Raw genomic sequence first — 72089 nt, forward strand, 5'->3', positions numbered from 1 at the left:
CGACATCCAGCATTATCATTTGACACGCTCCTTCCTTCAGCTGCCCCCTTGTCTACTGAGTACGCCAGCGATGTCGTTTCTCGAGCCCATGCAGCCCGTCAGCTTGCCCGTAATAGGCTGCACTTGTCGCAAGCGCACCAAAAAGACCGCTATGACAGTCGCCACCAAAGCGTTCACTTCTCGCCGGGGTCTCTGGTACTTCTCTGGACACCAAACCGCCAAGTCGGCTTATCATAAAAGCTACTATCACACTACCATGGCCCCTACAAAGTGTTACGACAATTTAGTGAGGTGACCTACGCGATCTCACCCCTAAACAATGCCTCTTCGACCACCTCACTCCAGACAGACGTTGTACACAATTCCAGACTGAAACCGTATCACTCTCCTCGTTCGTCGGCGCCGTGACCGTGCTTCCGCCGCAGTGTCGGAAGCGCGGTCACTCGGCCACCTTGTCAGTGCCGATGGTGTTCAACCAGATCCCGAAAAGGTGCGAGCAGTACAACAATTTACTGAACCACGCTCAACGAAGGACGTCCGAAGTTTTGTAGGGCTATGTTCCTATTTTCGTCGATTTGTCCGCAACTTCGCCGACATCGCTCGACCGCTTACTGATCTCTTATAGAAGGACTTTCCCTTCGCATGGGGTATAGAGCAAGCGGACGCTTTTTCGGCTCTTATCCATCTGCTGACTACGCCACCAATACTCGCCCATTTCGACCCAACATCACCTACAGAGCTTCGGACCGATGTCAGTTGCCATAGAATTGGAGCGGTCCTAGGCCAACGACAGCACTGGAAGGACCGCGTGATTGCTTACGCCAGTCGTCTTCTTTCACCTGCCGGACGGAAGCTATCCATCACTGAGCGTGAATGCTTAGCTTTAGTGTGGGCCGTGGCGAAATTCAGGCCTTACCTGTATAGCCGAACTTTTCCGTTGTTACGGACCATCACGCTCGTTGCTGGCTGTCATCGCTAAAGGACCCATCTGGACGTCTTGGTCGCTGGACGCTCCGTCTGCAAGAATTTTCATTCGTGGTCCACTACAAGTCGGGACGCCTCCACACAGACGCAGACTGTTTTCACGTTATTCGGTTGAAACGCCCGACTTGACACACCTTGATTCAGACCCCTGCGTTCTCTCCATCTACGCTTTGGGTGATATCTCCACCGAACAACGACGTGACCCGTCGTTACTATCCATCATCGAGCGTCTGACCTCTGCTCTAACAGACCCTTCCGTTCGCCTGTTCGAACTGTACGACAACATTCTGTACCATCGCAGCTTCAACGCCGATGGCCCGGCATTACTACTCGTGCTTCCTCATCACCTGCGTACCAGCGTTCTCGAACAACTATATGACGTACCTACAGCTGGTCACCTAGGCGTCTCTCGTACCTACGATCGTGTGCGACGTCGCTTTTTCTGACCCGGACTGTATCGTTCTGTGGTTCGCTACGTCACTGCTTGCGACCGCTGCCAACGCCATCACTTCTCGTCGTAACATCACTTCCCGCGGCAGGGAAGTGATGTTACGGTGCATCTACGACAGGAGCAAGCGTGGCACTTAGCGAAGATGAAGAAAACGCCTGTGCGCTAGGCGCTTGCGCGAGAGGCACCTCAGACATCTTGTTCGGCTGCCGATTCTCGGTGGATGCTATCCTGTAAGCCAAGACCTCGCCCCGTCACAATAATTGAAGGCACTGATGACGACGCTTTTCATATGCTTGAGGCCAAAGGCCCACAGACCGTCACGGCCGTGATTCAGCTATGTCAGTTTCGATGAGCTGCGCAAGACACGAATTTCTACACGTCGCGCTAATAGGCAAACAGCTGATATTTCGGCTTTGGAGTGCAAAAGCAGTGGCCCCGACTACAGCGTGTTAAAGCCTCAAATTCAACAGTACATCCGGGAGGAAGTTGCTCGAGAGCTGTCTCTTGTCGCCACCATCAACGAGACTCCCACAACACCGGACCACTCATTTCGCCGTGCTATTCAGACGCAAGTTGCCGAGGCTCTCCCTTCGCTCGCGTCCCCAATATCAGTAGCTGCACCGCTGACTTATGCAGGAGCCGTCCGCCGACCTCCTGCCCAACCGCCGCTCCCTTCATACAGTCCAGCCACCAACTACTACAGGTCACCAGTTTCGGTTTATCCGGTAAATCGGCCCTCTCCACCACCTCGAGCACCTGTACACTCTTGGCGTACTCCAGATGACCGGCCCGTTTGCTACAACTGTGGTATTCCAGGACATGTCGCGCGCTATTGTCGTCATCTTGGATTCTATTTTAATGATGTTCAGTATTCCGGCAACATACCTCGACAATCAGAATGGCATGTGACACCTGATTGACATGACCCCCGCTCACGTCGACCAGACTTCAGCCGACGTCGATCTCCTTCACCCCGTCTTCGGTCTCCTTCCCCCATGCTTCGCCGTTCCAACCACGCCCAGGAGGAAACTAACAGTCGCAGTTCCTGAGGCAAGAGCTGCGCCACTGACGAAATTTCCAAGGCCTCATCTTTCGCCCCCTAACAAGATTGCCGTGTTTGTGGACGGTTTTGCCACAATCCTCTTGTCGACACAGGTGCCGCTATTTGTATATTCAGTGAAGTGTTATGCCGCAAACTGAACAAAGTGATGACTCCACTTGTTGAAATTTCTTTACGCACAGCGAGTTCGCAACACGTCCAATCTTCTGCCACATGCACTGCTCGTGTTGTGATTCAAGGAGTGCTTTACATCGTTGAATTTGTCATCCTTCCGCATGCGTCTCATGAAATCATCCTGGGATGGAATTTTCTTTCCGCTAATTATGCGGTTCTCGACTGCGCTCGTGCTCAACTCGTTTTGTTTCCATTCAGCACGACATTCATAGATCTCCCTCGCTCACCCAAAGAGGTGATCGTCGCCGCTGACGTCGTCATTTCTGCTTTTTCGGTCGCCACGGTATCTCTTTTGTGCAACTCCGTTTCCGATTCAACTGCCCTCTTTATGCTGTCACAAGAATGCGCTCGTCGCCGGAACCTTGTCGTCCCGTTTGCCGTCATAACACTTGCCGATGGCTCCAGTGCCGTGTACGTGTGCAATCCGTTCCCTTGTCCCGCTACCTTATTGCATGGCGAATGTATTGGGAGTCTTGACACTAATGATGACATATTTCCTTTCGATGCCCGTTCTGATACGACACCGATGTCTGTAGATGCTGTGACAGCTGCCACCACACCCTCACTACCTGGCGAAGACGTTCTGTTGCGCAGCGTAGACACCGGCCTTACGCAAGACCAGCGCAATCAGCTCATTCAACTACTTGACCGTTTCCACGCCTCCTTCGACCACGGACAACCTCCCTTGGGACCCACGTCAGTTGTCACTCACCATATTGACACCGGTCATCATACTCCACTTCGTCAGCACCCCTACCGCGTCTCGCAGGCTGAGCGTGACGTCATCACTCAACACGTCGACGAGATGCTGCAATGTGGTGTTATTCAGCACTCACACAGTCCTTGGGCTTTGCCAGTGGTCCTCGTGCAAAAAAAGAATGGCTCCATCAGGTTTTGCGTCGGTTATTATTGACTATATAACATCACACGCAAGGATGTTTATCCTCTGCCACGCATTGATGACGCCTTGGATTGCTTTCAAGGTGCGGAGTTTTTCTCTTTACTGGATCTGCGCTCTCGATATTGGCCAGTGCCAATGGCTGAACCAGACCGTCCAAAACGGCGGTTGTGACCCCTGACGGCTTATATGAATTTAATGTAATGCCCTTCGGTCTTAGCAATGCACCTGCAACTTTTGAAAGAATGATGAACAGTGTTCTCAGGGGACTTAAATGGCACATCTGTCTTTGCTATTTAGACGACATAGTTGTATTCTCGGCGAATTTCGAAGCTCATCTTTCCCGTCTGCAACAAGTTCTCCAGTGCCCTACGGCAGCCGGGTTGCAACTAAACTTCAAGAAATGTCGTTTGGCGCCCGCAAGCTCACAATTCTCGGCCACGTCGTTTCAAAAGAAGGAATATCGCCATACCCTGCCAAACTACATGCCGTTGCCGAGTACCCCAAGCCTCCTACCCTAAAGGAACTTCGTAGTTTCATAGGCTTGTGTTCCTATTTTCGGCATTTCATTCGCAATTTTGCCTCTATAATTGCCCCTCTGACTCAGCTTCTCTCCCGTAGCGTGGACCCCTCTGGCTGTAATTTCCACTGCGATGATGCATTCACGGCACTGCGCCAGCTACTCACGTCTCCGCCAATTCTCCGCCACTTCGATCCCAATGAACCCACTGAAATTCACACAGATGCAAGCGGTGTCGGCCTCGGTGCTATTCTCGCTCAACGCAAGCATAGCTGCGACGAGTACGTTGTCGCCTATGCCAGCCGTACCCTAACGAAGGCAGAGTCCAACTATTCCGTCACGGAAAAGGAGTGCTGGCTATCATTTGGCCTATAAGAAAATTTCGCACTTACCTTTACGGACGCCAATTTGATGTTGTCACAGATCACCATGCCTTATGCTGGTTAGCGTGTCCATGAAAAATCCTACTGGCCGCCTCGCTCGTTGGGCTTTACGCCTTCAGGTATACGATATCCGTGTTGTTTATCGCTCATGACGCAGACATTCAGACGCCGATGCACTATCCTGTTCTCCACTGCCTCCTGACCTTGCCCGCTTATCAACTGCCATTTGCGATTCGTCATCGTTGAGCATCACTGACATACCATCCGAACAGCGCAAGGATCCTTGGATCAATTCTTTGCTCGACGTCCTCTCTCACAGTTCGTCAGAAACGACTTCATGGTCTCTCTCTCGTCGAGCAAGACACTTTGCTGTCCGTGAAGGCTTGTTGTATTGCCGCAATTACGTGACAGACGGCCGTAGATGGCTCCTTGTCATCCCTCGCCATTTGCGTTCGGACATCTGCGCTGCCTTTCACGATGACCCCCCGTGTGGCAACGCTGGAGTATTTAAGACTTACTGTCGCCTTCGTCTAAGATACTACTGGCGCGGCATGTATCAGCACGTTCGCCAGTACGTCGGTCATGCACCACGTGTCAACGACGCAAGACGCCTTCTCACAGCACTGCTGGTCCTTTTCAACCCTTAACCTGCCCAGCGAGACCATTCGACCGCGTCAGAATTGATATTTATGGTCCTCTACCCAACTCTCTTCAAAACAACTGGTGGATTATCATCGCAGTCGATCATTTTACACGCGCAATAAAACATCTGCGCTGCCTGCTACCACTGCGAAAGGCGTTGCGTCCTTTCTTCTTCACCATCTCATTTTGCGACACGGTGCACCTCGTGAATTACTGAGTGACCGTGGACGTGTGATTCTCTCGAACACCGTCGACGAGCTGCTCAAGGCATGTCGCCCTGTCCATCGGAAATCCTCGGCATATCATCCTCAAAGCAATGGCATGACGGAACGCTTTAACCGTACCCTTGGAGATATGCTTGCCATGTACGCCTCTGACGACCACACTAACTGGGACCAAGTGCTCCCTTTTGTCACGTACGCGTACAACTCTGCGCCACAAAGAACCGCTGGCTTTTCTCGTTTCTTCCTCCTGTACGAACGTGAGCCATCATGCTCCATGGACACCATTCTCCCTTACAGGCCTGATGTTTCCGAAGCGATGCCTGTTTCCGAAGCAGCTGCTTATGCCGAAGAGTGTCGTCAACTCGCCCGCTCATTTACCGCACAAGACCGATGGCGCCAGAAAACTGACCACGATTTATGTGCGTCTACTGTACCTTCTAACCCAGGAATGCTGATTTGGCTCTGGGTCTCGTCTACCCCTCCCGGTCTTTCCCCGAAGCTTTCGTCGAAATACCATGGCCCCTACCGTGTGTGGCTCTTGCTTGCCGGGTTCCAGCCTGTACCAGCTTGTTGCAGCTAACGTTTCACGAATAATAACCTGTGTTTTTACGCAACCTTGCTCGTTTCAATATATATATATATATATATATATATATATATATATATATATATATATATATATATATATATATATATATATACATATATGGCGAACTTTTTGCATCAAGTAAATGTCTGGCTAAATAAATTTTGACGAACTCAAGCTTCATAACCATACAGACACATTTACAAACAACACCAACATCTTCAAAACTCACTTTGAGAGCTGCAGCTCCTGCAATGCACCTCATGTCTCCCATTACTGCAGATAAAAGCGAAGACTTTCCACTGCCCACAGAACCAACAATACCCACTACGGAGCCGCTGCTCACGTTGACACTGATATTTTGTATGGCCGGGACAGCCCCAGTGCAGATTGTCTTTGCCCAGGCAAAAGAGCAGTTGTGCAATTTGACTTGGCCAGCTGCAAAATACCATTGAAATATTTTCAATGAAAAGAAAAGCCTTTTTATTAGGCCCATAGTAATTGTGTCAGTTCAAACAAATATGAGCAATTAAATTCAGCGTAGTACAACGAGATCCACTCATCTATTTCTACAAGGACTTCTGCGCATGTGCAGAAGTCATTGTATACAAGTTGACAAAGCCAATAAATTTGTTGTGTTGTGTAAAACGAAGCCTATAAAAGTTAATCATTTGAGGGGACAAACCATTTTGTCAGCCATAAGAGAAAACGCCTGAAAACGCATTTTGACCTCATCTCGCTTAAAAATCTTGCTTCTCAAACTCTGTTCATCACTCCAAACTAGACATTGGTATGAGTCAGCGATTAGCAGTGTGGTTATTGTCAAATTAGACCCTGACAGGGGCTATTTGTTCCAAAGAGGTATATTCTTTATCTTCGACAGAGATCGGAAGTTAGTCCCACAGGCCTGTAAGGGTTATGTGTAGACAGCCTATTGGCTGGCGGGATAGAGAGAGTGAAAGTGAATAAAGATGAAAGAAAGGCAGTGATGTTATCCATGGCTGACATCAGTAGGTTATCATGCACCGGCCAAGGGGGTTAATGGAATAAAAGATAGAGAAATGATACAGATATGGGAATATAGTAGAGGAAAACAAGTGACCATTCCAGACGAAGGCATAAGTCTTTCCATAAGGCGTAATTTATGCTTCCTAAAGAAACATAAATGATAACAAATTTAACACAACCGGAAGAAAAGAAAAGTACTTATCCTAATTCAGCAAGATAAGTTTCTTTTACAAAACAAAGCTTGACTGGCAGGTTTAGAATATACGGTCTACTGATGAATCTAAAATACAACGAGAATGCGATAAAATCGCGGAAAGTAACGTAACCGATACTTACTTAACTTTATATTACTGTATGTTAGTGGAAATATAAAAAAACGTAAAAATTAGGAGTGCCAATAAGACAGCTCTAAATCGGTAAATTATGAGAGCACTTACTGCTAGCTTGTGTACATTGAAGGGTTTTAGTGGCGTCGGCATTCCACTCTTCGTCGGCAAAAAATGACATTAGTCTTCGGCAGCTGCGAAAAACCTTAACAAAAGAAACAAATGCAGCTGAGGAGTTTTCGATAAAGTCACTCAACGAATGTGTACTAAACTGTTACTATTTTCTATTTCATTGTTTCAGTGCTGATTTACGGAAGGGATGATTTACACTTTCCACTTCTTCTGTTAGGCCTTACTTAAGTGAGCTGTTCCTCTTATGATTTGTTTTAATTGCATGGAATAGTTTTCAAGTTAGTAAGACTGACCAAAATATCAAAGGTCCACTCGTCAGGTATGGTGATTTTGAGCTGACAAGTGCGACGCGTAGACATAGGGCGTTCAGGATCACGTCTGCCAAAATTTGCAACGCTATTCCGCAGAAATGGGTCAATTTTCAAACTTAACGCTGCTAGGGCCCCGTTTTTTTTGCGGGCGCGCACCCGGAGAATAAGGGGATGACATGCGCGTATGCATGATCCTACGTAGACGGCAATGCGGTGACGTTTGTTCTCTTCGCAGACAACTGTGCTTTGACGTTGCAAAACGTGGCACGTGAGAGAGAGAGCTAAGCTTCATTGATTTCCGGCAGATGAAATGGCAAAAATTTTTTAACCCGACAAGCGTGGTTTATGCAATTTATAACTTGAAGAGATTATTGAAACTCTAGAATAATATTGAGACGCAATAGTGGTATGTGCGCGTCTTTTTTTCATTTTTTACCGTGAATAGCAACGAGATTCGGGGCTACTGTGCCGGCATTCCATTTGTGTTCGTGTCACCGTGGTCATAGAGTTTCCCCAAAATAACTACAGGGCACCCTGGCGCTGCGATCGTTCAGTGACCATGGGAATGATGGGTAGTACACACATTTGCGCAGACTTCGTACTTGCGAGCGGCGAATCGTACTTGCGGCTTCATTTATTGCTGTGTCTCAGTTTTGTTTTGAAAAAAAAAGAACGAACCCTTTTCAACTTAGTGACTTGATTCAAAATGGTAAGCCTAAAAGAATAAGGTTGTGAAGTGCAAACGGTGAACATTTGCTAATTTATGTCTTCATGAAAAAACTGCTCCAAGCCACACGAACACACACGGAGCCAGAAGCAGGCCACAAGTACGAAAAATAGAAAGATGTGTGTACTACCCATCATTACCATGCTCGCTGAAGCGCCGTGTGTTGCAGCTCCCATAGACACTAGCGCCAGAGTTTCCTCTAGTGTATATTGAGAAACTCTGTGCTCGTGGTAAGCGCATCGAGCAGACGACAGCCATGGAAGCGTAAGTAAAGCTCCTGCGCGTTTGCGCCCTCATTGTGCTCATTGATTCTATGACGTCTAATAAGCGTTTCCAAGCCATTCTGCAGAAACAGGCAGTAGACCATAATATAACACTGGTAAAAAAAGTGGGCCCCGTATATGCATGTTAATTTGCAAATGTCGTAGAAAGACGATAGTCTTGCGTGTGGAAAGAGTGAACAAAACATTTATGTGTTGTTCTGTGCAGAACAATTGGCAGCATATCCACGGAGTGAATGATGGAGAGCAGGGCGAAGCATTCATCCGTCCATTCGTTCTTGCTTCCGTCCGTCCATGCGTCCGTCTGTGTGACCGTCCTTGCGTCCATTCGCCCGTCCGTGCGTGCGTCTGTTTGTGCGTCCGTCACTGCGTCCGTTCATGCGTCCATCCATGGATCTGTCTGTGTGTCCGTTCGTTCATCTATTCAACACTCCAAGTACCACCATCTTGCATCTTTTCATCATATATTCCCCATATGGAAGCACCGCCATCTAGCGGACATTACAAGGACTAACCGAGAGCTGGCACAAGCACTCTTTCTTACGACTTGCGCTGCGAGTCTACCTCCCACGTTTAACCACTTCGAGTTCATGGTATATACTAGTTCACTGTATTCATGGAACTATGGCGCAACACTCGCTAAACCTTTCTAAAACCTAGGAGGTTACACCCAGCCAGTATAACGTAGCAACCCTTTCTTGTCAGATAGTGCTCAATGTGCATGCCAATGGCTGCTAATGGGGACTGCAGCGTGCCCGTTGAATAAAAGCCGAATGCTCTTGTCTCTCATTCCCCTTTAGCAGCCATTGGCATGTACATTGAGCACTATCTTTTATTGTTAAACAACGCACAGAAGAAATCTCTCACCGGCACCACCTTGGAGGTCAAAATGTGATACTTGTTACACACTACTACTACGGCCACGAGGGACGAACAGGTGCCGCTATAAGGAGCTGCGCGTGTTTCCTCGTTGTCGTCGTTAGCCTCTCAGGGCGTCCCTGGGCTGGCGGACGCCCGTAATGGCAAGCCAGCCCCCGAAGAAGGCGCTAGCCTTCGACGTAGTCGTACCCGAGGGGACTAGTCCCAAGAACGTCGTTGACGTGACGTCTTCAATAGAAGGAATGGAAGAAGTGTACTGCGTTCAGCACTTTGGAGGCCGGAACTACCAAGTTACCGTCAACAGTGAGGCCGCACTGGCCCAAATTGTAGACGCGTCGCACCTGATCATCAAAGGGGAGCGCGTCGCCATCGTACCTCTGGGACCCCAAGTGACCCAAGTGACCGTCCTGTTTCTGCCTTGCCTCGTACCCAGCGAAGTCCTCGCACAAGCACTCTCTCCCAACGGGAAGGTGCTGCACATCACCAGATGACTCTGGGATCGCGCCCAACCGTGACCACTGGGACGCGATACGTCCGCATGGAAATGAAGGCTTCGTCACCGGTGCCCAACTACCTCAAAGTTGCGGGCCGTCGAGTAACCTGTGACTATAAAGGCATTCAGCGAGTGTGCCGTCGATGTGGAGACAGTGGGCACTTCCGCATGAACTGCACAGCTCCGTTTTGTGGAAGGTGCGGCGTTTATGGCCACGACGGGAAAGGCTGCTCGCTGCCGTGTCGCCGTTGTGGGGACCCGCATGCCGCACCATCAGGCCATGGTATTCCGAAGCGGAATCCAAAGATTTCCCTCCACTTTAAACGGGAACGCCATCTAAGAACAAGTGCGACGATTCGTCAACGCGAATCGCGGTAACCGACCACTACCAAGGTGTGTCAGTCGTGACGCTGCATCAGTCGCCCACTGCGTTCTCAACGATTCCGGACCTGGTAATCCTTCCAGGTACTGAAAACTTGAGTTCCCCGCGTCGCGTGGCCATTTCTGAGAAATCGCAGGCCAAGCCCTTGTCAGACGAGGCGCCTCATGAGGAAGGCGTCTCGGATGGAAATATTGCATCTAACGCGCCTCGCGTCGCTGCTCTGTTCACAACAAGTTCAGGTGTTATCGAGGAGTCTACATCTCACGACGACGACGCCTGCATCTATGTGGACTCCGACAGCACCGCGAGTGAGGCGCCCCTACAAGTTGACGAAGACACCAGCCCCAGTGACATAAGCCAGGACAGTGCAGACGCCTTTGTACCATCCTCGCTCAAGAACCCGGACTCCAAACGCCACCGGATGACTACTCGTGACTTAGAAGCCCCCACCAGAGACAGAAGTCCCCTGTGGACTTCAATGCGATGCCGGAAGCCCCGAGCCTCGTGTGGATTGCCTGGCCGAAAAAATGACTCAGCCACTTGCGGGGTACCGGCTCCTGCACCTGATAAAGGTACCCCTGCATTTGCGTGATTCAATACTATGTTTTAATTTTCCCCATGGCTTTTACTCTAAAAGTTATTACTTTTAACGTTCAAGGTTTCCGCAATCCACAAAAACAGGCTGAGGTATTAGCTTTTGCGCGTTCAGTGCACTGTGATTGGCTGTTCGTGCAAGAAACAAATTTTTTCAAGCTTTCTGATGTACTCGCTTTTAAGCGCGCGTTCAATATTGATTGTTTCTTTTCGTACGCCAGCACGCGTTCGACTGGCGTCGGAGTCATTATTTGTAACCGAGGTCTTTTACGTGACCATCATGTTTCCTTCGATGCCTTCGGACGTGGGCTGGCGTTCGACTGCACCTTTTTTTCGTTAAGAATAAGATTCGTTGCCGTGTATGCCCGAGCGGCGCGCGTGAACTCAAACGCATTCGTCCAATCTCTTGATGCGCTCCTTTTAAATTCCCAACATGTGGTACTTTTAGGGGATTTCAATTGTGTCTTAGACTCACACGCAGACGTTGGAGGTCCGGGTCGCAGTCGGTCAAACTGGAATGCCAGAGAACTCGAACGTCTAGTGCAGCAATTGACATTAAGTGACATTCATCAAAGTGTGCATGGCAGTAATTATGCCTCTACTTGGCGTCAAGCAGCATCGAGCAGCCGAATCGATCGCGTGTATGCATCCCCCAGTCTCATTACCTACGTTCACGACACCGGGGTAATGTCATTGCCACCGACACCAGTGTACATTAGCGACCATCGGACGGTTATGTTCTCTCTCCGCCTGCCAGCGGGGACGCCAACGATGAACAGATCATGGCGTCTCGATTGCCGCGTCCTCCAGGCCTCTAAGGCTACGGAAAAATTGTCCCGAGCGTTACACGCATCGCTCATTGGGGCGGATGTAGCTGATTGGGATCGCCTCACAGAACAGTGGCGCCATCATTGCAGTGCGTCGGGCAGAGGACTTTGCACACGTATGTCGAAAGATGCGTTATTGTTAATCCAGAAGATACGCATTGCCAATCCAGATCCCAGTCCTTCCACTGTAATGCGGGCATAGAAAGAGGAGCTCGTTGAGCGGTACCAACGTATTATGCGCACTTCTTCACACTCGGCTGCAGCTAGGGGCTGTAGACGTGCACCGTGTGCGCACCCTGAGGTACTAAGGTATGCACGCAGAGCTCTGCTTCATCCACCAGGCTCGCCTGCCCACTTCCTGGACTCTCCCTCCCCAGCTGCTGCGGGCACGCGCGACTTTCAGGAATTCACTCAACACTTTCAGTCAATAGCTCAATCTGGTGCTAATGTCTGTTACCCAGGATTAGTTTCTTCGCATCCTCTGCTAAAATATTTACCTCATGATTTCAACATGTCAAATGACATCCTGCTATCACCGCCATCCGATAACTAAATCAAGGGCGCATTAGACGCAATGAAAAAGCGATCGGCCCCAGGGCCTGACGGACTCCCTGCAGAGTTTTATGTACATTTCTGGCCTATCATTGGTCCAACTATATATGTCACACGTCATTCGCAAGTACACTTCCAACCTCTTTCCACAAAGGCCGTAGAACACTAGTTCCCAACAAAGACCCAAGGTCCACGCGACCACAAAATTGGCGCCCTATTACCCTGCTCAATGTAGATTACAAGCTCTTGGCCAACATTTTGGTGTGCCGAATCAGTCCATCTCTTGCAACAATAATCGCTTCCAACCAGGTCTGTTTTGTTCCGGTCCGAGAAATACACACCCATACGTGGCTAACGCGTGATATCATTCAATACACCACTAGCCGATGTGCGGAAGGACTGTTGGTTTCATTAGATCAAGAGAAAGCTTTTCATTTCATAGAACATGGCTATACACTAAATGTTTTACGTGCATACCGATTCCCGGATAAGTTCATTGACCTCATCCACGCAATGAACACTAATTCAGAAAGTACCCTTCACTTAGATTCCCGTGAGAGTCTTGCATTTACAGTCACGCGTGGGGTCCGTCAAGGGTGTCCCCTCTCCCCAGTGTTATTTATCCTTGCATTAGAACCCTTCTTAAGGGCCGTTGAACATCACCCGCAGATTCGTGGCTTACCTCTACCCGATAACACTCAAGTAAAGGTCACTGCATATGCAGATGATATTACTCTACATTTACATAATGAAATGTCGCTGCAGCATGTTCTTGATACATTCAATGATTTCGGTATTATCACCGGTGCAAGGTTAAACTTTTCTAAAAGCCAGTATTTTTTTTATTGGCAGCACCAGCAGTCGTATCAACATCATGTCGCCTTTACAGTGGTCTCCTGAGATTTCAATACTCGGAGTTACTTTCACTGCATTTGGTATACAGGATAGCACATGGTCATCCGTTGTACAAACTCTTCTAAGTGATATCAAAGTAGCCAAGTACTTCAAATTCCCCCTCATGAAACGCCGATACTTAACTCAAACGGTGTACCTAGGAAAATTTTGGTACCTTTGCCATTCTGTTAAACCACCGCTCCACGTCTGCAGGAAAGTGCAAAGCTGCATCTGTTAATTTTTTTGGTCTGGTGGCACAATATTGTTATCGCGTCCAGCGTTAGCTCAACCGCGAGATCAAGGTGGTTTAGCATTCCCTGACGTTTCCGTCACGGCTTCTACATTGTGCCTCCACACTCTCTTGCGAATACTAAGCAATAATGGCATGCCCGTACAGACACTGGCTCGCTACTATCTGGGGCCATCACTACGTGTCTTCTTGCCTGATAGCCAAATAAACCAAGGTCCCCAATCAACTGAATTACCAGTTTTGTATCGAGCCCTAATGGCATTTCACTGACGTTTGGAAGCTACGTGCCCAGAGATAGAGGTGGCCGATCCTAAGTGGTGGACACTATGGTCGCCCTTCTATGGCTCTTGATGCCCCAGCATCATCAGTCTGTAATGAACCGCGCTTGGAAACCGATAACTGCCGCAGTGTTGCCAGGGCATCCCAGAGACTTTGCCTGGAGGTTGGGCTGGGGCTTGCTCCCCACGCGAGACTGGTTGCAGCAATGGCAGGTGATTCGCACTTCCACTTGCCCCAACTGCGTCATGCTAGAGACCAATCGACATGCGACGTTTGAATGTGTGGTTTCCCACCTTTTTTGGCGTGCGGTTAATGCTGGTTTTTGGGGACAGGGTGTGCGAACTTTCGTGTTTAACGGCCGATTTCCGCGTAGCCACTTCTCCGCTCTGTTAATAGTTGCGGGGCTGTTCAGCCTTTGGAGAAACTGATGTGAGGCCGTAGCTGCCGATTGCCGCCGGCGTGCTTTGTGGCCGATACTGGAAGAATGAGACGAGAGATCGCGTTCCTCTCCGAGGAGCTTTTCTTCCTCGGGGAGCAAGAGTTTCTGCGGCATTGGTCGTGCTCTTTCGTCAAGGTGGAACACGAAAGGATACAACTTATTTTTCGACCGACTTGGTGCTAAGCAGCGCCCGTTGAGTTGCTCTATATGATTTCATTTGTTACATATCGTGTTTCATTGCATCTATTGTATCGTTATACCATTGTATCATGATATCGCATTGAATTCTTGACGTATATGCTAACATTGTCATGTATATTAGAGCATATGTCTTCACTGTAACGTAGTGGTGTTAGTTATGAAATATAGATGTGCCGAAATGTATGTGCCCTGTTACTGGAATGGTATGAAGCTTTTGTGTTCTGTACATGCTGTAAATAATTTTTTTCTACACACAAAAGAAAAAATGCAGCTGAGGAGTTTTCGATAAAGTCACTCAACGAATGTGTACTAAACTACTCTTGTCTATTTCATTGTTTTAGTGTTGATTTACGGAAGGGATGTTTTACATTTTCAACTTCTTTTGTTAGGCTTTACTTACGTGAGCTGTTCCTCTGATGATTTGTTTTAATTGCATAGAATAGTTTTTAAGTTTGTTAGACTGACCAAAATATCAAAGGTCCACTCATCAGGTTTGCAATTTTGAGCTGACAAGTGCGACGCGTAGACATAGGGCGTTCAGGATCACGTCTGCCGAATTCGCAACGCTATTCCGCAGAAATGGGTCAAATTTCAAACTTAACGCTGCTATAGGGCGCCCTTTCTTTTGCGGGCGCGCACCCGGAGAATAAGAGCATGACGTGCGCGTATGCATGATCCTACGTAGACGGCAATGCAGTGACGTTGGTTCTCTACGCAGACGACTGTGCTTTGACGTTGCGAACAGTGGCACGTGAGAGAGAGAGGTAAGCTTCATTGATTTCCGGCAGATGAAATGGCAAAAATTATTCAACACGACATGCGTGGTTTATGTAATTTGTAACTTCAAGAGATTATGGAAACTATAGAAAAATATTGAGACGCAATAATGGTATGTGCGCGTGTTCTTTTTCTATTTTTTTACCGTGAATAGCAACGAGATTCGGAGCTAATGTGCCGGCGTTTCATTTGTGTTCGTGTCCCCGCGGTCTTAGAGTTTCCCAAAATTAACTAGAGGGCATCCTGACGCTGATATTGTTCAGCGACCATGGGAACAATGGGTAGTACACATATTTGCCTAGACTTTGTACTTGCGGGCGGCGAATCGTACTTGCGGCTTAATTTATTGCTGTGTCTCAGTTTTTTTCTTTTTGAAAAAAAAAAGAACGAACCCTTTTAAACTTAGTGACTTGATTCAAAATGGTAAGCCTAAAAAATAAGGTTGTGAAGCGCAAACGGTGAACATTTGCTAATTTATGTTTTCGTGAAAAAACAGCTCCAAGCCACACGAACACACACGGAGCCAGAAGCAGGCCACAAGTACGAAAATTAGACAAATGTCTGTACTACCCATCATTCCCATGCTCGCTGAAGCGCCGTGTGTTGCAGCTCCCGTAGACACTAGCGCCAGAGTTCAACTCTATGCCCGTGGTAAGCGCATAGAGCAGACGACAGCCATGGAAGCGTAAGTAAAGCTCCTACGCGTTCGCGCACTCATTATTCTCTTTGATTCTACGACGTCTAAATTAGCGTTTCCAAGCCATCCTGCAGAAACAGGCAGTATAGCATAATATAACGCTGGTAAAAAAAATGGCCCCATATCTGCATGTTAATCTGCAAATGTCGTAAAAAAACGACAGTCTTGCGTGTGGAGAGAGTGAACAAAACAATAATTTGATGTTCTGTGCAGAAAAATTGGCAGCATATCCACGGAGTGAATGATGGAGAGCGGGGTGAAGCATTCGTCCGTCCATTCGTTTTTGCTTCCGTCCGTTCATGCGTCCGTCTGTGTGACCGTCCATGCGTCCATACGCCCGTCCGTGCGTGCGTCTGTTCGTGCGTCCGTCGCTGCGTTCGTCCATGTATCCGCTCCTGCGTCCATTCATGCGTCCATCCATGCATCTGTCTGTGTGGCCATTCGTTCATGCATTCAACACTCCAAGTACCACCATCCTGCATCTTTTCATCATATATTGGATGGATGGATGGATGGATGCTATGAGCGTCCCCTTTATAACGGGGTGGTGACAAGTATGCCACCAGGCTCGACAAAAAAAAAAAACTTTTTTCCCTTTTTTTTTATGTTGGCCTAATGCCTCTACTTCGATAAATTCTATCTTAATGGAAAAAAGGTAAATTTTCAGCTTAAGTTCTCTGCCATTTACGGCACACTGTCCATATTTTATTTTTCCAATATTTATTTTTGTCCTTTCTCTCTAATTTTCTGCCACCAATACTCTAACCGTCTCTTACTTATTTCAATCGCGGGTGTGTTCAGCTTTCCATTGTTGTCCCTAAAACCCAAGGCTTCCTGTAGGTTCGTGCCCAAACGTACACCTGGGTGGATATCTCCACATTCAATCAGAACATGTTCCGCCGTTTCCTTATCTTTCCCGCAGCATGTGCATTGTTCTTCTTCTTTACTGAATCTTGCTTTATAACTACGCGTTCTAAGGCAACCCGATCTCGCTTCAAACAGTAAAGCGCTTCCCCTTGAATTATCGTAAAATGCCTCCCTCCTTATTTCATTTTTGCCCTTTCGGTAGTTACTCAAAGCCGGTTTTTTCTCCATAGCTGCCATCCAGTAAATCCTCTCCGCCTCCCTGACTTTTCCCTTAACGCTCTTTGTTGACATATGGCTCACAATACCAGCCGTATATTTACTAGTGAGTCTTCTAGTTCTTTTTCTCCACTGTGTGTCCACGCTCTTCCTATACAAATAACGGAACACCTTCTCTGCCCATCTACTCTCCTTCATATTTCTTAGCCTTTCTTCGAACCTTATTTTGCTCTGCGCTTCCCTCGCTTCAAAACCTGCCCACCCCATATCGCCCTTTACAGCCTCGTTTGTCGTCTTCCCGTGAGCACCCAACGCGAGGCGTCCCACAGTCCTTTGATTTACATCCATTCCCGATTGCACCTCTGCCCTCATGCACACCACTGAGTTCCCAAAAGTAAGCCCTGGAACCATTACACCCTTCCACAGACCTCGAAGCACCTCATACCTATTGTATCCCCACAACGCTCTGTGCTTCATTATTGCCGCATTCCTCTTTCCTTTTGCTGCCGAGGCTTTTTCCTGTACCTCCATGTATCTATCACTCTCATTTACCCATACTCCAAGGTACTTGTATTCACTTACCCTCGGTATTTCTTGGCCTTGTATGGACACCGTCTGATCACAGGGATCATTGAATACCATCAAACCACACTTCGTTACACTGAATCCTAGTCCAAGAGCTTCACCTTCCCTTCCGCATATATTCGCCAGCTGCTGTATATCATCTCGACTGTCCGCAAATAAGACGATATCGTCCGCATAAAATAAACCTGGAAGCTTCTGCTCAATCATCATGCCGCCCTGTTTGTGTGACAGATTAAAACCAATGTTGCTACCTTCTAGCGCTTTTTCCATACTCACCATGTACAGCATGAATAACAGTGGGGACAAAGGACGACTGTGCTTTGACGTTGCGAACAGTGGCACGTGAGAGAGAGAGGTAAGCTTCATTGATTTCCGGCAGATGAAATGGCAAAAATTATTCAACACGACAAGCTTCGTCCCTATAAAGGTGTTGAATTCTCCATATAGAAGAACCGCCATCCAGCGGACATTCCAAGGACTAAACGAGAGCTGGCACAAGCACACTTTCTTATGACTTGCGCTGCGAGTCTACCTCCCACCTTTAACCACACTTAGAGTTCATGGTATATAGTAGTTCACTGTATTCATGGAACTATGACGCAACACTCGCTAATCCTTTCTAAAACCTAGGAGGTTACACCCAGCGAGTATAACGTAGCAACCCTTTCTTGTCAGATAGTGCTCAATGTACATGCCAGTGGCTGCTATTGGGGATTGCAGCGTGCGCGTTAACTATAAGCCGAATGCTCCCGTCTCTCATTACCCTTTAGCAGCCATTGGCATGTTACATTGAGCACTATATTTTACTGTTTAACAACGCACAGGAGAAATCTCTCGCCGGCAGCACCTTGGAGGTCAAAATGTGATACTTGTTACACACTACTACTACGGCCACGAGGGGCAAACGGGTGCCGCTGTAAGAAGCTTCGTCCCTAAAACAGCACTCGCGTGCTTGGGGGTTGGTTGGGCTTCTTCGGCCTCTTAGGCCGCGTTCACACTGAGCAATCCGGCCACCGAAAGTGCTCCAAATCCGGTTCGGCGGTGGCGAAATTCGCCGAAAGCGCCCTCTCCGCGCCGATCGCTCTCGGACCGATTTTTGTGACGTCTGCCGCCGAATCGGTCACCACGGACCAATAGGAGCGCTGGTCAGGGAATTTTGAAAAATAACGGCCAAGCCCTACTCACTTGTTATGCCGCAGTGCACGTAACTGAACGTTGAAACCAACGGGAGTTTAACCGACTCTGTGCCTACTTCGCGTCCGTATTTCGTGGAAGAGGTGACCGAGCTTGCCGTTGGCGTGACCGAGCTTGTTGGGGTCTTGCAGAGCAAAACAAACCCACCAACGGCGCTGGCGTCGGTGGTTTTAGATGCGGAAGCATCTTATACTCGCGCCTTGTAGTGCGCCGTCCGCGCCGTCCGCACCGCTTCTCAAACATTCGACAGCTGACGCGCGCGCATGCGCCGTCGCGCCGTCGCCCACCATCTGTGCCGCGCGCGCTTCTCCTTCGAGAACATTCGACAGCTGACAGCGCATGCGCCGTCGCGCCGTCGCCATCTGTGCCGCGCGCGCGCTTCTCCTTCGAGAACATTCGACAGCTGACAGCGCATGCGCCGTCGCGCTGTATATATACTCAAGGTCGGCGCTCGCTCGCTCAGTTGCCGCTCGTCCGTTGGTTTGTACGGCGCGTCGACGTCCGAAGTCGCCGTGAAATGAATGCCAACGAATCCACAAACAGAATGATCGACGTCCCTTTCGCATACGTGCCCTATGTGTTCACTCATTTAACACCCCATTTCACAACCACGTTAACCAATTTAGCCATCGACCCAAGTAAGTCGCAATTTAACACCCGTTAACCAATTACATGCTTCCGCATCCTCCTCAGTGTTCCCCCGAGGGAAGCTGCGGGCAATTTTTTTCTGCTCTTCGTGCATTACAAGACAGCCACTTGCCAGCAAAGTAAGCAGTACTGTCTTTTATTGCTTCCTGCGTACGAGAATCATTGAAGTATACACTACCGAATATCGCAGTCACGTTTGCGAGCCGTGACAACAACCGGGTGACAGCGCATCCATCCCGCGTTCGCCCGGTGGTAAATGGCATTTTCGGCGGCTCGGCCGCGTCCAGTGCGAACGACGCTGCGTTTCGGTGGCAGGGGAATTTCGATCGCTGTAGAAAGCGGATGTTCCAGTGTGAACTAGGCTTTAGTCGAATGCCGGAGAGAGTAAGGAAGACATTTGGTTTGCGAAGGCTACGCGGAGGAGCGGCAAGGGTATCTAGTCCACCTCCTCTCATCCTCGTTTCGCGCCACTTCAAAAAAAAAAGAAAAAGTTTTCTCAGATCGTAAGTTAATGGATGAAACCAACAATCGTGGCAAAATGCTCCTCATTGAATACACGACTTCCACGGTCTAAATAAAATTTTTGTGGGGCCTGGTGAGGTGTCCTTTCTTAACCTCTGTAGATTTGGAACGCTAATTTCCTTCAATGTCATTTCGCTTAAGCCTGCTTTTTGACTCTGTTACCGGCCCCGCCACGGTTGTCTAGTGCCTAATGTACTCGGCTGCTGACACGCAGGTCACGGAATCGAATCGCAGCTGCGGCGGCTGCATTTTTGATGGAAGCAAAAATGCTGTAGGGCCGTGTGCTCAGATTTGGGTGCACGTTAAAGAACCCCAGGTGGTTGAAATTTCCGGAGCCCTCTACTATGGCTGTTTTATGATCATATGGCAGTTTTAGGACGTAAAACACCACGTATCAATAAGTGAATCTGTTAACGCTGTTCATTTCTTCGGAGCATGTCGAGAAATAATTTCCGATATTTATAGAGACAAACGCTTACAGTGTCTCAGACTTTTGAAAATCTTGCATCCAATTTTTATGAATGTATGTATAACATTATTCTAACAAACCCTCACGACAATGAACGTCATTTAGTGTCACGCATTCGGGTTAGTAAATATTTATACCAAACGAATATACTCACTTCTTTCAGCACTGTGTTCAGTTTACAGGTTCCGCCAAACTGCCCAGGCTAAATATTTTACCATATTTGACCCACTACTGCATTGTTTAATAATGCGGTGAAGAGTAATTTTTTTGAGATTCCACGGATGCAGTGGGTGCATTCTCCATCTATGTAAATTTATAATATTTGCGTTATAATTAGTAAAGTACAGTAAAAAACAGCCGTTATCATCATTTATGATTTCATTGGCCTAACTGCTTTCCGAATCTAATTGGTTGCGTCTCCCAAAGGCACAAGCCCCTCAGAAAAGTGCCATGGCTGCGTTTCTTTTTTTTTATTGTATAGGTCTCAGACCTGTGATTTACCTGAAGGTTTATTTGAACGGCGATGTTATTTTATTTGCTCTTTGTAGTTAAAGTCTCAAGAGATAGCTATATATTCTACACCCACATTATCCAGCATTATTGAGACTATTGAGATTTTATAAGCCTGAAAGAGCGAGTAGTTTCTCTGCGTAGACAGTTAATTTGCAGATCACGTTGCTGTCACACAAGTGTTCAACCTGTCTTGAAAATATTGGTCCTGATGATTGTCTTGCTAAATCGTGCAATGAGAGTTGGTACCGCAGTGGTGTGCTTTGGTGTGTTCTTATAACGGGAATGAATTTCTAGACTTGTATCACACAACAACTGTGATGCATGTTGGGTTCAGGAGCACGTAGTTAGCGCATATTATGTACGCTGTCTACCCACGCATTGCGCTGAGAACTTCAGTTGTTGTCAATATACTAAAGCCATAATTGCAGGTTAGCATTTAGAATCCTAATGTGAGGTGGTGGCTGTGATCAATGGTTGTTTTATAACATTTATTTTGGACACACGACGCTCTATTAACGAAACTCACCGGGCTCTTTAGCCTAACAGCGTGGGTCAGCGTAGATGTGAATACGTCCATGAGTGACAGTGTGTACATACATGAGTATATGGTAGCTGGGCTGTATATTTTCTCCGGGTTTATGAATGTAACGGTGGCAAATGCCAGAATAGTCATCTGTAAATAATAAGATACCATTCAACCTACACAGAAACACTCGCTAGAGCGCTAAAAATGCATTCCAGAGCAGCAAAACTGGCCTTTAGGGATACATATGCCCCATATCTTTAAGGTGTTTTAATTAGTGTGGCACCACCTCTCTATTTCTCTCTTTAGTTCCTCATTGCCCTATCCCCACGTGTAGAGTAGCGAATTGGGCTTAGTCTTGTTAAACTCCCTATTTTTCTTATATTCTCTGTCTCTCTCTCTCTCTAATCGGTGTTGCGCATTAACGTAAATCTCAGTAGATTGTATTTTTTCCAATGAGTTGTTCACATGTCAATATATCATATTTGGGCATAGGACCACAGTTACTGGTCGGCAAACTCTTGAGTATACCCTCTCAGACTCACTAAGACTCACCCCTGTATTCTAGAACGCTCCTTAATCCACCGCTCCACCTTTACTTGAAGAGTCTGATGGGAGCGCCATCTCTAGGCAGGGAAAGTCACAGCATATCAGTGATAATGTACTGCTATTTTTGAGTAGCGCAGCGTCATTTTCAGCTGAGCAGCAGAGCACTGCACAAATTTGTCAAGTGAAGGGTGAAAGTCGAGTCGAGGAGCGTTTGTGAATACGGGGGTGAGACTCAGATCAGGTACTGAATTTGAGATCGAGTGAGTCTGGTTGAGGAAAATTTTGGCGAGTCTGAGTCCGAGCGCGATGGAGGTAAATATTGTTGAGTCTGTGTTCGAGTGAGACTTATGCGCAAAGTGTATGTCCTGAGTGATTTTTGGTGAGTTGCATCTTTATTTCCCGACCTATGTCGCACAGAACAAGTTCCTTGAGCATGAAAATATGGCTCAATATTACACAAGTAAAATCATACGTTCGTTAAACTTTGCAATCATTTTTTGCGTTAGCTTTGTAGAAGTACTGCTTCGCCAACAATTCTGCCTTATTTTTTTGTCTTATATACTGAAGTGTATTAGGCCAACGCTCAATTTCTTTGGCAATACTTGGATCAGTGATTCGTGCCATGGTAGCTAAAGTACCCAAGGATATGCATCAGATCACATAATAACATACCGGAAATATTTGGCCTATTGCAGAAACAGAATCACTCGCAGTATTTAGTTAAGACGTCAAAAAGGAGCCGAAAAATGAATGTCAATAAAGCAGGTGGGCTTGTTCTCGCCTACGCTACTTTCAGAATTCTTGCACTGCTCCCTGCGCACGGGCAGTTCAATTTAATAAAAATAAGGATGTACCATAACGATGTAGCCCCACAGATTAACTGACACTGTTTCACAATATTTCAAAATAACATAGCACATTGTCCTCAAAACAGCACTGTGCCCACATGTGTCTGATATGCTCTATTCAATTTAACGCGTGTATGCTGTAGTGGTACTTTGGTTTCAGTCTCTCTTGGTAATATTTCTCTTATATTGGAACTGAAAAATGTAAAACCGTGTTGTAAGGTCACACAACATATCCTAACCAACATTTCGCTGCTTTTATATAAATAATTGGCAAAACATAGGAGCGAATGAGTTCACTGCATAGAAGAACCATGTGCTCCGACGAAACGACACAAGCTATGATATAGGAGTCAAAATACGCACGCTATTGCAGCTGAAGTGGCTAGACACCAACCGTTCATGCAAATGTGCCCGAGCTATCTGGTTCTGTGAGCTACTAAGTGCATCAACGTAGTTACGAGTGTAAGTCATCGTGAATTAGAATGCACCTGAAAGGTGTTTTTGCCGCACGCCTGCTAAAAACATGCATTGTTCTGTGGTATGATATCAGGCTCCCACGCATAGAGAAAAGCTCCACGGCTACAGTTATTTGGGTGCTCTCTTTTTATCCCATCAAGAATGTCTGGGGCAGTGATGGCGAGGTAAAGAGCGCCACCAAAAGTATCTTTAAGATTTATCTCATAGCATCTAACCCTGAAAAATCACGTTTTCTTCGTCAGTTATATCTCGCAGGTCACGTAGTTATTCCGCGTACGCTGTTCATGTTGCTAAAAAAGTGGCTATTTAACTACGCAGTATTTGTTTTGGTGTATGAGTGGTCTATTAAAACTAAAAATGGGCCCCAAATACCCTTGCCACAAGCCACCTTCTTACCACAGACGTAGACGCACTGATGACTGTCTCCAGAAGGCTGTCCACTACGTTGACGTGGTAGGCTTGGTCTATCTCCTTCAGCGGGAGGTGAAGAAGCTTACTTCTAAACACGTCTTCTAGAGCCGACATCTTCACCAATCGAAGTACTGACAGAAAATCACTTAGCTTCTTCAGCAGCTCGTCTCGATACCTGTAAAGTTTATTCTGCAGCATACGATGGAATAGAAAAAAAGAAATGAGAAAGTGAATAAGTAGAAGCCATGATTTTTTAGGTTAGTAAAAAGCTCAGCCCGCCGAGTATACACCACGAGTGTTGTGCACATAAACGGCACACTGGAGATTTAAGATGTCGTACACTGTGCGAAAGTTTGCGCCACTGCCTTCGTTGTATATATACAATACCATTATCCCTTTGTGTGTAAGAATATCAATTAATCATATGAAAGCGATTGACAATCCTGTGTTTCTCTAGAATAGGTATGATACTGTGATAATGCTTGATGGCGTAACCTTGCGTTAGTACGCGCATATATACAAAAGTTTGCGCCACACTCTTTTACTGTTACAGAAAATGTCTGTGTAAATTCCTGGCAACATGCCTCTCAATTTGAAGCTGGTCCAATAGAAAAGAAAATGAAATCATTGTATTCTGCTGTTGATGCACCTGAATATTAGAACAAAAGGCCAGACCTCTGCGGAACGCGCAGCATAGTCTCATCGAAAGCTAGAAGAGTGGCCTTTCAGAGCCTTTCAAAAGACTGATTGGGTAACTAATGCAAGCACACTTGCTTGATATCCACTACAACATTAATAATAAATCTTTTCAGGTAGTAGGCTGGCGCTTGCTATGCTATTTTTCATCATTCTTCTGAGAAGCGTGGTATCCGCTAAACACTTGCAAAGAATTTTGTGCCAATGGTCCGTGCAGTGGCTGACGACGATGAGAAATTATGACTGAAGTGAGATACAGTTAATGACGGAACAAGAGCACACTTTTGTTATGGGTTCGAGCATTGGATGACCCACTCGTTCCACTGTTTGCATTGTGCGACGACTGCTTGTTGTTTCGCTGTTTTAAAACGCTTCATAAGTCGTATTAACGCGATTGCTTTAGCGACATCAAGCCTGCCTAAAGCAAGTTTGCTGACAAGTCGCAAGCACCGATGTAGCTCAGTGGTAAAACACTGCATGCGGAGGGCACCCAGCGGACCCGAATCCAGCCCCACTGGGTCATTGGTGCTAGGTCTTTTTTTTTTCAAATTTCGCGCGATGTTGTTACCGACACCGGTGATGGCGGCGGCGGTGGCGGACAACTGCGCGTGACCCGAGTTGTGCTCTTATAACAACTTTCGCTGTGAAAACTATTTCACACCTGCGTAGCCTGTTTACTGCTTTAGTAGGGGCAGCAGCTTGCTTAGCACACGTGCTCAGCGGTTTAAGGACGGCTACTGCAAGTCAATAAAGTTGACGTGGACGCGGTGGCTGTGTCCTTGCTGCTGATATCCTTATCGTTTTGAGATATGCAGACACTCTGCGAAACATTTCTGGCCGAATGAAAGAAAAAAATAAAACGTCTCCTTCGTAATTACGTTTTACGAATCGTCGACCACGCTCGCTGATGGAATTCCGTGCATCAAAGTTGGCTAAGGTATTCTCTTCCGATAATTTATAGCACTAGAAGTTTTACAGCGAAATCTGATATGAGGTCACAACTCGGGTCACGCGCAGTTGTCCGCCGTCGTTGCCACCGGTGTCCGCAACCACGTCAAACTAAATTAGAAAAAAAAAATTGCACCAAAGACACAGTGGGGCTCCACCCGTGTCCACTGGGTGCGAGCACAGTATTCTGCTACTGAGCTACACCGGTGCTTGTGACTTGCTGTCAAACTTGCCTTAAGCAGGCTTGATGTCGGGAAAGTAATCGCGTTAATACCACTTACAAAGTGTTTTAAAACAGCGAAAAAACAACCAGTCATCGCACAATTCAAATAGCGCAACGAGTGGGCCGTCTATTGCCCCAACCCATCACAAAAGCTTGGCTGTGTTCCAATTCTTAGACAGCATATAGACATTCTACGAACCCTGCTTATAAGACAGCATCGAGCCCATGCTGTCCGAGAAATAGAGCACATTTAGACAGCTTTTACGCGACGATGTACCACATCACGTCGAGAACAAAAAGCTAAAATAAACAAATGTTAAAGTTCTAAGTTCTGGCTTATTTTGTGTTTAATTAAAAAAACAAAAATTACTCACATTGAGCGTCTGAGAAAGCGTCTGCTTGTGTGCAGATGATTAATCCGGCGAGATTTGATCGATCTGAGTGATTCGCTGCGCCGGCATTTTGTTTACACAGCAAAGTAGCCTGCATGGTAATTGTCTACGATGCGGTCTTCTCGGAGCTGTCTATGTTGCCGGCTATGTGAGAATGGGAATAGGACTTAAGATGGCCGCCGTCGATTTAGCTGTCTATTTAGCCGTCTACGGTGAGTATTAGAACACACCACTTGTTCTTGTTTTCCTCTTAACGATGGCGCATACCCACTTCGGCCATACTTTCTCATCATCGTCAGCCACTGCATGAACAATTGGTACAAAATTCTTTGGAAGTGTTTTGCGGATACCACGCTTCCCTGAACAATGATGAAAAATAGCATAGCGAATGACGGCATACTACTCCCAAAATTTAGTTATAATGCCCTAGTGGGTGTCAAGCAAGCGTGCTTGCAGTATTTACCCAATGAGTGTTTCGAAAATGCTCTCAATAACCGCTCTTCTAGCTTTTGCTGTGACTGTACTGCGCCTTCCACGCAGACCTGGCGTTTTTTTTTTTGTGAATACGAAGTTAGATTTGTCGGCTCGTTAATGTGTACTTTGGCAGCCTTTAATTTAAACTCCTTCACTGGTCTTGTAAGTTCGGAAGCACTTTGAATTACATTTTAAAAGAAGTCCATTGCAAATAAGAGCAGTGGCAGACTTCGCGCTGCTATGAAAAACACTACGACATAGAGATAAATGTGGCTGGGCTGCGAATGATGATTGACGCAAGAGCTCTCTAAGCGTGTCGAATATGTTTGAGCACGAACCCATTTGGCAATTCACATAACGTGAAACCTCATTGATTGCCATCTGTATGCGCCACTGCAGCTTGTGCATCTACATAGCTGCACAGCTCCCTTCATCATGGGTCAGAATTCCACTTTTTATGCTACGCGTGAGTGCCTACTCATGAAAAAATATTGTGTCACAGTCATGTTTGTTGATGGTTAGTGGTGCTTTAATGGTGATTTGTGGTGATTTTTAAAGTTTGACCAACTATAATGCGCTCATCGAATAAATGTGTGTGCCACACGGCTTAGAAAGCAAAGTCTGTCTACGCAGCTGCCATACGACGTGGGTATTTTTGTTGCCACTTATAAATTGCAGCTGTGTTTGAGCAGGAGTTGGGACTGAATTCTCTATCATGACTTAAATTCACTAACTGTATTTTTTCAATCTATCTGGTGGGTTTTTCACTTTAGCGTCGTTCATAAATATTGAAGCTGCTCCTGATTTTGTCTAAGAGACAGTGGATAAGTGCAAGCAGTACATTCACACTGGTCACATAAAAAATCACAGCATATTTACAGATATCCGTCCGTCCGTACATCCGTCGAACCGCTTCTTTTACACTAGAGTGTGCATCATACAACTAGGCGCTCACGGACCACGACAGGTATACAAGTGATGAAGAGACTCAAGGCTTTAGGAGCTTCGTCTCTAAAACGGTATACAATCATACAACTAGGCGCTCACGTACCACGAGAGATATACAAGTGATGAAGAGACCCAAGGCTTTAGGAGCTTCGTCTCTAAAACGGTATACAAACTACTCACGTAGTACTTGTGAAGCAGTGGTTCCAAAGAGAACGAGGCTCCTGCGATGACAAGGAGCCAGAGAAGACAAGCGAACACTGGGACGCTTCCTATGCGTGTACCCAGCAAACCCAGAGCAATAGGCGCGCACACGAAGCCCATGAAAGTGTTTGGAAGGAAAGAAAACGACGATGCCACAAGCCAGCAGTCAGCGGCTAATAAAGAGGTCACATGGCCTGCAGGATTTTCGGCAAGCGCAGTGGCTGACTGGCACGTAACCTGCACACGAGAGAATCATGACCCAGCCGACAATTAGTCTTGATTGCAATCAGCATTTGTTAGTGGAGGAACTATCTAGAGGTTTAGTGCAATCCTGTTAAGTATTTCAGTTGCACATACAATCGGTGTATGCTATAATATTAAAGCGTAAAATAGGCTGTGTATAATTTCTGTCATCTTAGATATTGTTTTCAGGCTCTCATGTCGTGCCATATCAACGTTGACATATATGCAGAATCCAAAATGGTCAGAAACGCTTCAAGACAATGAAATAAGGGATAGTAGTGCACAATAAAGAGCACTAGATGGTCGAATTTTCTGGAGTCATCCACTACAACGTCACAATCATACCGTGGTTTCGAGACGTATGATTCCCGATATTACTTTGTTATCAAATTAATATGAAGATTTGTATGTTTGTATCTTCCATTTATTTTCGTCATGTTTACAGGCACGTGAAAAAGCACCATTTTTGTCACATTTCAATTAGAGAAACCTCTCTCAAGCGCACCATGAGCGTAAAAAATATAGATCCTGCTGGTAATGACATGAATTTTATAATTTTTGCGTTACAACCCGTCGTTTATGTCGGTCCCACAGTCACGTAACGAAATACAAGTTTTGGTATATATCAATGCAGTGAAATGGCCAAGAGAACACTATGTGCGTGACATGCTAATAGTGCTGTTCATGACATAAATGCCACGATTTGCACGTGTCGGCTAGTCAGCTAAGGTCGTCGTAGTTGCGTCATGCAATACCAATTTAGGTACTTATAAAATTAATTGCAGCCGTCATAGCACCAAGACAATGACATGAAAATGGTACTTCTCATGACGTGCATGTAATTATTTTTGTGGTACCACCAGCCACTTATGTTTGTCGTACGCTCTTGTCATACTAGCCTGGTAAACATCTCCTTTGAAAAATCACCACGAGAGCATGATGTCCTAGGCGTCTAGGTATATGCATAGATAAGCTCAAAGAGACACAACTTGCATCAGAATCGCTTCACATTTAAGACGCGATTAAACAAGGATATTGTTAAGTAGCATACCCAAAATCAATTTGTGTGGATCGAACATTGCTTGTCACGACAAGTGGGGAGTGGATCAATTTTGTTTATTTTCTCTCAAGTTTGCATTAGAAAAGTGGCTTAAATTGTGTAAAGCTCAAATGAATAATTTCTAGTATTATAATGCCATCTATGAACATCTAAAAGACCCTTTAATAAGGTCCATTTATATATTGATTTAGAATTTACTAAAATATGTTAGAACACAGGTCGCAATATTCTGAGTTTGGAGGGAAAAGTTTCATTTAGGCAACTTGACGGGTACCACCCGGAAATATCAGCGGTAGGGCGGACGTTGGAAGCGAACACACACAAAAAAATTCGGCATAATATTGTGCGCAGAATGGTACATAAACAGTGCTCCTTTTCCGCACACACTTCAAAAGGTTGCAGTTTGTTAACATTGATCACAAACGAAAAAAGTCCATTGCGACTTATGGTCCTGAACAACCCTCTCAGTCAACTCACAAATATCTGCTGCATGGTTGCTGACCGACATGCCTGCGAAGTCGTAGACGCGTTCATCGGTCAAGTTAGTGGAAAAGAGGCCAGTTATGACTTAGCATCGGGGGCCACATAACTGAGCCTTTTGGTCCGCGGATGGTATGTGGTCGGTTCCTGTACTAAATCAACACTTAGAATTTCGCACAACTTATATATACGTATTTATTTGTGTTGTAGATGAAGAAGACACTGACACTTTACCCGTTCTTAGGGGGGGGGGGGCTGTTCGTTCGTTTGTTTGTTTGTTTGTTGCCTGTACGTACTGGCACAGAACCATTCTGGTGATCGGTCATAAAATCGAGTAGTAGCCTATATGTGATACACTGGTTGAGAGCCTATCATTAAAACAACAAAAATAATGAAACAATAAAAATGATAAAATGAAAATAAGAATAAACTAAAAAAATAAAATGAAGATGAATCAATAAGAGTAAAGGTGAGCTAGAACAATATTTGAAGACTAAATTCTGAGTATACCAGACAGTTGAGTTTATCTCACCCGGTAAAAATCGAATGAATGTGCGACTTTCAATCACATTATCACAAGTATTCGTCAAAAATATATTTAGGCAGGTATTTTAATGAGATGCACTTAGATTGTTGAATAAAACTGCATACAGCATCGAATACGTTTCTGTGGCAACGTCTCAAACTAGATGCACCGAAACTAAGAATATTATCGGCAGGTAAATTTAAGCCTAGTGTGGAAAACGGAACAAATAAATGTCCTCTCCCAAATATGAATAGTTTTTACATGATATAAAATAATGCTCTATTGTTTTTTTGCAGATTGGGCACTAGCGAGATATCGTCAAACCAGCTCTGTGTAAAAAAATGTTTAATGGAGAGGAATGACATCAAAATTTGGTTAAGATAACTTCTAACATTCTAGATTTACTCTACTAAGGTTTCCAGAGATGCGTTAGGCGCTGACAGTTCATTCATTTAGTAATATTTTCATCATATCCGTGTAAATACCCAATTCTTTATATCTGATTGACACTGTGTGTTCTATTTCTGGTAGCACTGATATCAGAAAACCATCAAGTGAAGCTCGATCGAGCTAATGAATCGGCCGTTTCATCCGACTGTATGCCACAGTGGCCTGGGATCTATACAAACTTCAGGAGCATCAGTTTGGGTAAAACTAATGTGTGCAATGTCACTAGGGCTCTTGATTGTTCTGAAGGTGCGAGAGCAGTACACCCCGAAAGAGAATCGGTAATGATCATTGCACTGTCTTCGTTTAAAGGCAGTTTTCGGAGCTCCAAAATAATAGCCAGGAGCTCAGCTTCGAAAAACGGAGTGAAGTCCTGCAGTCTTACTGAGAAGGACCAACGAATGTAAGCAGAGGAAATTCCTACTGCTGTCTTTTCTTTAGTCACAGAAGCGCCAGTGGCTATTATGTTTATTTCCGCATTAGCGTATGTAATCTTCTAACCTGTTATTCAAAAAACATGAAGATTGAAACGTAGATAGTGGGGGGAAAACTTCGTCATATTCTATCGTAGTATGCTGATTTAATGCTTTAGTTCCGATTACCGATCTGATGTCTACCGTTATGCTTTCCAGTTTCCTTTGTACAAAAATATTCTGAGTAGTACGAATGCGTGGCCCATGAGCGAGGAAAAAGGCGTCAGGGACACTAATAAAGGCATATTCAGATCGTCTCGCTGAGAAGCCGTAAAATTTTAAGAAAGTTTGTATAGTTCGGATACGGAATTGGCAAAGAATAGTTGGTATGCGAGCTTCCTGGTATATAACATTAATAGCGACATTCCTGGGGAGTCACAAACACAAACGTAGCGCTTCTCGCTCCAACAGAACTAAAGGTTTTGTTTTGTACGTAGGTCCACCCGAAAATAATATGTGCCCTAATTCTATTATGGGCGTATGTCCACTTTCATTTTATATATCTTAAACAAGGTGTGTCTACGTAAACCACATTTCCTTTCGCTCAACCTGCGCATTAAGCCTGAAGTTTGTTGTGCCTTTGCCACGGCTCCAGTTAAGTTTTTCATTATCAATATTGCCCAAATAATTTATAGACTTGACTTGCGGAATCGTTGCCTGCTTATACAGTACAAAAATATGAGTAGAGTTTGCTTGTGGAAACGCCAGCAAAGCACTTTTACTGATGTTTAGAGACAATGAAATTGACGGCAGCCAAAGTCCGAGGGAAAACGTATATTTTGCAATTTTTGGTGAAAAGAATAGGTACCACTGTCTGCAGCAAGAACGCGATGTAATCCGCTTAAATGTAGACAGTTATATCTCGTTCAATGAAAATAGAGATCATCAGAACAATAAATAACAGTGTAGATAGGACCACCCTTTGAGGAACCTTACGTTGTTGTTTGACTTTAGATGAGCGATATCTATCCTTTACACTGCAATCTTCCCTTGGTTTTATAAACTCTGCTACCCACTCCACAACATATCACGGAAAGTTTAAGTCCTGTATCGCATTCAATAAAATGGAGTGCTCGACGCTATCATAAGGTTTAGATATGCCTATTATTACTAGTGCCGCGTAGTGCCGTCTTTTTCGGGCAAGCTGTATTCGGCTCTCTAAATCATCACGAGCACACCAAATTGGGAACTTGCTACGAAAACCAATTTGGTTTGGCTTTAACCCTTTCAGCCCTGGAATTTGTATTTTTGTCAGACCGATTATTTGTACATATTTTATTCATAGGTAATGTCTCAGAAAACCGCAAACGAAAGATTTGGTGACTATTGTAAGTATTTATTTAATTACAGCCTTTATATCAAGTTAGAACATCATGGCCCTATAGCCATGAAATGACAAAAAATAGAAAATTTACTGCTGCTATGCCCCACAATGCCCAAAATCTGAACAAACTTTGTATTTGAAAGAGTTGAAGCACTTAAAACAACTTCAAGGATTCAACTTGAAAATGCCACCTTCTCGCCTCTGCTTGCCCACGTCATCGTCACCAGCAACCTCGATTCAAGTTCTTCTTCTTTACGGCTCCATGTCACTCAAAAATTAAAACAGTGGTTTCAGTCGCAGTGGGGATAGTTGATGAAATACGTCTACAGGAATGAGCAGGTTTGATTACGTTTTCAAGGTTCTAAGAGAAATGTTTCGTTGTGTCAATCAACGACATCAGGGCCGAAAGGATTAATATAAGCTTCTCAGCTAGTCAAAGATTTATTGTGTTACCTAAAACTCCTGCTATAATTTTAATCAGGTGAGATGTTAGAGAAATTGGTCTGATATTGTCGACGTTAAAATCTGAACTTTGTTTTTTTTTTAATGTGGGAACCACTCTAGCAATTTTCCAGTCATGGGGTATCCAGGCATTGCTTAAGGAATAGTTTGTAAGGTTGAGGACGTCACTGAGTGATATATTGAATAAAAATCTAATCATAGGAACCTTTATACCACCAGGACCAGGAGCTGACGAGGGTAAGTTTCTAATTACGCTTGACACTTCAGACAATTTCACTTTTTCGTAGTCTGTCTTTATGTAAGACTTTTGCCAGTTGATTGTTAAAGTCGAAGAAAATGTTTTTGCTAGACCTCTACCAATCGCTTCAGAAAAGTAATCCATTTCTTCCGGCGATAACCTGTCATAATCAGTCAGCTCTAGACGGCAGGATTTTGCGTGATCTCACATATCGTAATAACGCTTTCTTATTTCTTTATTTAGAAAGAAAGTCGAAATGTCTTTTGCCATAGTCTTCTTTAGCTTAAGCCACCGCGTGTGTAAGTGTAGCTGCAACAAATTTGTAATGCGCCCAATTTTCGGAGGACTGATTTGAATTAGCTGCTTCCAAGCTGCTTGTCGTTATCTATGATCGCGAGAGCAATCAGAATTTCACCACTGGCTCCCAGACACCCTCTTAGAAAACCAAATGGAAAATTCTGCTTTTATGAACGTTCTTCTAAATACCCCACTTCATTTCATGACTTAAGTTTTATCGTTGTCTTCAGTGAGAGAAACCAAAGCAACTTTTAGGTCATTCCTATATTTAGAATAATTTATAAAGGTTCGAGCTTGGGAACATGATGGACCCGACTTCATTGTTCTCGTCATTCCCTTAAGCCACACACGCACCAATGTCCGAGCTCCACTACCACTACATTACACTGTATAGGTCATCAAGTTGTATATTTGTGTATATGCAATTAATTTGTTGCCCCACCGCGGTGGTCTAGTGGCTAAAGCACTCAGCAGCAGACCCGCAGGTTGTGGGAATAAATCCCGGCTGCGGCGGTTGCATTTCCGCTGGAAGCAGAAATGTCGTAGGCCCGTGTGCTCAGATTTGGGCGCATGGTAAAGAATCTCAGGTAATCAAAATTTCCGGAGCCCTCCACTACGGCGTCTTTCATAACGATATGGTGGTTTTGAAACATTAAACCCCACATATCAGTCAATAATAAATATATCACTATCATTCAACACTATTTTAGTCCAGATCACCTTTGACTGTACTTCGTCCATTCGTGGTTATTTTGAGAAACGAAAAATGCCAGCGCACTTCTAACGCGTACTTGAGTACTATACCGCACTAATTTTATGACTGTGACTCTTTCCTTGTAAAACCTTCGTCACTTAAATTTGTCGCTTCAAGTGGTTACGCGCAGTTCAACGTGTGTACCACATGGGACGTAATATAAGGAGTAAACCATTGTGAGTTATATTCAACCACTCGGTTCACTCTGTCTTGCAAGAAGCAAACCAAGCTTTCAAAATCGATGGGAGTTTTGTTTACGCGAAAGCGGGCGCTGTAGTCTGACAAGTACACAAGACAGTCTCCCCAATGTCCTTTGCCGAGCATGTTATGAGTTACGTTGTATAACAACTGACACATCGAGAGCTACGAAACGCCTTCGTTGGCCCAGCTGTAGCTAGTTGGCTTACAGTGAGTGTAGCCAAACTTGATACATGGCTGTATTTTATATTTTGCTTTATGCATATCATTGAAGGTATGCAGAGTTATTCATTTACGAAACACTCCTGTTCAGATTGGCGATGCTAAAGAAATCACGTAATTTCTGATATTATTTCATGATGAGATGTGGGGTCCATTCTGTTGAACTCAATTATTGTAGGCATGTCAGGCTGATGACACATTGTGGCTCCAAACTTGAATAGCACTGCATAATGCCATCGAGCTTCATTATGCACAGTGTTCTACAGTTTGACAAGCATGAGTGAGTGGCCAGGCTCACAATGTATTGATTGCATTAGGTTCTCAGACGCACCGGCGGAGTCTATTATAAGAACTACTTTTCTTCTTGAATATAAGGAAGCACAAAAATCAGTAAAAAAAACCTGATCTGGCACTTTATCGCATGCAACGGCTGGCACTATCAGCCAGACGGCAGTTCTCACCTTTTTGAAAACAGCAGTCTGAAGCAATAGCTGTGCTCTCAACTGGCCCTGAACCGTGAAGTATGACTGCAGGTTTGACACGAAGCATTCAGCAATGCACGACGCACAGAGGAGAATGACCGACTGATCGAAGGAGAAGATACTGGTGCTATCAAGTAAGCCGCTGCGCAGACAAATAAAAGTTTGTCAAAGTGGTCATCTGAGATTTGAGCTTGATCAAAGCGTAATAAAAGCACTGTGTTTATTTCTACACATGCTACCCTGTTTTTTATGCTCAGCCTAGGAGCCGAGTAGCGTCGCATTTAACTGTTGCTGTTCTGCTCACAAAGCTTCCAAGTATTATGTTACAACAAGCATTGTCTTGATCGAACATTTCACTGAATAAAAAAAAATGGTAAGGTTTTGTCAGATTATTTTGGAGCTCTCTTACAATTGAGCGACCGTTGCCTAATATTGATGAATAGTGGATCATACACATGGTGTAATTGAAGGCGTGCCAGATTCACTGCCGTATAAGCGAAATAATCATGCATATTTAAGACAGGCTTTTAACTGTGTTGTAACGACTAGATGTCCAATAAAGAAGTGCGCTGGACTTTCTTTTCCGTAGGTCATGCACAAAAATATCATAATGGTTTCGACTCCGATAAGTGTAAGGAAATAATGTAAAGTTTTGGCCACTCGACGCCATTAGACACTGTTTTCGTTTACCAGCAGCTCTGCTCATTATACATGACCATTTGTTGAGAATAATAGTGTTTATACCTATTGCACAGACTGTACGATCAACGGGAAGAGCAATTTAGTTCACCTAAAGAAAGCCCAGCAAGCCTTCAGGAATAGGTAGCTTTTGATGTATGAATGTGCAATGCGACCACAAGTTATGCGATAATTTTGCATATAGATGCCAGAAGCTAAACCCGTCCAACTGTGTAATAATTGTCCGAAATGTCGAATGAACTACAGGTTCTCCTCAGCGAAGCTCAAAAAAAAGCAAACGAGATTGAGACAAGGTTACAAGTGTACGCAATAACCATTACCTTTACAAATAAATTTGATATTCAAGCAAGAAACACAACTTACACAAACAGTGGAATTCTGAGGAGAAGCGATGAATAGAACAGAAGTGTCAATGAATTCGACCAATACAGTTCCTTCCAGGCATGCTTCAGCACGAGACAGTAGAAAGAGCACGGGCTGCTTGAACTTTGGCTGTAAAATGAATGAAAATAAATTGCTCGCAGTTTCCAGATATTTATAAACGTGCTCCGAGCACAGCTCGCACATCTTTCAAGTCGGTAGCTCTGTTGGCGGGCATAACTTTGCACCCCCCTCCCCCTACAATATACGTAAGATCTGTTGTATACGTTACAGATATTGAACTTGTTTGCAGGGATTGGAAAGGTGATGCGAATGCCGGTGAAGCAAGAGGCCCCGGGAACTGCAGGTATGCTTGAATGTTTTATTTAATTAGAAGACATCCCGTGTGAAGCCCGACGCCTTGCCCTAATGACCCAAAACTACCCGTTTGCCAGAGCGTGCCCTGTTTTTTTCTATTCAGCGTTATTGAGCTGTGAAATTTCTTACATAATGATTGAACGGATGTAGAGTTCATCCTAGCACGCGCAACAAACGGCACTGAGACCTTTTATCAAACAAGTCGTGCATACATTACTTTAACTTTTAGTATATGCACCCCTCACAGTTATTTCAGAAAAAACATTGTCGGCTCAAATGACACGTAAGCCGTTAACAAAATTATTACAATCAATATGTCATACATGAGTATTGGAATGCGCGAGCGCATGCGTATGCTCAAGTGTCAGCACAGCTTTGTTCTGTTTAGCAGTTGTCGCAGTCATTGAGAATACTTACGTCTGTTTTACAAATTTTTCGCACTCGCTTTCTCTGTTTAAAGTGCAGCGAGCTCGTAGAGTGAGCCTCGGTATATCTTCTGTGACCACTTTTGAGCGAAAAAGCGTGTTTCTAAAGTGCCTGCGTTATGAAAAAAACGTACACGCACTAAATAAAACAACTTATGCATGTAATTATTTTTTACAAAACACACCCAGCACAAATAATAGTGAATAACTGTCTTTTGTCATATAAGGTAAATATTAGTGCCACTCAATGGTTTCAGAATAAATAATTCAAAGCACTTGTTGAAATCCTTGCTGCTTCCTCCTTTATTCTCGGATGGCACGTACTACTAGGATTGAGAGGAGGGTGCTGTTGAAATATATCATTAGACATTAAAAGTTGTTGCGAAGTAATATGCCTCAGCGCTGTTGATCTTTGCGGTGTTGAATAAAATTCGAATAATTATTAGAGTTCCTTAAAAGGGGTTGTTATTTAATTTGAACTTGCAGAGGTGTTTTTCTTAGATGGTGTGGTTTTGCTTTAGGATAACTCATTGCTGTGCAATTATTCGGTGAATCAATTTAAATACTTACTTGTACGCAACCCTGAGAATAACATTTGAAAATGGAGAATATCCGTCCATGTCTTGCTGTTTTGCTTGCTGAAAAAAGTTGACGAAGATGATTATAATGATTGAAGATACTTTTCTAAATAGTATACCGGGCAAGTGTTGGTTTATATTAATAAAACTATCTCCCGTCGGATTCAATATAAATATTTTCATATCCGTTTTGAAAAGAATTACCATGCATATATTATTACAATATTACAAAGCACTGCCTTTTTAGCGAAACTAGGCTGATGAACTCGATGTGCTTTCTCAATTATTGTGAACTGCAGTTCATGAAGTATTATTCAAGAAAGAATCCTGAATTATGCCAAGTGGTCGTAGGTTTTAGTTGTTTGAATACTGCACTTTCTCAGAGGTCAGCAACTGAAATATTGAAGTTCATGGCGACAAACGCTGGCCCACTGTTTGCAGCTTGTATTTATTGCAATTTACGTGTCATTAAAGTGCAGAAGCCTCTTCTCGCCAGTACTAAAGGTCACCCTGTAAGCTTCGTAATTGCATGAACGTCACTGCTGAAGCCTAAACCACGCTTCGGTTGGTCGTAATATTAAGCGTAACTCGGTAAAAGTAACCCAAGCAAATATTAGATGAGAAGAGATATCTTCCAACACATAGTAATATATGTAAAAATTTTCATTTTCATGTGGGGTTTAAAGGCCCAAAACCACCCTATGATTACGAATGGCAAGCGTTCTTGGTGCACGTAGAGAAGCAGGAACGTGGCGGTCGTCTACAAGGCATATTTTACAGGTCACTTCGCAGTTTCTTAGCACACGTTTGTAGGCACTCAACCGTCAAGTATTAAATATAGAACACTCGGAACTTATGAGCCAGAGTCACTAACACAGCCGTGTTGCCCGCTATACTACCAGACATAATTTCTATGTTGACCTTTTCACGGGCATTTTATTACCAATACTCCCCCAGTCATGTGGCCCCCCGTCATGTGGACCCCCAGTTTCTCGTGTAGAAGGTGAAAGCTTGTATAAGGCAGCACTTTGCTTAAAACCTTTGAGAAACTCTGAAATCAAGTTACAAAAGGTAGATTGGTTTCTCTAGAATGAGAAAAGAAAGCTTCCAATACACTCTTGTATTTTATCTCAAGTGCTGTTTTCTGTACATGCACACAATATCCAGCTGCAAGACAAACCAATTACCGTAAGAAATTAAACCCACAAATCTTCGCTTTCTTATAGGGGTATAGTGTAGTGTAAATTCATGACCGTTATCACAGGATTTAGTTTTTAGAGCTAAAAAGGATACTCTAAGTCAGTGCTAGTGAAAATCGTTTTGAATTTACGTGTGATAATGACGCTTGTGTGTCAGCCAAACAGCATAAAAATTTTATAGCTGAATGGGCCATCTTGTGCATTCAATTAAAGATGGTAAAATTTATTAGCAATATGCTGCTTAAGCACTTTCTTGCAAAACAAAACAACCCTATATAACCTATACCTTATGAATGCCGTTGTGTACAGTGAAACTGTCTTTGCCCAAGACTGTAAGGTTGTGTACATGGCTCACTGATGCAAAGTACGTTCTACACCACGCAAAGACAAAAAATAAATTATTTATTACCTTGGAACTATGTTCAGACCGTGGCAAGTAGGCAAAGCCACACAGCACAAAGTTTCCGAAAGCCATGAACGTGCTGCACATCAATACGATGCTCTTCTCAGCTAAGTAGATGCGAACAATGGATTTCGAAGACTGGAACAAAAACCTATGCATTATTGCCTTGACCATCCTTGAGAAAGTGAGAAAGAACAGTATTCAAGGTAACTGTTAACGTAGGGACGTTTTTGTTCCTTGCTGATATAACTTTTATTTTAGTTTCACGTGCTCTAAGATGGCACAGTAAACCCTTAGAAGAACGAGTTCAGAAATGTGTCGTTGGCCGCCTGATGACGTCTTGTGTACTCATAGAGAACAACAGTACGGGAAACATAATACAACCTCATATTCGACTTATACTAATGCATTCTAAGTAAGGCGCTCCTGGTGCGCATACCTGCAGATATTTGAACAATCTAAGTGTGGGTTTGAAAAACAATTTTCCGCGGAACACTATTAAAGTATCAGAAAAGCAGTTTATTACTTTATAGTGTAGTAGAGGGGTAACATAAAAGTGAACCTGCCAATTTATAGTTGTTTTGTGACAGCCGGGACTCGTTCGCTCTAAGCATAGGGTTGAAATTCAGTATAGTGTACTTCGATAAGTCAATTTCAATGAGTCGACCACTCATATGATTTAAGTCTTTGAGAACACAAAGAAGAAGCTTACTTGACAAGAGTACGCATGTTCTATCACTTCCAGCCAATCGTTTATGAACGCCGAAAGAATCATGCCATGAATGACGCATAGGATGCCGGAGACACACGCTCTTCTTAGTCTTTGCTTAATGTATATGACACATAACAGGACCTATTGAAAGAAAAAGAAATAAGAACCTATTAAAAGGATAAGTAAGAGAATTGGTTACAAAACGTATTATTTAATGGACCTTAAAATTAGGAGATGTCTATAGGCGCCTCCCATGCAAGTCGCAGCAAGTGGTATGAATGTTCCAGGCGAGTTCTCATAAAGTGCGACTTTCGTATTTGGCAGGCGTCTGTCTAGGTTTGTTATTATTGTATTAAAAAAGTGAAACTATGCTTGTATGAGCTCTATATATGTACTTGTAACTATAAGAACAATTGCTACCGTACTGAAGTCAGGTGCAACTTCAGCCTATGCCATAAGTTTCGGCATGTGGTTCCACTGCACACGACGGGGATCATTAAGTTTAACGCTACAAATGATAACAAAAAACGCTATGCATACAATGGCTGCATAGATAACCCGGAACCACAATTTTTGCACACTGTTTTTATTTTTTGAGTGCAGGTTTTATGGTGCAAAGTGCGGCATATAAACTGTGTCTAACTGTTCTACCGAGAGGGGCTGTCGTGGTCACTCCGCCTAATTATGCTCACTTACTTGTGTGACCGCAAACACTACTGCACATAGAGGGTAGTTATTTTGCTTTGCGTATTTCATAAGTGTCATTGTTTTTAGGTATTAAAACTTGAATAGTGCGAAATTGATTATAGTTCATGCTATCTCAACGAGATTTGTATGGCGAAGTACTTTGCTGGAAGTAATAGCCTCGAAGGAGGCACTGATGCATGGTGAGCAATCATAGACATTGTGTTTATAATATTGTGGCGATGGTACGACGCTTCGGTCATACACCGTCCCCGTGCGAACAACGCTCCCGAACACCTCAGCACCGCTGCTACGCGTCGCCCTGCCCTATACCAAATGCCCATACTCGGAAAACTGAGCAATGTAGCTTCCTTGAGGTGACGCTGCATTGAACCCCCGACTTGAAAACCCTCTGCTCCCCAAGACTACAGACGTCTATCTCATCGCTGAGGAAGTGGATGGCCTGCCTATTTCTGCTCTCATTTCCACAGGAGCGCATATTTAAATTATGAGCACTAATCTCCGTGCATGACTAAATAAAGTACTTACACCGCTTGAGGCCCTATTTGTGCTTTTCGCCACTGGAGGAACTGCGACTGTGCTCGGAATGTGCACTGCACGCGTGAGCGTCCCCAACCACCAAATTTCCGTTACGTTTCATGTTCTTGCTCACCATTCTCACGACGTGATCATCGCACTCAATTTCTTGTCTTACCACTCTGCTGTTATTTACTGATTCGCCGGTGTCGTACAGCACAAGTTGCCTTCATGTACTGTCTTTGTTCGGCTGCCATCATAAGCACCAACCTTCTTTGCTGCTGAACTGTTCCCGAGAGTACCAGGTGGTGATTATGTGGTGACTTTATCTCCGGGAGTTTTGTTGGCGCGGCACGTGTCTTATTCTTGCACAGTTGCTACTACTACAGCGAACAAAATGTGCTTTCCCTTTTCGAACTAAGGACACAGCCCTAACGCTTACCCCAAGTCAAGACTCTCGGCACTCCGTCGTCATCTAAACAGTGCCAAATATTGTCTGTGGCACACTAATTGCCCACTGTTGTTTCTTCAAACCCCCATGAGAATGATGCAGCTGTATCTTCAGCGGTGCACAACAGTGCAATGGAGCTCATTTTGACAGACCTTTAGACTTATCAAAGAAAAGAGATTGTGAAATCTTACAGACCTACTCGGACAAATTAGATTTTGATTGTAGGCCGTCAGGTTGGACCTCGGAGACCAAGCACCACACAGATGCTGGTGATGCAGCTCTGACCCACAAGGGTCCTTGCCGATTGTCCCCATCAGAGCGCCAAGTTATTCAACAAAAGGTAAAAAAACGATCACAAAGGTCATTATTGTGCTTTTTTCGAGTCCGTGGGCGCTCCCCGGTAGTGCTAGTTAAAATAAAGATAATACCTGGCATTTCTGGATGGTATATTATTCCTTACACCGAATCACTAAAAGTATGCATGCCCGCTGCCCCACATTGGTAATTCTTTGGACTAACTTCACACACCAACCTAATTTTATTCAATAGGCCTGCGCTCCAGTTACTGGCAAATCGCAGTAGACAGCCTCGACTGTGCCAGGACTACCTTTCTAACGCCTCACAGTGTCTACCAGTTCAGAGTTATGCCGTTCGGCTTGTGCGATGCACTGGCCACGTTTGAGCGTACGGTAGACACCATTTTGCGCAGCTTTAAATGGTTCATCTGCCTTTGTTACCTAAACGACATCATTGTGTTTGCGCCAACCTTTGAGACTCCTCTCGACTGACTTTAAGCACCAGCAAGTTGCCATCCTGGGACACCTCCTCGACTCATCTTTTATCCGCCCCAATCCCAACAATGTTCAAGTTGTTCTAAAGTTCCCTGTACCAACTTGCACCAAAGACATTCGCACTTTTGTGGGCTTGTGCCCGTATTTCAGACAATTTGTCAGAAACTTTGTGGACAAGGCACGCCGTACAACTGATCTTAATTAGAAGGACTTGCCATTTATGTGGGGTCATCATCAAGACACTGCTTTTTTATGCCTCATTACCTTGTCGATGACTCCACCAATTCTCTCCCACTTCTACGGGTCCGTGCCTACCATTGTCCGCACTGACGTTAGCGCCTACAGGATTGGCGCTGTGCTAGCGCAATGCAATTCGGTCATAATGGAGTCGTTGCTTATGCGATACTTCATTTTGAGGTAAGAAAATAAACCCTCGTCCCGCACCATAAATATATAGCAGGCAGCCGGCAGCTTTATCCTGTTGAACAAAATAATTCCACAACTTAGCGTGAATGCCTGGCAGCTGTATGAATAGTTGGTGAATACCACCCATTTTTATAAGGCCGATATTTCACCGTGACCGCAGATTACCATGCACTATGCTGGCTTTGAACACTCAAGGATCCAACAGGGCGCCTGGCTCGCTGGCCACTCCGGCTTCAGGAATTCACGTACACTGTAGTCTGCAAGTTCGATTTACTTAGGTCCATAATGTTTACGTTGGAGTAGCTGACTAGAAAAAATGCTTCGTGCTTGGGTTTATATTGCTTTGTCACAATTATGATTGATATAAGTCTATTGCTGAAACTTTTTTGTGCCTCGCATATGCTTAGACTCTACTGTATGGTGCCCGGGCGTCGCCCCTTATATTGAAAATTTATTGAAGTTACACAAAACGACCTAAACAGCCGACTACAAAGCTAAGTCTTAAGGTCTATAATGTTTACGATCAGGTAGCTCTATTTGAAAAACTGGTTTCTGCTTGTAAGTGTTTTATATTATTCTGTCAACATTATGCTGAATTTGAGTTTATTGTTCAAACTTTTTTTTTCGTGTCTCACACATGTTGAGACTCTACAGTATGTTACCCGACCGTTAAGTCCTATAACATAAATTGAGTGGCAGAAAGTGGTATAAAGCTCCATAAAGAGTCAACTACAGAGCTAAGTTCCAAGGTTCATAATAACTGCTTTGAAATCGCCGACAAGTATAAGAGGTTTTTGGTTGAAGGTGTTGTATATTATTCTGTCACAAGTTTAATTCAATATTAGCCTGTTGCTAAACTTTCGCGTTCTGTGTCTCACATACATCGACTGTACTGTACGTTACAAGAGAAGTGCCCCGTTTAATGTAGCCTTGGGAACGGACATTATGGACGAAGTAGCCTCGTGCTTTGGCCCTAACGCTCAGAAATCATCAGTTCACACGGCTTCCCACGTATTTTAGTTGGGAGTTAAAAGCAGCGCTGCCACGTACTACAGCAAGACAACCCAAGAACTACCATAGCTTGCCATTACCCTAATATATCATATTTATCTTGCAACATAGAACTGATGTCACTCAAAGTTCACTTTAGTAGCCAAGCTTAGGCACACAGGTGCTTCTATACTAGATGAAAAATCTGCCGGGGCTACTTACAATGGTAAAGAAAAACACGACTTCGAAGGCGATGTCAAACACTTGCTTCGAAGTCCAGCTAATCCATCCAACGTCGTTGAACAAAACATAGTATATTTCGTACACGAGCGCTGCACATGTTCCGGCACACGATACCTATAACAATAAATATATACGTTAAGTGCTTTAACAACAATTCTGCTAGCCATGGCTGCGCCAGCAAACTGTTTTACAGGAGCTAGGATATTCCATTCATTGTAATTTTACAAATATAAAAGAAATGACTGGTGCTAACGAGACGACAAAAAGAGTGCACTGGCTACGCGAATGATGTGTACAAATGTGAACCCCTTCAGCGTAAGCATGGGGGTGAGTTCCGTACAGCTTTAACATCGGCGCTTTCACACAGCAATGGGATTCTCGGCATATGCGCTGAAGAACCGCTAACGAGACCGTGTTTTGATTACACGTACCACGTCATCTGAATATAAATATACACATTAGGTGTACATTGTTGCTGAATATTTAAAAATATATCACAACCACAGGGCAACTATAATACAGCAAATAGAGCGAAGAATGAGAACACTGAGCGTGAAAGTACCGGTGTTTTATATATCAGAATAGTAGATATGTAATTACGAAAAGAAAGTTCACATAGCAGGCATATAAAACTGTGCAAATATTTTACTGCTTTGAAGCTTCAGACTTTTACAAATAAAGAAACAAGAGGGTGGATAATTATTATTATGCTGTCAACGTACGCAAGGAACACAAACGACGTTATTTTTATATTCAAAGTCAATTGACATATATCTTTGGTTAATTTTATGCAATTTCAATCTTTTCAGAAGAAAATCTACCTAGGCAATTTATTTCACAATATCCAGAACTTCGTTGTGGTTAGTTGCTATTGTGCTAAGAAAATAAGATCCTTAAAGCACGAAAAAATGCTAGGAATATGAGGAGCGAGGTAATTAAAAGCATGATCAAAGTGTAACCTTGCTTTTCATATAAGTGAGCAAACGGATGAGCTGGATGCGTCACTGTTTTGGAAACTTACATGACTATTACGTACCGCTACTACTGACTGTTCTAGCGAAACAGGGCACTAATTTCTCCTGGTATAGGCTGTACTACATAGTATATGGAACACAAGCTCACGCAAGGTCACCAGGATTGAGACGGATATCACGAAAGAGACAGAAGAAAAGCTTGTCCCAGCAATCACGCTTGTGCCGCGAATGTCCAGCACAATCAGGGCGTTGTGGCCGACTGTAAAAGCCGATAAGCTTCAGCCTCGGCAGAATCAAGAAGCGGAAAATAGGTCATTCAAATGATTAATGAATTATTCATAACGCATGGGCTTGTTAACCAATACGTAACACCTGAGGTTGGAGAAGCTTACAGAAAGCAGCGCCAATTCAGTGATTCTTTCGAACAGGAAAGTCATGAATACCGTAAAATCAAAGCCTTGTAAAATGAGATTCAGCACACGGGGCGTACTACTCTTCATTATGTATTCCCATTTTGTGTAATTTACTTTGAAATCTTGTACTTACCATGTATGCAATGTCCATGAGAGTGTACAGAACAACGTTTTGTCGAGTGGATGGGCCGGTCTTGATAAGTTCCAGACTGGCCAGAATGGCGCATGCTAGCACCGCCAACTTCACAGATTGGCCAATATTCAGAGTAGTCATGGCGTCAGAGCTGAACAATAAAAGAAAGAACAGACGCGTGCACGAAAGGCCAACCTGCCATTCTTAGCAATACTTTGTCACGTACAACTCTTTTATTCCTACTTATAAATTACTTACATTGTGCACAAACATAAACTACTCACATTTCGCACCTTTATTTAGCGGTCGCAGTGTTTATTTCGCTATCCGAGTTCTACTAAGTACCACTGTAATATTCCTGATGTTTCATAATTTACTAAAGCTTGCCTGCTTTTCTGTAACTATGATTGCAAGATCATAACTGTATTGATGCTATATGATGTGTCAGTTTGGTGTTTGTTGATGTCCGTAAGTACTTCGCTTGTACGAACTTTGGTATGCACGTTATTTAATAAAAACTGGTCTAATTTATTGAATACTTCTAATTTTAAGTATTACTCTTACGTATTTAGAGCTAGTGTTCTTCCTGCAATAATCTCTGATGAGGTTGGCAGTATGCCTTGAATAGAAGATAGAGAGTTGAAAAAACTAATAAGTATGTCTAAAACTGTCAAATTTCTTTGATTCCTGTCCTTCGGTGCAACTTGCTACATACTTTAAAATCACAAATGTGGAGGAGCCACACAGCTGTTTTAAATTTTGAGTTCAAAACTTACGACTCCTGCGTAAGCTACGCTGATGAATTAGTCTTAATACCACCTAGTTTTTGGCGCCATAGCTCCCTTAAAACTATTGGTATGGATGCATATAGGTCTATGAGACGGAAAGGGAATTTAAATGCAGCTTTGCTTGCCTTTCATCAAATTCTTTTGCTTTGAAGAAACTAAAAATCTATTGGTGGCATTGTAGTACGAAAGCTTGTTACACGAACATCGGTTCTCCATTTTTTGCGCATGGGCAAAGGAGCCTTGCAGATTTTCTTCTTAACAAGTTCTCGCCCTTGTTCACCATGAACTAGAAGTTAATAAAAAAACGAGTGCCCAAATCAATGGGTTTTCTTATTACCGCATAAGAAGTAGAATTCTAATAGCATGCCTTTGTGTTGAGTTTGTAAGTACCACGTAAAGTATGTCACAGGCTTTAAAGTACCGCTTTCATGTCACAATCCAGAAACATTTCCTTTTGAAAAATGAGACGAATCAGCATATATATCAAGATACTCAGTATTGTAAGCGTGTTACTGTTTCAATAAAAATATACAACTACCGTCAGGCTTTACTGTGCCCATTAACCTGTTTTCGTCAGTTCAAAAAGCCCTTGCAGCTGTGCACGAGTGTTCGCTTGGAAATTCTTTACAGAATATTAGTAACTGGCAGCGTGAAGCATTAACGGTAGAAAATTCACTTCTATTAAAATAGAAGCCAACATAAGACAAGCTTAGAGTTTGGAAATACACGTGAATCACACGTGCAGGAAGGACTTCAGTTGGCCGTACTTGAGTTTACACGATTACGGTGTACATTAGCAGCTGTTCGATCTATACTGCTGCCATGTTAGCCATCAATCAGTACAACAACGCAAAGAAGCTCGCGCAATCTACAGAATTGAGCATCAAATCCCTGCTTTTCTATGTGCCAGAACAAGCTTGTTTGCCATTCTAAAGTCAGTTCCATGAACACACTTAACAGTGGCAACGAAAGGCTCTGTAGGGTCATATGGGTTCCCAGCAATGTATCCAGACAAATAATTGCTATTCGAAAAGTAAAAACAAAATACGGGCGCTTAGAATTGTTAGGGCTGATATCATTCTCGCATATTTGACTTCAGCAATTTTTTCTCACTCCAGTTCACAATATGAGGTCTTTATTGATGTTACCCTCAGCCTTTAGGTTTCTAATACAACTATAAATACCTTCACCGCGATTTATTATGTGGAATGGGATGCATCTGAATTGTTAGAACATTCGTGTACTCAAGTGTATGCGCAAGGTAAGAAGTCTCAACTTGCAAGAACTATTCTGGCACACTAATATAGAGTTAGGTTGATAAGAATCAGTCTTAAAATTGTCTTCATTTCTCTGTTGTGTCTGTTTTCACACGCCCCGCATGTTTATCACAAAAAATTCACTAAGTACAGTATTTTAATTACAGTTTTATTTCCGATATCTAATTTCAAATGGATTCAGTTAGTGACAAACACTACTGCCCTTACATGTTCTCTTTTACAAGGCAAAATTGTTTGTCGCCTTTATGCATCTCACATCTTATTTACCGAAAATAAACTTCTTGTGCTCGATTGATTAGGGCTCCTCGCTCACGAGATTACCTCCATACAGATGTTGATTTTTAATATTCTTGTTAATATGTACCAAAATTACAATGTGCCCGTGGTGTTAAATAAAACATTGTGAATGAATCGAGTACTGTCTGCTCAATATAAAAATAACTTTTTAACTAACGACTTGCGCGTGTCCATACCACATGCTGTCTCCTTATAGTTAATAATAAAACGACTGTTTTTTTCGAGTACATAGCAGAGAATGAAGAAAAAAAACGCTCCTTCCAGTACTTTCCTGGTTCTTTCTTTTGTGCTTGTGCAGTTCGCTACCTGCTCCATGAAAGCGAATCCTTTGAAATGTCTAGGTTTGATAAGTTTTCCTTTAGTTTCTACCAAATACAGCAATATATTGGGCAATAATTTTTCTGTACATGACATGATACTGCACTAAATACTGAATATCTTCAAGAATTACTGAAAGATTGGGGCGATGTGTGATTCATAAAGTGAGTGATCGCTTGAATTAGTGTCGCCACGTTAGTTACCGCAAAGCTTTTAGCGAGCAGTTCTGGGCCTGCTCAAGGTATGGTGCCAGACAAAACTCCTAAACACCTTTAAATCTGCATTGTACACATGAGCGTGAATGATTTTCACTTCAGGCTCGGTAGGCAATTAGGAATAAGCGTGTTTGATCATAACGGCAGTATTTGAATTTCAATAGATGTGAAATGCAATAGGCTCATGTCCTTAAATTTACCCTCAGAATCATGTTCCCCATCTGGTGAAAATTTCCAGAGCCCTCCGGTGATGGCGTATCCAAAAAATCTTATTGCAATTTTTGCATGAGAAACCCCTAGAATTGTAATTAGCTATTTATATGTTTGGATAAAACGTAGAGATATGTATAAAGAGAAAACTCAGTGCGTGTCACATCTTCGCATTCTTTGCTTTCTTATTCTCAAACAGTTACTTCGACGTTTCTTAGGCACAAGAAGAGAAGTGCAAATAGAATCTGTTCAGTTAGGCTCTAAGCAATACCATGGTATAGGTAAAAAGGGGGGGGGGGAGAGCAGCCAGTACCACACGTTGGCGCCAACAATTTCATATTGCTGCATGTTCAAGTTTTTTGTCTGAGAGGATGCATACATAGTCAAGAATGAATAGTGGCGTGGTTCGATAGCGATGCCCCTGACTGCCCATCGATAGCGACGCCCCTCTCTGCTGCTCTGCCAAGCGGTATAGTGACAGTTAAGGGCGTCGGAAGAAGGGGACACATGACAAGGCGAATACCAACGGCAGGCGTCGTATGGGCGAGGAGAATAGAAAAATGGGCTCCAGTTTGAAGCGTCCAAGTGCTGCGACAATAGCGAGAGACATGGCCAACTCTTTGGCAGCGGAAGCAGATTGGTTTGTTGTCTGCAGTTCTCCGTTCCGTCGGACTGCGAGACCTCGGAAAAAAATATGAGTCATAGCACGGCGCATTCATTGTCTTCAGTCTGCAGACAGTGCAGCCAACCGGTGGAGAGCTGTAGCCATCGACTACGCGATGCGTCACGCCATCACAAGAGCTCCTCCCACAAGCTGCACCACAGATGTCGCCGACTTCCTCCTACAAGACGTGATTGTGCGCACGAAGCTCCATGCCTACAGACCATGGCCTGACCTTTTTATCGGAGGTCATAGCCGACATTTTGCACTGCTGTGAAACGAGGTACAAGCTCTCTGCGTCATACCATACGCATACCAATGGACTTACGGAGCATCTGAATTGAACTCTCACAGACATGCTCGCGAAGTATGTTTCTTCCAGCCACTCTCACACTGGGGTCTTGCTTTGCTGTACGTCACAGTTGCCTACAAGTCTTCGCATCATCAATACTCTCATTGTTTGTGTCTAGAACCAATATTTCCCTCTAGACACCGTCATCCAATTTCCTGCGGTACCAACCAGCGAAAAACCCAAACACGCTATCACTTGGGCCACCCACGCACGCGAAATCCCCAATGCTCACCTTCTGACCTCTCAAGAGAAGCAACGGCGTTTGTATCATCGATGACACCACAACGTGCCTTTATCGCTCAGTTCTTCGGTCCTGCTGTCTCTGACCCGTGAAGTTGGCTTGTCAGATAAACAGCTTCTCGTTACACAGGTTCATACTATAGTCCTTGGGGCGGTTACTCCTTTATAATAAGAAATTGTCCTTTTTCCCCATCGCCTTCATCTGTCCTATGGGTCACTGATATTGCACATATCACTCTCTCAGTAACGTTAAAAGCCATATCACTCTCTCAGTAACGTTAAAATTTAGATACGCCAAGACAGAGCTTCTTGCGCTGGGGATTATGCTACATGCATGCATATGGGCATTTTATGCGGCAACGCAAGTGTGCCCGATGAAATGGATTAAGGTCTGTCTCCGCTCGGCCACTGTTTAACCAGTGACGCTACAAATGCTGCTCATACTATGTTTTCTGTACAGCCTGGTCGATCCTCTCTTCTCGCACCTAGCAATATATATATTTATTAAAAGAAGGAATGTGTAACAGCGATGAGTTAATCTTGTCTCTACGTTCCGACTCCGTTACAGTATCACATTTTTAAATATGCCAACACCGTCACACTACATCCTGTTCTGAAAGAGCTCAGGTAGTTGAGAAATGGTTCCTTTTACCCTACTTACGAAAAGAAAAAACTAATTCTATTGCATTCACTCATCACAGCTCATAGGAGATTATAATACAATTTGTACTATGAGGAGCACTTACCTTGGCGCATTCATTATGCACTGAAAATACATATTAAGAACGTCAAGAACCTGCTTTACTTGTGTTGCAGACGAGCTGCGACGTATTGCACACCAGTGCGAAATGTGATATTTGCCACCCTCCAATTGTATATTTTGTCTACATCGTTACGGCGCGACTTTAATATAATGCTGTTTGTTAGGGAAATATACACCAAAATAAAGAGTGGGACATTGGTTGTGTGGGTGTTTGCGCTAATTACTTCCGAGCCCCTAATGTCTAGACGTGTCGAGTCATCAGTCGTTGTGCATCTGGTTCTTATTTGTCATAAGAAAGCCGGAAGCTGCCTCGAACAATGTGACATGTATGACTTCCAACACCTGCACCCCTATTGCTGTGCGTAAAGTGACGTAGACATTAACAAGTACCTATGCCGGCTGCATCGGGAAAGTCAGTCATATAAAGATCTGACTCGTGGCTTTCCCCAATCCACCTATTACTTAATGGCTAAAGTTGAGCGCAACGAAAAAAATCTGCGACAATGTAGTGCAAAAAAAAAGCTTGCAGCAGTGCCGAATCGACAGCGCATCCGCTTCCAGCGCGGGATATACTCATCGCTATTCCTAGGGCTGGCTGGAAGCTCACTGCTTTTTTCTGTGGGGTAAAGAAACACACCAACCTGGCACCTGGTTATTCATGATAATCATTCAAACCAGCGGCCAGACTATGCCCACTTGAGGGCAAAGACCTTTCCCATATGCCGCCAAACAAGCCAGCATTGCTTTCTGCTGCTACAATATAGCTAAAAACTGAATCTCACATGCCCACAAAACTTTCTGTCTTCCCCTCACGCGTTTACCTCCTCCAGAAACCTATTCATTTATCCTTAATGACCAATGTTCATCCAGCTCACGTGCTACGGGCATCACCCGATTGCTATGGGCACAAAAATTGAAGTTCGATCAGCTAAAAATATATCAGTAAAGGATTCTTGGAGCCCCTTATCCCACTTGATAAAATATTTCAGCGTTAACGATGCCCGAAAAATGCTGCCACCGGGTAACAGTAAAATAGGCACACGAACATTTTCAGCACAGAGCTCGGTGAAAAAAACAAAGAACGCAGGCAGTCTACCGAACAACTATGGGGCATGGGACACTGGACAAGCAGACCTGAAAATATGACGCATTTTCAATTTTTGTGTATTTTCTGTGCGTAGAGTTTTTTTAACCAAGAAGGGCAACCTTAATCGCTCATCTGAAAGTCCTACCACACCTTATCAAAGGAAATTATGGAGGATCTTCAAATGTGTTCTTTGTCATTTAACACATTCGCGGATAAGAAAGAAAATCGCACCTTTTTTAATCTAAAATTTATCACTGTTTGAATCAGTAGCAACTGCGAAGATGATGCACACTTTGCTAGTTGTAACATTTGTGAGGCTACGCCTGACTTTGGTAAGCTTTTGGAGGCGATGCTTGATGCTGCTGATTGTCTTCGGAGACATACGGCCAAGTCCTTCCTACGCAGCTCTTTTGTTTGGTCAAGTTATACTCTGTTGCATTAGGCTACTCTTTTAGCCTAGCGCTACTGGGTAGTCACATTGCTGCCCAGCTACTAGGTCAATATTATCTGGGTGAGAATCAGTTCAGCACTTTCTCTGCCTTGCCCACTAGTGAAGGCACACACAATTTAAGCCATGCTTTAAAAGAACCGTAGATTCAAGAACTGGGCGGCCTTCTTCAATTCTCTTCGTTTTCTCCTTCTATGTTTCTCTGTTTTCTGTGTTCTATTTAAATTTTTGTTCATGCTTATTCCTGCTTTTCATTTAATTATTTGTTCTGTCTTGCTCTTTCAATCTTTTACTCAATTAGTTCCCCTTACCGTTCTGTCTATGGCTCACTAGCCCTTTCTGCCTTCTTTCTCACTTCTCTTCAATTTATTCTGCCCTTTTCCTCTTTCTTTCTCTTTTCTTGTTCATAGTTATTGCATACCAGGCCCGACCAATCGGCACACGTGTCCCAGGAGCAAAGATGAACAGTAGCAAGAGCAGGAGCCGGTCCGTGGTGATCACTTTTTCTGCTCACCTTACTGCGGTTGCACCGTTGAAAGTATACCCTGCCAGTTTCAACGATCCGCCATAATTTTACGATCCCTTTACATTTAGGATAGCCCTCGCAGACTGGAAACATAGTACCTGGGCAGCCAATATGGAGCATTGCGCGGACTGTGTTGCGGAACGCATAATTTTCTAAAATATGTCTTATGTCTGGTGAGTCACATTGAGAACTTCTACAACAATCAGCGCAGAAATGCACAATTAACGTTTGACTATATTCCGTTTCTTGTCAGGTTGCCCGTTTCTGCACTGGTTGTCGAAGATGCATTAATTACTCACTAGCTCAATGTGAAAGCTTGTTTCTGCATGGTGGAAATTCTTGTGTTCTTATTATCAATATTGAGAAGTGCACAGCTGCCACTAAACAAATTTTTGCCGAAGTCATTGGAAGTATATATATACAATACGCGCATCAACGCACACTTGACGTTTATCCTGGTTTTTACAGCGAAAGTTTTATATGGCTATGAGAGACGAAAAAAAATCACAGCATATTCATGGAGTGAATGATGATGACTGTACGAAGCCTCAGTTCGTCCGTCAGTCCGTCCATCCATCTATCCGTGTGTCCGTCCGCCCATGCCTGCATCTCTCTGTCCATCCATGCATGCATACGTTTGATTGTCTGTCCATGTTTGCGTCTGTCCATCCGTGCGTCATCCGTACGTCCATCTATTTGTCTGTCTATCTGATTGTACGTCTGTTTTTCTGTCTGCCTGTCTTGTCTGTCTGTTTATCTGTCTGTCTCTTTGTATGTCAGTTTATCTGTTTTTCTGTCTGCCTGTCTTCTCTGTCTGTTTGTATGTCTGCTTATCTGTTTATCTGTCTCTCTGTTTGTATGACAATGAAAACGAGACGCCACGACCCTCCGAGCCTTCCGCTGCGGTTCGTCCATGCCCAACAATGATCTGACGTGTACAGCGACGATCCAGGAGCCTGAGAGGGGCACTCGTTCGCCACGCACCCAGGCACAGCTATGCAGTTGCCAATCGGAGAGTAGCGGTACAGTGCCATCTAAAATATCCACACTCCACTGCAGTGTGCATGTACTTCTAAGAGACAGCGCCATCTATTACACTGCTCGGGAGAGACTGGCAGTTACACCAGACGCGAGACGAGGTAAGAAAGTATTCACTCCTAAAACCGCCCGGCAGCGGTGTCGTAAGTGGTCTCCATTATCTGTGTTATCAGTTACGTCGTTCTCAGCGTCGTACCCAAGCATGGGCGCCATTGGCTGTGTTGTGAGTTAGCTCCCGAGGTCAAAGTCGCGCAACAACGTGAAGTTTCAGTGTCAATGTGATGATTGTGGGAGCTCGTTTGCTGAGGCGAACGTCAGCTTTTGGCAGGACTTTCTCCAGCGACACTTTGGCTTTGTCTGCGACGTCTGTGACCGCTTGAGGTTTGGGAACAACCACAGTGATTAGTGCACTGCGAAATGCATTTCGACCACTGAATACACTCTTCCGTGACCATAACCTTGTGAGGCACAATGTGCGGCGTGTGAATTAAACACTGTGGTAAACCCAAGTGTCCAACCTCATAAAGAAGCACCAACATGAAACCAGTAATTGTGAAAGGCTTCAGTGCAGCGCCGGCTTGAGTCCACTGCTAAGCACCGGGGCCAAACATGTCAGCTTTCGCTAGTTAACAATTTGGATGGACTGGTTGGGCAGTGATTTTTTGTGAGCTACTTTGCTGAACTTTCATGAACTACTTGCTGATTGAGGATGACCTAAGCTATTATTCAAAGTTTTTTTACAAAACACAGTAAATTCTGTCTTCCTGTAAGAAGGCACCTGCATGCTAAGCTGAATGAAGAACACTGTTATAGACGGAAATTCTAACACTGGCCGAGCTAGAAAGGAGCCAAGCGAACAAATGTGTCGTCATGGGGTCATGACGTGAACGACGGGAACAGACTCCAGGTCGAAGAAGAATCTATTTATTCGGGCGGAACATCTGGCCACACAAAAGGAAAGTAAGACACTGGCACTCATACCGGCTAACAGAGCGTCGGCTGTCGATCAACTGACAAGCGGCAAATGATGTCGCCATTTATACACTTGCCATCGAATATTGTAGTGTTATCGCAAGTGGTGACGTATGTTTCAGAATAATCTGTCATGTTCTCAAAGTGGGCGTAACCTTAACAAAATGATCTATTGCCATCCTGAAGTTTCTCGGTTAAAGTTATAGCTTGCTCGTGCTTAGCAATAACTGCAAAACCAATACCTGCAAGTTCGTGTTCTACAGGCAGTACGAGCCCAAGCACTGAGAGTTTGTCTCGGTCTGCCCAGATGTACGTCAACAGAGGCAACAATTGCAATCTCTGGCGACTATCCGATACAAACTCACATTGTTGTAGAAGTCCTGAGAACGCACATCAGGCACTTCGCACGTGCTCCCTGTCATCATTTTGCATTGTTGCCTTAAGAGAGGCGCCAAGCATCGTTCACTAAAATCATTGTGAAGTACAACGAGAAACTTCCCTCGAGTGTCACTTCTGCATTTAAACCATCAATAAACCCTTGGTGTCTTATTCGACCCACAGTGCATGACAGTGTACCAGGGATCTGGAGAAAATCTGAGCTTTCGTCGCCCGTGCTGAAACAACTGTCTCTTCTTCTTTTGCATAAGAAATTTTCAGACAATATACATATATATACCGATGGCTCCACGAACCACCAGTGCTCGTCAGGTGCAGTAGTTGTCCCAGAAACAGGTGTTACCATCAGCTTTAGGACTGACCACTTCACGGCATCTACAGCAGCGGAACTAGCTGCTTTGCGCGCTGCACTTTGTGTGGTCAATCAGGAACCACCACAACAATGGTCGATTTTTAGCGACTCAAGGGCTGCCCTACAATCTGTGCTCTCAGCACGGCGTCGCGGGCCTTACGAAAATCTTCTTTTCGAAATTCGACGCCTTCTCCACACTTAAAACGAGAAATGGCATCATGTGATGTTTCAGTGGCTGCCAAGTCACTACGGTGTCATAGGGAACGAACATGCCGTTACTGCCGCGCGGGCAGCTCTTGAAGGAACACGAGAAGAAGCCATACCACTTTCGAGGACCAATGCAGCAAGTAATTTTTGATGACTTGCGTGTGAAATACCGTTTTCACTATGGTGCCCACCAAGCAACGAGACAAATCTTCAACAACACCTGTTCTCTTTGATGGCTCTCCGCATGCCAACTGAGCTCGACGGAAGAGAAGCCACCCTTCTTCATCACTTATGGCTTGGAGTGGCATTTACTAAATCGTGTGCTTTTGTTATAGGAATAGCCGACAACGCTCTCTGCGATGTCTGTCATTGCGAAGAGACGCTAGACCACGTTCTGTGTGACTGTCTGCTGTATGACATCTATAGACAGTCACTGGCGTTCGTTTTTGCGCGGATCGACAAGAGCCAAACGTCTATTTTGTTAAGTGCCCAAAAAAAGACGTTGCAACAGACGGCGACAAAAGCTCTGTTGAAATTCCTACGTGACACGGACTTAAACAAGCGGCTGTAACAGCACTGTCGCACACCGTGAAAGACAAGACTGGACTATGATAGAGTGTGCGCGCGTGTGCTGCCGAATGTGCTCTGTTTATCTCTCTTCCCTCCCTGCTCTATATCTTTCAGCTCCTCCATTCTCCTCTCATGCGCAGGGTAGCAAACCGGCTACTTTTAGGCTGGTTAACCTCCCTGCCATTCTTTTCCTTTTATTTTCCTTCCTTCGACTAAAGTATGCGTGCTTTTTGCTGAGAATTATTGGCAGTGATAGGATGCGATATCAAAACCTGAGGACGAAACGTGGCATTACCCTCCTTTGAAAAAGACATCGTCACGATGCTTGAAAAATACGAGAGCAAAATGCATGCAAAAATAACAAAAGCAAAAAGTACAACAAATAGGCATAAGCAATAAAGCACAATTATAGAAAAACAACTAATAATATAGTCATTATGTTCCTTTGCGCACATGAAACAGTTTGAGGCGCACGACATGGACGAGTTCACGTCGTGCACGGCACCGTTGTGAGTTCGTGATGCCGTCGGGGACAACCTCGTAGGGGAGGTCACCGAGACGTCGAACTACCCAATATGGTCCCAAGCACCTTCGCAGAAGTTTTTGGCTCAGTCCGCGTAGGCATACCGGCGTCCATACCCAAACGTGGTCACTGGGCTGGTATTCTATATACGTAGCTTCGTCGAAGATTGTAATGGTGACTGTCTAACCTCTGCTGATTTTTGATGCGCAGGCGGGCGAGTTGCCGAACTTTTTTGGTGTGCGGAAGGTAGACGGTGACGTCGATGTTTACTCCGTCGCTGACGTTGGGTACGATGGCATCGAGTATCGTGGCTGGGCTCCTTGCGTACACCAGCTTGTACGGCGTCATCTGCATCGCTTCTTGTACGGTGGTGTTGTACGCGAAGGTCACGTACGAAAGGATTGCATCCCATGTTTTGCGCTCGACGTAGACGTACATGGCCAACATATCAGCGATGGTCTTGTTGAGACGCTTCGTGAGGCCATCGGTTTGTAGATGGTAGGCGGTGGTCCGGCACTGGCTTGTCTGGCTGTACCTCAAGACTGCCTAAATAAGGTCTGTCGTAAAGGCCGTACCTCTGTCCGTGATAAGGACCTTTGGAGCTCCGTGACGCAAGATGTTCTCGACGAAGAACTTTGCTACCTCGGTGGCATTGTCTTTGGGCAGAGCCCTTGTTTTGGAGTAGTGGGTGAGGTAGTCAGTCCTTATGATTATCCATTTGTTTCCGGAATTCGACTACAGGAACAGCTCCTGTGGGTCCATGCCTATTTGCTGAAACAACCGGCGAGGTGGCTTGATAGACTGGAGAAGTCCGGCTGGCCTAGTAGGCGGTGTCTTTCTTCGTTGAAAGTCTCGACATGTCCGGACGTAACGAGTGGCGTCCACGGCAAGTCGTGGCCTGTAATACTTCTCTTGAATTCTGCCGAGTATACGGGAGACACCAAGGTGTCCAGTCGTCGGGTCGTCGTGTAGATCATCCACATCTGGGCGTAATGCTGAAGGAACTACGAGGAGGTAGTTGGCCCGATGTGATTGAAAGCTCTTCTTGACGAGGAAGCCGTTTTGCAACCTAAGTGTGCCAATTGCAAGGGGCCCCACGCTGCGTCGTTCTCTGGATGCCCGCAGAACAAGGCGGCTTCTCTTCAATATCAACGTGACATCATCTACGGTCGCACGCAACAGCATGACGCGCCTGAGCCCAACATGAGCACCATGAATCCTGCCCGGCCTCCTCGACTGCAAGCACCTAAACGCCAGGATCATGTAATGACGTACGCGCAAGCTGCAAGAAGACAATGAAAGCAAGGGAAAAGTGCGTGAACATCAACAAGCTAGCAGCAAGCTCGACAAGAGTCTCAGGAGGGACCTCAACAGGAAAGTAACCGCGGGGTTAACATCCGAGAAAGCACTACCACATCGCATCCAGTAAGTGTTTAGCAACCAGAAAACTTCTCTGTGTTGATAGGTTATCTTGTCATACCAATGTTATTCTCGGCTTTTAAAGCCATACTAGCCGCGATCCCACAGGCTAACAACCTTCCTGAGGTCAAAGCGATCTTGTCGATGGAAGAGGTAGTGTTACAATTAGCCACAACAGTCACTGCGTAGGCAAAACATGAATATTGTTATCAAAATGTCACGATCTTCCAATGGAATGCGAATAGTATTCGCCCTAAGTGTGCAGACTTCCGAATATTTGTGGCTCAGAGCTCCTTTTCAGTGTTATGTATTACAGAGGCCGGGGCAAACACCACTTTTCGGTTATCAAACTACGTTTTGTGTATGTCCTCTAGATGTACAGGACCGAGCAGAGCGATGAGTGTGTGAGAAAAGATCTCGCATCAGTACAGTTAAATGTTACATCATCGGATTATCTAGAATATGTAGCATGTGGGGTTAGATTTGGTCGAGTAACTATAACAGTAGCCAGCGTTTATCGCCAGCCTTTCACAAATATCTCGCTTTCTGCATTGACAGCATTTTCCGGACGTATACGAAAGCTGTTTCGTATTGCGGAGATTTCAATGCTCACAATGTCATGTGGGGAAGTGCGTACTGCGATCGTCGCGGAAAGGACCTACAAAAAGCAATTCAGGATAGTTTATTATGCTTGTTAAATGACGATTCAGTGACGTTCCTACGGGGTTTGAATTACTCAAGTTGCCTCGACCTCACGCTCTCCTCACATGATATTGCACCTGGGGCGTCAAGGGGAACAGACATTGAAACAAGAGGTAGTGATCTTTTACCTATCCTAATACAGCATCTAAAACTACGCTTTGCTAAATATAGGCCCTCAGCAAAGATAACTGGCAAGCATTTAGTTATCATATATCACATCAAGCTGATACTGTTACTGACACTGACAGCTTAGTCTCACTCATAGAAAACAAATAAATCAGTGTTCCAAGTTCGTTAAAATTCCTGAAGTTTACGCTGGAGTAGAAGCTGAACACGAAAGACTTAGGGCCATTCGCCGCAGTGCTGAAGAATAATACAGACGCAGGGGTCTACATGAAGATTACCGCGACTGTCAAAGAACGCATGACCGCATGAGACGACAACTGGATAGACTAGACAAAAAGCGTTGGTGGGAATTCTGCACTTCGCTAACGCCATTTACACCCGAGTCAAAATTATGGAATGTTCTTCGCTCTTCAAGTGGGACAGTAACACATCAACCACCATTTAGAGCCTTAGCTTTAGTGAAGAATGTACCGGAAACAACCATTGCGGACGAATTTTTTCAGCATATTACACAACCTAGTGCAGCCGGGCACACGCCTGCATACATTAAGTCTGTTGGGGTTATTGAAGCATTGATTACTTTTTCTCTCACTAGACAGCATGATGACCTATATCATCCGTTTTCATTGCAAGAAATAAATAATGCTCTTTCAGTGTGCCGACAGAGGACGGCAGCTGGTCTTGACGGGATAACATCATCATCATCATCATCATCATGATCGCCATCAGCATCATCATCAGCCTGACTACGCCCACTGCAGGACAAAGGCCTCTCCCATGTTCCGCTACTTAACCTGGTCCTGTGCTTGCTGCTGCTAATTTATACACACAACTTTCTTAATCTCATCTGCCCACCTAACCTTCTGCCTCCCTCTAACCCGCTTGCCTTCTCTGGGAATCCAGTCAGTTACCCTTAATGACCAGCGGTTATTCTGTCTACGCGCTACATGCCCGGCTAATGTCCATTTATTCTTCTTGATTTCAGCTATGATATCCTTAACGCCTGCTTTTTCCCTTATCCACTCTGCTTTCTTCTTGTCTCTTAAGGTTACACCTACCATTCTTCTTTCCATTGCTCACTGCGTCATCCTCAATTTAAGCTGAACCTTCTTTGTTAGTCTCCAGGTTTTGCTCCGTAGCTAAGTACCGGCAAGATACAGCTGTTGTATACCTTCCTTTTGAGGAATAGTGGCAATATACCTGTCATTATTTGAGAGTGTTTGCCAAATGTGCTCCACCCTATTCTTATTCTTCTAGTTACTACAATCTCGTGGTTTGGCTCCGCGGTGATTACCTGCCCTAAGTATACATAGTCTTTTACAGCTTGAAGTGCATTATTACCTATCTCGAAGCACTGCTCTATTCGGAGGTTGTTGTACATTTTTTGCAGATTAATTTTAAGACCCACCTTTCTGCTCTCCTTGTCTAACTCCGTAGTCATGGGTTGCTATTCGTCCCCTGAGTTATTCAGCAATGCAATGTCATCGGCGAAGCGCAGGTTACTAAGGTGCTCTCCATTAACTCTTATTCCTAACTGTTCCCGTTCTAGGCTTCTAAAAACCTCTTGTAAGCTCGCGCTAAATAGCATTGGGGAGATTGTGTCCTCCTGCCATACTCCCTTCTTGATTGGTATTCTGTTGCTTTCTTTATGAATCACTATGGTAGCAGTTGATTCCCTGTAGAGTTCTTCTAAGATGTTTATATATACTTCATCGATGCCCTGATTCTGCAGTGTCTGTATGACGGCTGATATTTCTACTGAATCAAACGCCTTCTCGTCATCTATGAAGGCTATGTGTAGTGGTTGGTTATATTCTGAGCATTTCTCTATTAGCTGATTGATATTCTGAATGTGAACGATTGTTGAGTAGCATGTTCGAAATCCTGCTTGTTCCTTTGGTCGACTGAATTCTATTGTTTTCTTTACTCTGTTAGCAATTACCTTGTAAATAGCTTGTATACTACAGGGAGCAAGCTAATCGGACTGTAATTCTTCTAGTCCTTGTCATCTTCTTTCTTATGCATTAAGATGATGTTGGCGTTCTTCTGTGACTCTGGTACTCTTCCCGTCAGGAGACGTCTCGTAAACAGGGTGGCTAGTTTTGTCCTTCATCTTTCAGCATTTTGTCCTCCACATTTTGTCCTCCATCTTTCAGCAGGTCTGATGTTACCTGATCCTCGCCAGCAGCTTTGACTCTTTGCATGCTCTCCGAAGCTTTTCTGACTTCTTCTATCATTACTGGTGGGGTGTCGTCTGGGTTACTGCTAGTTCTTATAGCGGTAACCCAGATGACACCCCACCAGCAATGATAGATAACATATGAAACATTAAAAAACCTGGGTCCTGTGGCCACATATACTTTGTTGAAGATATTTAATGATGCATGGACTACAGAGTGCTTTCCACCCTCCTAAAAAGTTGCAAGTTTCAAGAGGGGTCTCAATTCTCAAACCCGGAAAAACGCCTTTATCCATAGATTATTTCCGTCCTGTCAGCCTGACTAGCTGTCTCTGTAAACTTATAGAAAAGATGATAGATGCTAAACTTCAGTGGTGGGTGGAATGTAAGAACGTGCTTCCAGAAAATATGACAGGCTTTCGTGTACGCCGCTGCACCATGAATGCCATTCTAGACATTGTAACTTAAGTAGATCATGAGAGGAGCTGTGGAAGAGTCGTCGTTGCAGTATTTTTAGATATAAAGCGAGCATTTGACACAACCAGCCACGCTCATGTACTACACGGTTTAATTCAGTTGGGAATAGTAGGCAGGACACTAAAATGGATTGCAGAATTCTTAACAGACAGGAAAATCTTCATTGACGAGGCCAACGGTAAAAGTAAAGAGCATGAAGTTGGTCAAGGAGTCCCACAGGGTAGCGTACTAAGCCCATTTTTATTTAATTGCGTTATGGCTGAAATATCCCATATCTTACCTACTAGTTTGAAATATTCCATATATGCAGACGATCGTTGCAATTGGGCATCAGACACGAGCATTCAAGCAGTTCAGCAAAAACGTCAAGATGGGCTGACGATAATCAATGGCTTTTTTTAAGAGCAGAGGCATCATTCGTTCCCATGAGAAATCATTTGTACTTCCGTTCACAAGAAAATGCCTAAAGAAATTCAAACTTCAGATAGACTCTCAGCGCTTGCAACTTGTGCGGAAGCACAAATTTTTAGGGGTTATTTTAGGCAGACGTCTGTCTTAGGCACCACAGATAAAATCATTAGGGGACAAAGTCAACTCCATAATCAATATATTACGTCGACTGACCGGAGTGAGATGGGGTAGTTCATGTTCTTTATGTGTGTACATTCAGCAATAATTCAACAAAGAATAGCTTACTCTGCCCAGGTTTTACATGAGATATCACGTAACTTAGAGGAGAGGATTCAAAGATTGTTGGCTAGAAGCCTTCGTATATGTCTTGGTGTACAGAGAGCTTCTGCCAGTGCTTTAGTAATTGCGGAGTCTCATCAACCGACTTTCCATGCTATGATATTTACGAAAACTTGCCGGCATTATCTTTGGTTGGCCACTCAACACGCTAATCATCCGCTATACCAAGCTATTTAGGAGAGATTAGCTGCAAGAATACATGAAAATATAGTAGAATTCAAGAGTTTACTGCCTACGCACGAATACTGGCCTCCATGTACATCCAACCCACCATGGCGACTCTCTATCCCAGATATTACAACTTCCATTCCGGGAATAAATTGTAAGAACGATCTGCCCATAATCGTAACAAAGCAATTAACTTTAACACACCTTTACACTAACTATGAATACTATTTTGACGTGTACACTGACGGATCATGTTTGAATCAAAGCTCTACGTCGGGATTTTTTGTACCTGCATACCAAGCGAGGAAAGCTTTTAAACTCAGCCATTTCACAACATCCACAACGGCAGAACTTTATGCAGCACTCTGTGCTTTACACTTCATATGTTTACAACCAGGTCCACTTCGATGGCTAGTTATAGGTGACTCACAGTCTTCATTAGTTTTTTTAAAAGGAATCAGCTTGGGAAACAAAGCTAGTGAGCTTGCATATAAAATACAGAGGACGTACGCTATAGAAAAAAATTTAAACCACACCATAATGTTCCAGTGGGTGCCAAGCCACTGTGGAATCACAGGAAACGACATAGCTGATCACATTGGACGCGCAGCACATCAATAAAATAATATATCACTGCTACCTCTATCGATGAGCTATGCATGGTGTCTAATAAATAAGCTGAGCTGTCAACTGTCTAAGGAAACCTGGTGTGAAAATTGTGCGCAAAACTCTCTGTTGTAGAACATTGATCCCGGTATAAAATTGAATATTCCGTTAAATGTTAGCCAATCGGTAGAAACATTCATCCATAGGCTTCGACTTGGTACTGCCTATACGAAGGCTTTCCTGTATAGAATAAGGAAAGCTGGCAGTCCTAGCTGCTCGTGTGGAGATGCTCAAGAAGACGTTGAACACATTCTTCTGCATTGTAAGAATCATGACGTACCTCTAAAGAACCCTTTTCAAAAACTCCATTCTTTGGATAAGAGACCTCCATCAATTGCGAAAAGAAAATGTTGGGTCCATGGACAAAAGAAAAGCTACAAGCCACTACAGCGTGTGCAGTCGTTCACTTTCTAGAGGAATCAGAAATAGCTCAAAAGTTCTAAACAAAAAACAAATGTTAACCTCAGTATGTTTCAAAACAGTATTTTCGTGTTTCACTGCGATAGTTTTGGGAAAAGCTTTATGGAAACATGTCAGTATTTAAGCGACGAGATCACCTTAGACATTTTATTGAACATTTATGTTTTTGTGTGAACACTTCAATTGGCGTGATTACTTGTGTGTTTTTTGTTTTTTACAAGCTCAGTGTGGTGCGGACACAGTTCTATGCATTGTGGACCCATTTCTCTGTGGTGTGGACATTCAGTGTGGAAAAAACATGAACTCATTGTGTAAGTGTTGTGCTATGTACATACGTATAGCCTTGTGTTTGCTACAAAATGTGCGATGTCAACTTTTGTGCAAGAGAAGAGGAGTAGCCGGCGCCACGCAATGGCACCAACCTGTCCTTACAAAGATTTATTTAAAAAAGCCGTTTTGCAAAAAAAAATTGATGACAATCCTCGCTTGAGTCCTTTCGGAACAATGGCAGCCTTGCCCTCCAGGTATTCCACAGGGGCCTTAGTTTCAAGGTCGGGTCGGTGTCGCTCTGTAAAATCATAGACGCTTAAGGTTCCCAGGAAGCAGTCACCGTCCTCGTTGTCCTGAAGCTGTGGTTGAACGGGGGTGGCAGACAGGCAGTCGGCGTCAGAGTGCATTTGCCCTGACTTGTAAACGACAGTAATGTCGAATTCATAAAGTCGCAGACTCTACCGTGTAAGGGGACCTGAAGGGTTCTTCAAGTCAGCTAGCCGACAGTGGGCATGGTGGTCGCTCACAACTTTGGAAGGGCTGCGGTAGAGGTAAGGGTGAAACTTGGAGGTAGCCCAGATGATTTCAAGACACTCTTTTTCTATTGTAAAATAGTTGACTTCCGCCTTAGATAGCGACCGGCTCGCATAACTGATGACCCTTTCAAGCCCGTCAATCTTCTGCACCAATACGGCTCCAAGCCCTACAATGCTTGCGTCGGAGTGGATTTACGTGTTGGCGTTTTCGTCGAAATGAGCAAGTAGTGGCGGTGTCTACAGACGTCGTTTTAATTCTTGAAAGGCTTCCTCCTGTGGGGTTTCCCACTTGAACTCGACGTCGGTCTTTGTCAGGTTAGTAAGTGGCTTAACGGTTCGGCCAACATTTTTGACGAAGCGCCTATAATAGGCGCAGAGGGCGAGATATCGACGCACGGCCTTTTCGTCGTCGGGTGATAGAAATGATGCGATGGATGTTGTCTTTTGTGCGTCTGGGCGTACTCCTGACTTGCGTATCACGTGTCCCGGGAACAAGAGTTGCTCGTATGCGAAGTGGCACTTTTCTGGCTTCAGAGTGAGTCCAGAGGTTTTTATTTCTTGTAAAGTACAGCTTCAAGGCGCTGGAGATGGTTGTCGAAGCTTGAAGAAAGCACGACGACATCGTCCAAATACACGAGGCAAGTCTGCCAATTCGATCCAGCGAGCAGGGTGTCCAAACACGCTGCAATGTCGCAGGCGCCTATCAAAGACCAAAGGGCATGACCTTGGACTCGAAGAGGCCATCTGGTGTTATGGACGCAGTCTTTTCTTGGTGTCTCTCGTCCACTTTGATCTGCCAATCACCTGTCTTGAGGTCTATCGATGAGAAGTATTTGGTGTTGTGGAGTGGGTAAAGGGCGTCGTCTATTCGGGAAAGAGGGTATACGTCCTTCTTCGTTATCTTGTTGAGTCGGCGATAGTCAACGCGGAATCGCGTTGTTCTATCCTTTTTCTTCACTAACACCGCCGGTGACGTCCAAGGTCTCTTTGAAGGCTGGATAATGTCATCGAGGAGCATTTCGTCGACCTGTGTGTTTATTGCTTCGCGTTGTCGCTTCAAAACTGTACGAACTCTGACGCAGTGGCCTCGCATTTTCATCTATTACAATTCGATGTTCACAACAAGAGTCTGTCGAATTCCTGATGACGACGAAAAGCAGTTCATGTATTTCAGCAGCACGGTATTGAGCTGCTTTTGTTTATGCGTCGGAAGTCTCAGATTAACGTCGAAAGCTGGTTGAAGGGTTTCAGTCGTCGGAGTAGATTCGGTGGAACCAGTGAGGGCGAAAGCGTTGCCGGCTTTCAGTATCTCTTCGATGTGGGCAACCATCGCGCCTTTGCTCACGTGCTTGTACTCGTTGTTGAAGTTTGTGAGCATCACTGTTGCGTTCCCCTCTCGTAGCTCGGCTATTCCTCTGGCGATGCAAATTTCGTGGTTGGTCAATGGGTGCTGGTCGCCTTCACAACTCCATGCATATCTGTTGATTCTTGAGTGCCGATGAAAATGCTGACGCTGGAGCGAGGAACAATAGTGACTGAATCTTCCAGCACATTCAATGTGTGCCTTCTTGACGACGTGTGCAGCGGCAGTGCTTTATCTGTGGATAGTGTTATGAACTTTGTTCTCAGGTCAATGACGGCACCACGGAGGCTTAAATAAACCATACCAAGAATTACATCTCTTGAGCAATGGTGTAGTACGATGAAGCTAGCGTGGTAAATCTTGTTATTATTGGTGACTCTTACTGTGGAGATTCCTGACGGCATAACAAGGTGACTTCCAGCAGTATCAATTTCGGGGCCTTCCCAGGCTGTTCTAACTTTTTTCAACTTCGCGCCAAACGTCCCACTGATGACGGAGTAGTCGGCTCAGGTATCGACGAGATCTGTGACGCTGTGGGCGTCAATGTGGACTTCGAGATCACTAGTTCGTCACCTTGCGTTGTAGTTGGGTCATGGCGTCGGATCACGGCTACGACAATTTGTACCACTGCTTCGACGTTGCATCGTCAAGTATTCCACTGGCCGCGAAGTATCGACGTTGGAGCTGCGTTCGAGAATCGGTACGTTCCTGAGGCTTCGTCACGTCGTCGTCAGTTCGTCGTACAGCAACCGCACCTCCATCGGTTGTTGCCCTTAGTTTTCCTGATACGGGCTAGGTGACCGACCCCTGTTTGGACCAGTGTACGGCGATGTAGCGCCTTGGTGAAGGTGAACGAGATGATTCCCGGGGTGTCCTTCGCGCTCCGGCGAGATAATCGGCGATTTCACGTGATCTTTCAACGCGCTGTGGACGTGGTGGGTCGATGGCAAAACCATGTAGTCCCATCTGGTGGTACTGGATGTGGCAGTACGTGTGCCCGCCTTCAGCGCAGTGGTAGCACAGTGGGCGTTGGTCAGGGTCGCGCCGGACGTCAGTCTTCCTCGAAGCGTAGCGCTGGCTGAACGGTGGATGGTATGACATCGGCGGTGGTGGTGGCGGTGCCTGGTGGAAGAACTACGGCAGGGCTATGTCCTGATGAGGCCGTGGATGAGCATTGCGGTGTATTGCAGTGGCGTAGCTCATTGCTTCCGTTTCAGGCTGCGGTGCTTCGGGGATTACAAGCGCTTGTTGAACTTCTTGACGAATAACGTTGGTGATCGAGTCCACTCTAGGCTGCGATTCCGGTAACATCATGTGCTCTTCACGTACGACCACTGGGATCGTCTCACGGAGGTTGTCGGTGCTGAAGGCTTCAACTTCGGCGTATCTCGCAATTGGAGGGCAGTGGTTGTATTGCCTTGTTTTCATTTCAAGCGCCTTATTTATTGTTGTAGCTTCTGCGAGGAATTCATTGACATTCTTGGGCGGGTTGCGAATGAGTCCCGCAAAAAACTCCTGCTTGACACCACGCATGAGGAATCGGATCTTCTTGCATCAGCCATGTCAGGGTCAGCGTTACCGAACAATCGGGAGCTGTACACGGCTCTCCAATAAGGCTTCAGCTCGTACTTTTCGGACGACGCTTGTGAAGGTCACAACGACTTTCCAGCCAGCTTTCCGGGTCTCCGAGTGGGCAACCACAGAAAGTTGGTGGCTCCTCGGGTTGCCGGAGCAAGATCAGCGAAGGTGGCACAGGCGCAGCATCAACGCCAGCAGCAGCATCGACAAAGTGCTTCTGTAATTTACTAATTCTCAAATGTCGTGGTGGGCACTTCACCACTATAATTTTAGTAGGCACTTTAGGGTAACCTAATGCGGCGGAAAGTTACTTTTCTCGCGAGAAGATTTAGGCGTCGACAGAGAGGCAATTCTGGTTAAGAAGGCGACGCAAGCGGGTTCAAAACACGCTACCGCCACCTTTAATTCAAGAGAAAGCTCAAGTATCGCTATTAATTCAATTTTTATTTTTTAACTACATTCTTTCAGTGTTTCTTACCTCTCTCCTCTTGTATATATATATGTATATACTGGAAGCCAGCAACGCTTTCGCCCTCACTGGTTCCACCGAATCTACTCCGACGACTGAAACCCTTCAACCAGCTTTCGACGTTAATCTGAGACTTACGACGCATAAACAAAAGCAGCTCAATACCCTGCTGCTGAAATACATGAACTGCTTTTCGTCGTCATCAGGAATTCGACAGACTCTTGTCATGAACATCGAATTGTAATAGATGAAAATGCGAGGCCACTGCGTCAGAGTTCGTACAGTTTTGAAGCGACAACGCGAAGCAATAAACACACAAGTCGACGAAATGCTCCTCGATGACATTATCCAGCCTTCAAAGAGCCCTTGGACGTCACCGGCGGTGTTAGTGAAGAAAAAGAATAGAACAACGCGCTTCCGCGTTGACTATCGCCTACTCAACAAAATAACGAAGAAGGACGTATACCCTCTTTACCGAATAGACGACGCCCTTTACCCACTCCACAACACCAAATACTTCTCATCGATAGACCTCAAGACAGGCGATTGGCAGATCAAAGTGGACGAGAGACACCAAGAAAAGACTGCGTCCATAACACCAGAAGGCCTTTTCGAGTCCAAGGTCATGCCCTTTGGTCTTTGCTAGGCGCCTGCGACATTCCAGCGTGTTTGGACACCCTGCTCGCTGGATCGAATTGGCAGACTTGCCTCGTGTATTTGGACGATGTCGTCGTGCTTTCTTCAAGCTTCGACAACCATCTCCAGCGCCTTGAAGCTGTACTTTACAAGAAATAAAAACCTCTGGACTCACTCTGAAGCCAGAAAAGTGCCATTTATGGCTTCTTTTCACCACTCAGGGTAGCATATCTAAGGCTTTCGATTTTTCAATGAACGTTTTCTTTTTCTCTCTGTCTGTATATTATGTGTGATGATTAGCACCCACGTTACGTTTATTTTTTCTAGAAACACGGAAGGAAGTGTAGTGACTTCATAATATTGTAAAGAAGGAAATATATAAGCAGTATTGCAGACTCAGTAGTTCCCGGCTTCATACCACCAGTTCCCCAATTCACGCTACATGGCATGACTGTTGGCACCACAGTCCTTGGCAGGTCTACTATTTTCATATTCTACTATCATACTACAACGGGCAGTTCTTTTATACTCCTGGAATTGAAAAAAAAATTAAGTAGGATGAGGTAGAGTACATAGCTCTTGATTCTTATTTTCTTACTTGTGCCTTTCGTTTCCAGTACAAATTTTCAAGATGTCTCGTATTAGGTTATATGAAGCTTCTATTCTGACGACAACCTGCCACTAGTGCAGGTGGCCTTCGCACTGTTCATAAACTTGATTCATGTCGCTTTGTTAATTTGTTATCACATCGAGCAAAGAGAAGAGATACAGCCGGAAAATTAAACGTAAACATTTTGACAGCAATCTGTCTGGCTGGGTAGAAAGGTTTAGAAAAGGATCAGTGGTTTCAGTGGTTTCGCACTCCTTTCACGTGCACGAGTAATCTGCACGTCGGAGGGTGAGAGGAAGAAAGAAGAAAAGAGGATTGTCGCCGAGCTACGAGGGAATGGCTTCACAGAAGCGTTCATCCACCGGGCGTCACGCCGTTTGTCGAGACGACAACCACCGCACCGCGGAAAGACACCTGCAAGCGACACACCGCCCGACCCCCTTTCCGCCCTGGCCACACCACCGCACACGAGAAAAACGAAGGCGCCAAACAACCGCGTCGCCATTCCATATGTGCCGGGCATAAGTGAACAGCTCTCGAGGGTCCTAGGAAAAGCCGGGGTCACGGTAATCCATAAACCTGTTTCGACGCTCGCTCGCTTGCTACCGCCGCCGAAAGACCGACCTCCGAGGGAGCTACACCCGGGCGTTGTCTACAAAGTGTCGTGTTCTGGGTGTCCAGCCTGCTACATAGGCGAGAGCAAGTGTTTCCCGGAAAGAATGCGCCAACACAAGAACGACGTCAGGAAGATGGAATTGCAACGCAGCGCTCTGGCGGAGCACTGCGAGAAGCACGACCATAAAATTGACTTAGACGGCGCTTCTGTTATTGAAACAGAACGGAATTTGGGAAAGAGGCTCTTGCTCGAGTCTTGGCACATTCAGCATACGCCTGCCAACGTGAACCGCTCGCTGGGATCAATGCCTTCGGTGTACGTTCACGGTCTCCGAAACGTGGTGGAAAGGGAAAGCCGGAGCCATGGTGAGAGAACACGACGCGACGACACTTCCATGACCAAGAGAGTCACCCCCTGAGGAAGGGACCGAGTCGGTCTCAAAACGTCGGACTCTATTTGAACTGTGGCTGGAGCAATTTCAATTTTCTAAGCCGAAAAATTGCGCTTCACACGACTTGGTACAGCACTGATCCAGTGTGTTTCTTCGCTTTTATTCATTGTTCCCGGGCCCACTGCGCATGACTCATTGTGAAGAGGAGAGTTCGGGCAGCCAGCACCAGGCAAACCTATCGTACTCTCTTGTTTGCGTGAATGCGACCATACCTGCCTCAATCAGCCCAGATTACAAATGGGTACATGATATACACCTATCAATCTTAGCCGTGGTGTTGCCAGTGACGGTAAAATGTGCCGACAGAGGCGTTGTTTATGTGGTGGTAATCAACTGTGTATTAAACTCAACGATAGATCCCTCTGTTGCTATAGTAACGAGAACTGACAAATAATCAAAGAGAATGTAGAGGATGTTATTAAATGTAATTTCAGTGTTTTTTGAAGAAATAAAAGTGAATGGAAATAAACCCTAGCCTTGCACATAGATCACACCTGCAACCTTTGAATACCGCGTCCGGTCATCTACCAACTGAGCTACCACTTTTAAGGGTATACATGCGCATTAAACGTGGGAGCGTCAGTCAGCGCCACTTCTCGCTTTTGCGGTGATTTTCACCTGCTGAATCCTCGTAGCCCGTGATGTTACTACGAGCTTGCAGCTGACCAATAATCCCTCGCATATCACTATGACGGGATTAAGCATGCCAGAAAGAGACCCTCGCAATGGATGAAGGAAAGAACATAAATTCAAAGGCTCCTTTTCCTTGTTAGGCACAATAATAATGAGAAATGACAGACGATTATGTAGGAATTATATAGCGAATAATATTCAAAGTAATTGCATTGTAATTGTGACTGGTTCGTCAGCTGCCAGCTTGTAATAAGATCACGTGTTACGTGATGCTAACAGGAGTAAAATGAGTGTCCCTCACTCGCCGCAATTGCAACAGCCAGCGCCCAGTAACACTCCCAGGTTTAGTGCACGTGTATACCCTACAAAGTGGACGAGGACATAGTTGACATGATAGCTCACTTGCTATAGCATAGGACGCGGTATTTGAAGGTTGCAGGTTTGCTGCCTGCCTACGGCAAGTTTTTTTCCCACGTTTTTTTTTCAAAATCACATTACAAATATTACTTCCAGTAACATTCGTTATACTTTCCTTTGCATAGGTGTGTGTCAGTTCACATTATTATTGTGTCTAACAAGGATAATGGGACCTCAATTTTACCTTTTTTATTACTGTGGGCAGCTTTTTAATTTAGGAGCTATTATTTGTAATAAATACAACACCTGGAATTTCATGTGTCAAATAAAGGCACGATAGGACTATGAGGTGCAGCACAGTGGGGGGCTCAAGAAATTTTGACCAACTGGTGTTTTTCAACGTGCCCTGACACAGCACAATGCGTTTGCCTCCAATGTATCACCTTCATTGAAACACGACTGCCGCGTCCGGCATCTAACTCAAGACCTTTGTATGAACAGCTGCACACGTTAGCCACTACAATTTTTCATAAAGGGCTCTATTACAGCCAAACCTAACTTTTATGTTTTGTGCTTTAACTGAAAAGAATAACCACTTATACTTTGTTTCTCCTAAAAGTATGCTTGAGGGAACTCTGCTTGCGGACCGTGTTAATTATTATGGGGTAAAGGGATCGCTTACGGTACACGATGCATGTCAGAGGTCCTAAGCACTAATAGAATGTTTCATTGTGGACCGTACGAACAACTTGTGTGCAAGATCAGAGCAATGCTGCACTATGCAACCGAAAAAGGACAGAGGGTTGTGTTACAGTGGATACTAATTCATTGCGGTATCTCCTGCAACGGCCGCGCCGACGAAGATGCCAGAAATTCACACGTACAAACAAACCTTGTTTCAATACTTCATGTATAAATATTGACGCGGCTCGATACTTAAGTTCGCGCAGAACAAGACTTTACAGATGTCGTATACATGACAGTTCGCACATAATCGACTGTATATCTTCACCCATCTCTACGACGACGGCTAGCCTCTGGTCTTTCCAGGAAGAAACGCACAGCGTTGTACACTATGCGTATGAATGTACCCTTTACCGATGCTTACTCTTTTAAGATTGAGATGGCCGACAGCATGGAGTGCAA

At 44.6% G+C, this 72089-nt stretch overlaps 1 protein-coding gene across 1 annotated transcript; it reads right to left on the bottom strand.

The window, feature by feature from the left end:
• Nucleotides 1–7184: 7184 nt before the first annotated feature.
• LOC142784762 (uncharacterized) lies at nt 7185–56955 on the bottom strand. The gene is made up of 12 exons (XM_075883260.1): nt 56705–56955; nt 45278–45428; nt 38930–39061; nt 37314–37381; nt 36736–36855; nt 35944–36072; nt 34861–35023; nt 27655–27912; nt 23779–23982; nt 21512–21658; nt 7368–7461; nt 7185–7210 (listed from the first exon to the last, which is right to left on the bottom strand). Exons 1-12 carry the CDS (start codon nt 56953–56955, stop codon nt 7185–7187), a joined length of 1743 nt encoding a protein of 580 aa, XP_075739375.1.
• Nucleotides 56956–72089: the final 15134 nt, after the last annotated feature.

This window comes from Rhipicephalus microplus, unplaced genomic scaffold (assembly GCF_043290135.1).
Source record: "Rhipicephalus microplus isolate Deutch F79 unplaced genomic scaffold, USDA_Rmic scaffold_15, whole genome shotgun sequence".
NCBI lineage: Eukaryota > Metazoa > Arthropoda > Arachnida > Ixodida > Ixodidae > Rhipicephalus > Rhipicephalus microplus.

Bases quoted from the DNA above. Each gene is read 5' to 3' on its own strand.
- LOC142784762 (XM_075883260.1), bottom strand. From the start codon at position 56,955: ATGTACGTCTACGTCGAGCGCAAAACATGGGATGCAATCCTTTCGTAC. The intron at 27,913-34,860 runs GTGAGAACTGCC...TCTCGTGTGCAG, and splicing joins AGACTGCTGTTTTCAAAAAG to GTTACGTGCCAGTCAGCCAC. The intron at 7,211-7,367 runs GTAAGTGCTCTC...GTTGTATTTTAG, and splicing joins TCAATGTACACAAGCTAGCA to ATTCATCAGTAGACCGTATA.